We start from the raw sequence: 72,089 nt of genomic DNA, 5'->3' as shown, positions 1-72,089 counted from the left end.
TCCACCAACAGTCGTGTTCCATTCTCCAAACTGCCATTACCAAACAACAAAGCTTCAAAAACCTAACCTAAATAAAAAAAAAAAAAAGAAACCTAAATACACCCATGCCCAAAGTTAAAACTCACCCCAAATCTCCTCCTAATTACAACCACCACCACCTCCACCAACTTAAACAACCAAAAACCACCGAAAATTCAAAAAAATTGACTGCCACCACCACCACCACCACCGCGCCTCCTGCCATTATTTTTAGTTAGGGTGTTTCAAAACAAGTCCCCCTACCTTATTCAAACCCACACATCTTATAAAAACTTCAATGGCTTAAAGACGTCCGGATATTGCCGAAGCACACTTTTACTGCCGACCACTTCGCGCCGTTTTACGGTGACGAGATGGTTAGGAGAGACTGGAGTGGTTTGTGGTACTCGACAGATGATTTTTACCACGAAGATTTGGTCCGAGAGTTTTATAGGACGAGGGAGTTGAATGGGAATCGAATTTTTGTTAAGGTTGCTGGGAGGAGGAAAGAGGTTACTACTAGGTTGTTGGCTGAGATTTTAGGCATTCCACCTAGACACCATCTCGATGCCACATTACAGGATTCCCAGTTTACTGCTGTAGAACCTTTGATGAACGCAATTGTTGCAGAAGTCGTCTCGCATTGTGTTTGCCAGTCGTCTTTCCGAACCAACCAGCTGGTTGTAGCTCAGTGGATTGGTAGAAATGTCATAGGGAAGGAGAAAGTCAGCGATATCGGTCTGAACTGCCTTCACGTTCTATGGATACTCCAGGAGCAGAAGTATGATTTCTATATTTTGGAGTTTTTGCTTAACATGATTATGGGAGTTGGAAAGAGTATTGCACCTCTCCCTATTTTGATAACGAAGATCATGATAACCTTGAGAGCGACTCCGAGGTTTGATAGGATTTGCCTGAAGGAGCACTGAAATCATCATATTTATACGGAGTGTATCTAGAGAGTTTGGGGGTTGCCTCAAGAGAGAGTAGTCGAGGAGACTGACTAGGAGGATGAGGATAACACGGCATGTTTTGATGCCGATGCCTTGGAGAGGTGTAGATCGGATGCAGAACGCATGGCTGTGATTCACCGTGTCATGCGTTCTCTCAATACTATTTGTGAAGACCTCCGAACTCGATAGGCTACCATGCATCATAACTTCGAGACTCATGCCCGACGCGAGGATGAGCGGTGGAAACAGACGAGGGCCAAGATGGAAGCTCAACGCCAGTTCTGAGACGACATGCTTGCACGCTTCCCACCCCAAGGGGGTTCTTCTTCGGAGGAGCAGTCTGTGAGGCACGAGCGTCGTCGCTACAAGACGGATGGCTCTGGCCCATCGGAAGCCCAAGGGCCATCTGCTTCTCGAGCGCATTCCACTACTAGTAGCAAGTGGTTTAGGGATCTAATGAGTTGATTTGTTTTATTGTATTTGTTTTTATTTAGTACGGATGTAAAAAGATTAGTTCAATAATTAAATTTGAATTTGGTTGTCGTATGTTATTTGGAATTCAATTTTAATATAAGTTGGTTAATTTTGAATTATGCGTTGTTTTTATCATTAATCCCACCTTCCCAAATTGTTTGGGGGTGGTATTAGTTAGCCTAGCATAATTCATTATATGATCATCTATTTTAAGAAGTTGTTTTGGAGTGAGGGTTGAGAATATTGCCGATAGGGGCATCGCTATAAATAGATATTGTGTTAGGATGAAATCTCGATGAGTTAAGCAGTTTCTATCCTAAATTCAACCTAAAAGATATTAAGGTTGTTTTAGAATCAAGAATATGAGTTGTTTCCGTTTTCGGTTTTGGAAATTTTATTATTTCTTGAAATTGCCTTAAAGCTTTTTGGCAAATTCCCGATTCGGTTTGGCAATTTAAAACCTATAAAAACTACATTCATTCTACACTCACAACCCCAACTAAATCTCACATTCATCTCTCACGTTTCATTCCCACTTTACCTTATTTTTCCTTCGCGCCTTCGCCACTTCGGCTCCCCACTCGCTTCCAAAGATCGGAGAAATTCTACCCCGAAGCGACCCACAATTTCTATACAGCCCAAACCTGAGCACCACTGCGCCCAAAACACTGGAATTCCAATTTTAATCCGGAGCGCACCCCGCGCCCATCCCAGGCTAAAAGTGAGCGCACCAGTAATTCTTCTTCCACAATTAAGGTTGCCAGTATGTTTGAGGTTAAATCTGATCCTGAGCTGAAAATTTTAATCGAATCTCTCACTAAAAAGGTAGAAGCCATTTCTGTCCAACAACAACCTACTTCTGTCATGAACGTCAACACTCTTCCATGTAATTTCTATTACAACCTTAAGCATCCCGACTCTTATTATCCTCTAGTCTATGAACAACCATCTGCTCAACCGGACAATATTTGTTCCATTAATAGCGAACCTAACACGCCTTGGAGACAACATCCCAACTTCGGTTGGAAAAATAATCATCAAGTTACACCTCTAGGGTTTAATAATCAAAATGTGAAGCCAGCGCCAAATTACAACCAAGCTCCACTGAGACAAGGACAAGGACAAGGTAATTATAATAATTATAATAATAATTATAATGCTAATAAAGGTATCGTTCCGGTTACTAATAACTATCACAACCCACCCATTACTAATCAACGTGAGATAGTTCTAGTCACACCACCTGTGCCCACTACACCTTCACAACCGGATCATCTCGACGCCTTCATACAGGTTAGCCAACAACTTTTACAATCCCTTAATCATTCTAACCAACAGGTTTTACAATCTATTAATCATTCCATCCAACAGTTAGCCCAAGAGAAAGCCCCACCAAAAGGTGTGTTTCCAGGTCAAGCCATACCTAATCCTAAAATGCCAAACACAGCCTTTGAAGTAACCGGTAATCATAGTAATGAATATATCAACGTAGGTGAGCTAAATGCCATCACCACTCTCTGTTCTGGCAGAGTGGTTGATAACGCCGTAACTATGCCTGTTGTTACTCTACCAGTGGTCCCTACACCTGATATTTTACTAGATATCGAAGTCATAATTGATGATCCTACTCCTGTAGAGGTGCCAGTTAAACCTCAACCCAAGAGGAAAACAACCAAGGTTAAAACTCCTATTGATCCATATGCTAAATATAGAGAGAACCAACCGTTTTCCCAAAGACTATCCATGTTACAAAATGATACTAACTTTGATGAGATTAATGAAGTTTTTAAAAATCTAACGATTAACTTACCTTTTCTTGACACTATTAAAAAGTTACCACAACATGCTAAGTTTCTAAAATAGTTGTGTACTACTAGGCGGAAGACCAATATACCAAAAGATGCCTTTTTAACTGAACAGTTATCAACTCTATCTGAACATAATGGAATCGTTAAGTACAAGGACCCTGGTCGTTCTACTGTACAATGCACCTTGGGGGATACACATACGACGACTGTGCTATTAGACCTGGGGGCGAGTGTTAACTTACTCCCTTATTATTTATATAAACAAATAAGTCTACAGGAGATGAAACCTACAAAAATGACGTTACAATTAGCTGATCGGTCTATTAAGTATCCTAAGGGTGTTGTTAAAAATGTGCTGGTTAAGGTTCAAGATTTTTACTACCCAGCAGCTTCGTTATCCTAGACACAGAAGTTGCTAACGACTCTGTTCTTATCATTTTAGGGCGTCCTTTCTTGGTAACTACTAACGCACTCATAAACTGCCGCGATAGTTCGATGTCCATGTCCTTTGGTCATCTTTCTGTCGAGGTAAATGTTTTCAAGATGATGAAACAGTTACCCGATTCATTTATCGATGGGGAAGTCAACATGATCGAGAGCTTAGCTCAAGATTATTTCAACAATATGTTTCCAGAAAATCAGATGCACCAGTTCCTTTCCTTCGGTAGTTCTGACTTCGACGATGACTATTACTTAAAGGAAGTCAGCGCCCTTTTCGAGTCTACCCCTGTCTTAGATCCTTATGACGTTCCACCTTCCGAGTTTGAGGACCTTTTACCTAAACAGATCTTCACTACTCAAGACGAGGATCCTCCGGAATCCTTTTTGCCAATTCCTCCCACCCCTGTGCTCAAACCTCTTCCTGCTGAGTTGAAATATATCCTACTTGATCTGGATGGTAGTCATCCGGTGATCATATCTTCTCAGTTATCTGCTGAGGAAGAGGCACACTTGATTAGGGTGATTAGGGAACATCATTTCGCGATCGGTTGGTCCCTGAACAACATTAAAGGAATTGACCCTGGTGTATGCACACATTGCATACATTGTGCATACATTTGGAGGATAGGATAATGCAAATACTTCACGCGAACCTCAGCATCGCTTGAACCCTGCCATGAAAGAGGTGGTTAGGGAGGAAGTTTTACAGTTACTGATGCCGGGATCATATATCCCATATTCGATAGTGAATGGATAAGTCCTATTCATGTAGTCCCTAAGAAATCGAGGGTTACCATTGTTCGTAATGCTGCGGGTGAATATGTTTTCACGCGTGTTCCTATGAAATGGAGGATCTGTATTGATTATAGATGCTTAAACGCCATGAAACGAAAGGATCACTTTCATTTACCCTTTATAGATCAGATGCTCGAACGTCTAGTTGGTCATGCTTATTATTGTTTTTTAGATGGCTATTCTGGCTATTTTCAGATCATTATCGATCCTGATGACCAAGACAAGACTACCTTCACATGTCCTTTTAGAACATATGCATATAAACGGATGCCTTTTGGTCTCTGTAATGCTCCTGGTACCTTCTAGCGGTGTATGCTTCATATCTTTAGTGACATGGTGGAGCGCTTTATGGAAGTTTTCATAGATGATTTTTCTATCTATGGTGACTTTTTTAATGAGTGCCTATCTAACCTTTCCCAGGTGTTGACACGATGTGAGAAGAAAAATCTGGTTTTAAATTGGGAGAAGTGTCATTTTATGGTAAAGAAAGGGATAATGCTAGGTCATATTGTATCTAGTGACGACATAGAAGTAGATAAGGCTAAATTGGATAAGATAGCGTCTTTACTTATACCATAGACTGTCTGTGACATTAAAGTCTTTTTAAGCCATGCAGGTTTCTATAAGCGTTTTATCAAGGATTTTTCAAAAATAGCTAGACCTTTAACTAATTTGCTTTTAAAGAATGCCATATTTGATTTCAATTTTGAATGCAAGCAGGCTTTTGCAACTTTAAAAGCCGCTTTAACATCTACACCGATTATACAGCCTCCCGATTGGTCTAAACCTTTCGAGCTTATGTGCAACGCTAGTGATTATGGTTATTGAAGTCACCTCTTACAGGGCAATCACCTTGTTAAATCCCAAGGACAACGGTACCTTTCAAGTAAATGGCCAACGATTAAAACATTTTCATGAGTTAATGTCCCCTGATGTGGAGGATGTCCTTTTACAGGACCCTGTATATGGGGACTGACCTTTGTTGTTAGTGTACTTCCTTTCATTTCCATATATTGGTGAGTACACCATTCAGGTAATCGGGCATTCCCATTGGAGTGTGTGGCTGTAACTACCAGATCCTAAGTCCACGTTTAACATAATTCACATTTTCCACTCTTGCATGTTTTCTCGGTTTTTAAGTCATATTTCTCTATGGTATGAATTATGTCTTTATTGCTTTATTGTTTTCCCTTATATTAATCCGTATTCATAAAAAGAAAAAAAAAATAAAGAAAACCATAAAAATTGTAATCTAGCAAGTCTCGGGAATCTGACTTTAAAAGACTCACGTGTTTAAACAAATTTTCTAAACACTGTTTTCAAAATTTGCTTGAGGGTGGGGTGTTGGTCTTTCCATTCTTGTTCGCTCAACTTTCTATTCTTGTTATTTATGCCGTTTAGTCATATTTTGATTCGGGTTGACACTATCTATGAATTTAGATTCCTTTTGCTCACATAACTTATGTCATACATGCACTTCGAGGCATTTTCCATTTTCTTATATGTCAACCACGGTTAGATTTGAGTTTTTTTTTTATAGATCATTGGATTGTACTCTCTTTGATGATTTTTTTTATAGCTCATTCGCAAAAATCGGACTGTTAACGAATCGGAAATTTTAGTTTTAATTTTAGGATTAACTACTGTTTTAATCCTTGTACTCTTGGTCAACTAACATTCTCCCCCTTGTACAAAATTAAGAGCTTAAAACACATTGTACTCTTGGTCAACTAACATTCTCACCCTTGTTAGTGACTCCGGCGCAATTCCGGCACTCGGAAACACACGTGTGTGGACTCAGTTCATGTTTTTTTTGTACCGAAAACAGGTAATGAGGACAATATCTAAAAACTCATTAACATCAACACCTTCATCAACATTCACATTTAAATCAGCTTCAACAAATGATTTCATTCAACATAAGAATAAATTCTCGAACAATAACAACTGGTTTGAGTATCAGAAAGAAGTGATAGAGAATGAGATTGAAGAAATGTTGATCAAGTATAGAAACTGCTTTGATTATCTTCAAAAAGTGTTTGATGAATTGAATATTCTTCAAGAAGAGAATTTGAAACTCAGAGATGAACATCTCGATTTATCTATCCTCGTTTTTGCTAAAGAGAACGATTTCATCTCTGAGAAATAAGATTCGTCTGTGAATGTGAAGAAGAAGGTGACATGTGGGGGAGATGTTGTTGGTGTACCGAAGGTGATTTCAGTTAGATCTAAAATGAGTGACTATGTTGCAATGAAGAAAAATAAGGATTGTTTGAAAGCAATAATTGGGTCTACCAAATGAAAACTTCCTCATCTTGTTCGTCTTCCTGCTAAATCTTCCAAGGTTTGTTCAACTATTATTGACACATGTCCTGAAATTTGATATTAAATTTGTTTACTTATGTCCAGTGTGTTTCCGAGTGCCAGGATTGGGCCGGAATTGCGTCGGAGTCACTAACAAGGGTGAGAATGTTAGTTGACCAAGAGTACAATGTGTTTTAATCTCTTAATTTTGTACAAGGGGGAGAATGTTAGTTGATCAAGAGTACAAGGGTTAAAACAGTAGTTTATCCTTAATTTTATGCGGCATAGGACGGAATGGGTATTTTGAAATTTGTTCTGGGCTTGGGCCCAATAGGTTAAACCCACGCGTTTAAACCCATTCATGTTCTCCACACCTCCAAGAACAGTTCGAACCAAAAAAAAAAAATCCCAAAAGCCACTGCGACCCACTCCAATTTGTTTCAATAGAATTTCAATTAGAACTCTTCCCCACCTTGCATTCACCCAAAATTCAAATTCCAAACTCCAATGGCGACCTAAAACCGAAAAATTCTTCCGGAACAAGCTTTTGTTTCTAAACAATTTTTACCCTCTTATGATACCAACATAATTAGTAGGAGGTGGAAAGGGTTGTGGTATTCGGTGAATGATTTTTATCACACCGATTTGGTGTTGAGTTTTTATAAGAAGAGGGAGATTGAGGGTCGGAAGATTTTTATGAGAGTGAATGGTAAGGGGAGGGAATTAGGTACAGATGTGTTGGTTAATATTCTTGGCATTGATGCAAGACGCATCACACTGACAGTGCAAGAATCCCAGTTCGGAGGAATCGAGGCTTTGATGAGAGAGACGGTATTGGAAAGGCAGTACAATACAAAATCGCATTGTGTTCGACAATCGTCTCTAAGAACCAACCAGCTGGCAGTAGCTCAGTGGATTGGTTGGAATGTCATTTGCACTACAAAAGTCAGTGACATTAATTCGAACTGTTTGCACGTTCTCTGGGTTATGCAGGAGAAGAGGTATGATTTTTGCATCCTCGACTTTTTGTTAGCTGAGATTCGATGCATTGGTATTAATAATGCACCTTTCCCTACTTTAATTACAAAGATTATGATGTATTGGGGCTGTGTTCCGAAGACTGATAAGATTATGTTGAAGTTGCATGCAAATCCACAAATTTATAAAGAATGTATTCATATGAAAGTGGAAGTTGCCTGAGGATAGGGGTGTTGAAACGGAATCAAGTGAGGAGGATGAGACATCATGTTTTGATCTCGGAGTTTGGGAAAAGGCTACTACGGATGAAGCCCGTGGGGCCTCCTTATTGCATCGTGGCATGCGTTCTCTGAATACCATCTGTGAGGATCTTCGGACTAGGCAAGTTATAATTCGTGAGAATTTTAAGAAGATCAGCGATAGTCAACGAGATATCAGGGCTAATATGGAGACTCTCGTCCAGCGTGAGGATGAACGTTGGGGAACCATGAATGCATTTATGGACCAACAACGCTGATTCCAAGTATAAGTTCTACAACGCTTGCCACCACATGAGGGTTCTTATTCAGATTCCTCTGTGAGGCAAAAGCGTCGTCGGCGCAGGACGGATGTCTCTAGCCCATCATCGTCGCGTGGCTAGTATATTTTCTATTCTTATTAGGCTAAGACTTGTTTTCTTGTTTTTCGTAGATTTTGTTTCCGAATTGTTAGTTAAGTAGTTAATATTTAGATTCTATAATTGTTATTTTATTTTAATTTAATTTGAAGTTATTTTAGTTTTCGGCATATGCTATGTTTTGTATCGTGGATCCCACCCTTTCAACTTGTTTGGGGGTGGAATTATTTATTTATCAATGCCTCTAATCATACGATATTTTGTTAAATTATTATTGTTTGATGGGAATTATGTGGAATGTTTAAATTTTATTTATCAATGTCATAACTAGATGATCATTTTATTCCACAAAAAGCTATTTTTGGTTTTAAATTATTTTGGTTTTAGAAATGTCTTATTCTATCATGTTGCCTTGATGAAGCTTTGGAACTTAGAAACTAGTTCTCTATAAATCCTTGGTGCACTCTCAACTTCACATCACACCTCTCACTTTTTTTCTCGAGGCTTTTGAATTTTCCATAGCAAATCATAGAGTGTGTTGTGTGATATGAAGTCTCCTCGGATCATACAGGAGATGTCATTCAAGATTTGCCACTTCCAGTTCTGATTTTTTGCAAGTTGACAAATCTAGAGTGTGTTGTGTGATATGGATCTTGGTTCGCGAATTTGTTTGCAAGTGACACGATGGATCTTGGTTCAAAGCGGGATGGCGGGGATGGCACCTCTAATGGTAAGCCCTGATGAACTCTATTCTCCAGCACTTACAACTTATTTTTATGAGCATTGTACGCTCTTTGAAAGACTGGATGGAGAGCATGTGTTCTCCGTCACCATTGAGGATGAGACAATGGATATAACCAAGTTCTTATTGGCATTTGCTATTGGGCTTTCTATGGCTGCTGAAATTCAAGACCCATGGGGCTATTGGGTAGATAATATGTATGTCTACACCTATGAGTTTTTGCATGAGGCTTATGGGGTAGGAATTTTCCGTATAGAGGACTAAGGGCAATATAACGTAGCCCTTGGTAGCTTGTCCTTTAACGTGGGCACGGTGATGTTTTTTATCATGTTAAACATATTAGAGGAATGGCATTTTTTTTTCTGTGAATGATGTCACTTGCAACGTCTTCCTTACTTTAGCCACAGGACATATGCTCTATGACCTTCCCCAGACCTTAGTTGCTAGTTTAGCACGAGCCCACAGTATGAGGCATAAGTATCTTCTTATGCATGTCTTAGTTTGTCGAATAATGCTATGTTTCTTTTCGGATTTTTGTGCCCGTTTCACGGATTGGGTTGGGGTTGACACTGTGCGACCCACCAACAACATTATATGCTCATTCCGTGCAATGACTTGACTAGGGTGGAGGCTACAACCTAATTGGGTTGCCCCTTACACCCCATCCGACTAAGTGGCACTTGACCGGTTATCAATTGTAGATGATAAATGGCGTGAGGCCTGGCAAATTATCATGGCGTGGAAGGATGCCAAGGAACCTCAATTCTTTATTAAGGAGGAGGACGACGAGTAAATGCAGGATATGAGGTAAGTTTTTATTTTTCTTAGTGTCTGCTTATGTCCCAATCAAGTTAATTCTTGTTAACCCCATAATGGGTGGAACTCCTATAGAGTTGCGTCTATTTTGATTTATCTATATTAGTATGTTATAACTTTGTTTTGCAGGTGTTCTTCAATTTTCACGCGTTTCTATGGTATTTCCTACCGTTCTTATTTTAATACTTTGAGGACAAAGCATGTTCTTGTTTGGGGGTGGCATAGAAACACGCGTAAATTAATGCACCTATTAGAATAATACATGTATAATATGTGATAAGAGCCCAAAATTGTAGTTTTAACCCCTTAACAATATAGCTGTTAGACCAATTATGTGATTAATAATATAGGTTTATCACTAATTACGTGCTTTTCAGTATTTCAGGCTTCAGAGTTGAATAAATGTAAATTTGTTACTAATTAGGTGCTAAAATGAGCTAAAGTGATTGCTATGAAAGTTCTATGAAAAAAGCCCAAGTTTCATGGAGAAAAAGCCCAAGTCAAGTTGTTAAGTGAAAGTCAAACCGGATTAGAAAGCTGAAGAAAAATTAACAGAACTTCAAAAGGTCATATCTTTGGGCTCAGACCTCCGATTTAGACCCATTTTATATCAAAATGACCGGCTCAGAAAGCTATTTCCAATGGTTCAAACCTTGACTCGATCAGAGTAGTATAAGTTAGTAAAACCTCTCGCTACAGTAACATAACCAGAATTAGAAGTCTTGGATTCAACAAATTGGGTTTTGAGCTCGATTTTTCGGCCTAAAACATGGCTCCTCAGCCCATGCACGAATTTGGAGATCTAACTCTTCTATATCAAGAGACAAAAGCTTAGCTCTTAAGCTATCTAGATCTAAACCTAGTTCTAGTTCATAAAATTTAGTTTTGTAATATATAATTTGTTTTAATTGATTAAATTAGTTTATATAGATTAATCTAGTTAGTTGTTAATTTTATTAGTTGTGAGAACAAATTTTGAATTTTAGAATAAATTACTTAGTTATATTTCAGTATTTAAATTCGAATTCAATCTTTCATTCATAGATTTAGTTGTTTTAAATTGATAATTAGTATTCATAATCTTAGTTCTAAATTAGTTTAAATTTCAATTGTAATCCATGTTTGAATCTTAGACTATTGTTAATTTAGATTAAGAAAGTTTAATTAGTTATTCAATAATGACTTGTTATTACTGTTCTTATGTTAGAAATGATAATCTAATGAATTCTAGCTAAACCTCCATTAGAGGGATTTGATGAAGACTTGATGTGTTAGTTAGAATTATTGCATTTAAGAGTTCACTCTAGTAGGTTAGTTGATTTTCCATGGGAATGGGTTGAACTTCCTCACACGCTAATTATTAGTTGGCAGAGATTGCCATGAATAATTAGGGATCACAATTAATCTTAATTGGTTATGATTGCAATAATCTACACTAGCATATTAGAAATTTATTTAAGTGAAATCAAATCCCCCTAATCTCTTCTCCATATTCTTCTTTATATTTTATTCAATTCATATTCAATTGCTTAGTTAAGTTATTATAAGTAAATTCATATAATTAGTTTCATAGTGTAAATTCATCTATATAAATATTGCTCTCACCATTGTTCCATTGTGTTGATTAATTGATTTCTTTATGTCTTGGTAGTTTAGGAGTGAAATGATTCCGTACTCTATATATTGCATAAATCTATATGTGAGAGTAGGAAATAAATAATTAATACCGTAAGAAAAAGGTTAGAGTAATCTAATTGAGTTTGACGGGTTATCAAATGGCGCCGCTGCCATCTTAAACTCTTTCAGGACAAGAATTCAATTGCTTGAATCCAAGGGGAAATCCCCCATTCTCTACCCACCCACCCTTTTAATTTTTCTTTCTTGTTTCTCATATTTTCGTTATTGTTCATGCTTGAAATTCACTGTTTTAATCCACCCTCTCTTTTGCCTTGCACAAAGCGCGCCCGCGCTCCCTTAATATTGCGGAATCACAGTGACGAATACTATGGTAAAGGTATTTCTAAATTTTTAGGCATAATATCTAAGGTGTTATTGATTTACTGGAATATTTTCAAAATTTTCCTAATTGTTTTACCTTGTGAACAAATACGATCTTTATAGTGCTACATTTAAGTTTCCAAACCGTAAGTTCTTGAAAAATAGACGAGTAAGGTTACTTAGGTAGTTCCAAAAATTCTAAACCTTTTACAGGAGTATCTATCCTAAGTCAAGAGTTTGCAGTAAAACTTTGACGAGTTTTTGATTTGTTTTGACCTCCTAACTAGTGGAGTATTTCTAGTGTGTTTTTGCAGTTTTGCAACACTTAATTTTGGAACAATAGCCAATAAAGAGGATTTTTAGAACTCCAATATCTCTAAATGTTTTTAAAAAACACGCATTATCTGTCAGAAGTCTTCACTAAATTTTTGGCGATTTTTGGCTCTGTTTTGATAGGTTAACCATTCAGTTGTTTCTATTGTGTCCGAAAACTATTTTGCAAACTTTGCAGGGCAGTAGAAGGACTTTCATAGCTCCGATTATTCTGAAATTTTACAGGCTACTTACTGGATGTCTTAGAAACCTACTATAAAAATTTCAAATTTTTTGGAGAGTGAAACCCGCACCCATACAAGGCAAAGTTTGAGCGCGACCTGCATTCAAAACACTGTAACTCGAGTTCCACCTGAGCGCGACCCGCGCCCGTCACAGGCAAATTATGAGCGCCCCCTGCGCTTAGCTCACTGAAAATTGCCTCAGGAACAAGTGCGACCTGTGCCCTTCACAGGCAAATTCTGAGCGCACCCCGCGCCCTCTTCTGGAGTAGCCCGATTTTCACAGGTCAGTCCAAACTTCCATTTCTTCAAGTTATTCGGTGTTTCTAACTTCTTCAATACACTGAGATTGCGTATACAAGATGCTATTTATACGCGTAGCAAGGAGGCATTCAGGTACTCCTTCTTCCACTCCTCGCCTCTTCGGTCAGAAGAGTTTCAATTCTAGTATAATCAGGCTTGTTTATCGTAAACATCAACGTACATGCCTATCTAGAAATTTATAGTTAGAGTTTTGGTTGCATATTAATTATCCTATAATATATTTGTAAAACCAATATGGCATATCAATATGTAGACCAACAATCATATGATTATTATGCAAACCCTTCACCATGTTCATGCTGTTGTAGTCCTTACCATTGGGCTTCTCATTGCCCATCATATCAAAAGTTTGAGCCTACTATAGAATATAATAATAATTATGAACCTCAATTTTCAAATTTTTATAGTGACCCATGCAATCAAGAGTTTTCTAGTCATCCAAACTATCTGAGGGGAGTCAACCGATTGTCGATAATTCTAGTTCCGTAATGAGTGTGTATAACGAACCAAACACTTTTCTGTGCACAATTTGTTCAGATCCAGACCACAGTGCCCATTCATGTCCCATATTTATTCAACCTCAACCTATCTCATCACAATACGAGATCAACTAGAGTCACTCAAATGCTAATAACTATGACTATCAAACACCATACCAACAAGACATTTCCACCATGCCAAAAATCACCCACCCATCTAGTTTGCAACCCTTCCCAGACTAAATTTCCCAAACTATGCTTCAGAACCTAACTATACTTCAGAATATAGCCCAGATGATTTCCATGATCTCATCGCCTAACAAAGAACTTTCAACCTTACCAGAGATCGACACACAACTAGAATAACCTATTCCCATAACCACACCATTCGACCTAATTAAGACCTACCCTGAATTTCATGAATTACCTTCCCATGACCCTCCTATTAACCATTATGTTGACTCCACACCCCACCTGGATGAGGAAATTCTTGAAAACGACTCTTTAGGACATGTTTTGGATGACCACTTAAATTCGATAGATGCCTCCGAGGAACCTCCCACTGATCTATCTGAAGATGAATATAATGATGACACATTAGAAGATATTTATAAAGATGTGACGGAGGAAGAATTTGATAACTATTAGTATTCTCTTAATATGGACCTTCCGATTGAGCATGTCCAGGCCTTTGTGTTTGCTAACCGCACTAGGCTGGATGATTCCTTGACACATTCGAATGATGCCATTGAGGATATTTATAGTGTTTTAGAGGAAGAGGGTGAGAATAGAGATTAACAATTCTAATATAAGGCATGAACAAGGTCATGTATAGGAATTAAAGGAAGTAACTTCTTTATCGCAATGTGAATCTCAATTTAATTTGGCAGCTGAGGAAATAACAATTAAAGATAAAGCCATGAACCACAACTTTATGGATTCAACTAAACTAGATGAAGACTTCTATGATTTCTTAAAATTGTGTGAGGATCCACCAACTGATGAACACCACCAACCAACCACCATCCACCTGAGTTACCACCTCCTATAATCCAACCATCTACCACAACTAAGCCATCCATTCACCCACCATTTCAAAGAAACCTCAATTTTTCCCTTGAGCCAATTGCCTCAGAGACCCTCTATAATTTTTTTAACCCTCACGCTGAAGAGTGTTTGCCTAGCACACAATCCCATGAGTACACCATTCTTGTAGTTGAGAACCAAGCTTTGACCGAGTGTAGTAAGACACCTAGTTTGTCTTATTTTTCCTCATCTGAGCCTCATAAAAGACATCAGTATCCATACTTCATTCCTTTCTCACCTAAAGTGTCGCTAATTCATCTTTTGGGTCATTCCAACTTTTTAACGCAGCTACAACATGATGGTTTGTATATGTTCTTTGATGGGTTGCATAAGTTTTCTTTCATTATTCTTCATGATTGCTTCAAATTATACAACTTCATTCTGTTTGGAGGTGCATTTAGTATCATGTTTTTATGGTTAAACCCCCAACTCTTTCAACTATTAGTTTATAGTTGACCATGCATCATCTACTTTGTGCCACCCCAGTTTCTTGCTTGTTTAGGGGTGTGCACAGTTTAGGGGAATCTGACTTAAAACGACCCCATATTAAGTCTAGGGGAATCTGACTTTAAAAGACCCACGTTTAAAACAAATTTTTTAAACTCTATTCTATAAAACTTGTTTGGGGGTGGGGTGTTTGGTTTTTCCATTCTTGATCACTCAACTTCCTATTTTTATCCCTTCCTCATCTCGTAGCTAGATTTCTTGTTGTTTGTTGTTTTAATGTTGTTTTTATTGTTTTTAGTAGATTGGATGTTAAGTTGTTGTTAAATTCTGTAGTTAAATTTGAATTCGGTAGTTAATTGTATTTGAATTTCGATTTTAATTTAATTTGGTTCTTTTCAAATTATACGTTGATTTTAGTGTTAATCCCACCTTCCCGAATTGTTTGGGGGTGGTATTATTTCTTTTAGCATGGTTTTTATATGATCCACAATTTATTATGTAATTTTGCGATGATTGTTGGGAATGTTGCTGATATTGGCATGGATATGAGTAAATATTGTGGTAGGATGAAATCTCAATGAGTTAGGCAGTTACTACCCTAAATTCAAACTAAAAGATATTAGGTTTGTTTTAGAATCAAGAATATGGGTTGTTTCCGTTTTCGGTTTTGGAAATTTTTGTTTCTGGCAATTGCCTTAAAACTTTTTGGCAACTTCCCGATTCGTTTTGGAACTAAAAACCTATATAAACTTCATTCATTCTCCACACACAACTCACATCTCTCACTTTCATCTCTCACCTCTCACTCCCAAGTTTTCCTTCTCACTTCAACATTTCAGCACCTCTCGGGCAAGGCTTCGGTGGGCGCCACTGCGCCATAAATCTTGTCGATCCGGTTTACCCCGAAAGCACGACCCGAGCCCAAAACACTGTAAGTCCAAATTCACTTTGAGCGCGACCCGCGCCCTACCAAGGCCTAGGTTGAGCGACCCAGCGTGGCTCTTAAGAAGTCAAATTCTCCGGGGCGAATGACCCGCCGCATACAAGGCTTCAATTGAGCGCACCCCACGCCCTGACCCCCGTGGGCACAAAAAATTCCAATTTTTTGTGGGTTATTCGAGGATCATTTGCAGCTGTTCCATTGAGATGAAATCTTCTACAGTCATACCGGAACAGTCTTCCGAAGATTTGTTCCAAAGAACCACTTATGGTGCTTGGTTTCGTGAGGTGATCATACACGTAGGCTGGGAACCGCTAATGGTAAGACTTGATGAACATTATTCTCCAACACTTACATCTTATTTTTATGATAATTGTATGTTCTTTGATAGACCGGATGGAGAACAAGTGTTCTCCATCAACATTGAGGATGAACCAATAGAAATTACCAGGTTCTTGCTAGCATTTGTTCTTGGACTTGCTAGCAATGTCGGATAGCATGAGGCATAAGTACTTTCTTATACCTGTTTTAGTTTGCCATATTATGCTATGTTTCTTCCCTGTTTTTTGTACCCGTTTCACGGATTGGGTTGGGGTTGACATTGTGAGACCCACCAATTATATTATTCGATCTTTCCGTGCAATGACTTGGCAAGGCTGGAGGATACAACCTCATCAGGTTGCACCTTACACCCCATCTGACCAAGTGGCGCTTAACAGGTTAGCATCCGTAGATGATAAATGGAGTCAAGCCTGACAAATTATCATGGCATGGCAGGACGCGAAGGAACCTCAATTCTTTATAGAAGGAGAGGATGAGGAGGACGATTAAGTGGGAGATAAAGTAACTTTTTAGTTTCAGTTAGTGTTTGCTTATGTCCCAAACAATTTATTTCTTATTAACCCCATAACGGGTGGAACTCTTATAGAGTTGCGTCAGTTTTATTTGCTATATTAGTATGTTATAATCTTGTTTTGCAGATGTTCCAAAATTTCACGCATTTTCATGGTATTTTTCTACCCTTTTTATTTAAATACTTTGAGGACAAAGCATGCTTCTTGTTTGGGGGTGGGCATATAAACACATGTAATTAAGGCATCTGTTAGGATATAGATATGTATAATATGCACTTATTTTCTAGTAAAAATTTGAAAAATTTAAAAATATAAATGAAAAGTTATGCTATACACTTGGGAATATTGGTATTGTTTTCTTTCTCTATGCTCTTAATAATCTAGAAGTCTCACGTAGCTTTTGCATTATAATAGTTTTAGAAACTTATGTTAATATATAGGTAATAATCTTTGCATCTATTTATAAATATATTACATAAGTATCTATGATTGTTTGGTAGTAAGTTTCTGAAATCTAGGCTAGAGTACTTATTCTACAAATCCTGTGAGAATATAGCCTAAAGCCTTATATGAGTGAAACATTTGAAAAATGACACAAGGGAGAAGTAAAATCCGGATAGAGAAATCACACGTCCACTTGCTTGATCACTATACCATATCCTAAGCGAGAATTTAGGCCTTCTTTGGATCGATATAGCCAGAAATTCAAACCTTATGAAATTATTTTTCGCTAGTCGCCCCTCTGAGCCTTTCTTTAGCCTTTCATAAACCACAATTCCTTTACCCTTTTACAAAACAAAATAAAAATAAAAATCAGCCTACTCATTCTTTGAATGAGTCTGAGAATAGAGATGAAGAATAGAAAAGAGAAAGACCTTTGAAATCAAGAATTTGTTAGTCGCTTCAAATAAGAAAAGAAAGTTTCCATCCAAATAAAAAAAAAAAAAAAAATAAAGAGTTAGAACTCCAAAAATAGAATCAAATGAGTCAAAAGCCAAAGAAAACGAAAAATATGGTTAAGGATGGAAACAAAGTGTAGAAGCAAAAGTAAAGAACAAGGTTTTCTCTAGTTACATAATATGAAGACTCTATTATCTCAGACTTGTCCTTTTTGAATATCCATTTCCTTCCTTTTTAAACCACCTCCTAATCCCCGCAATACCTAATAATGACCTCTAGCTCAATTAGGAATATGTTAGTGTGATAGGAAGTGGCAGATGTGTTTGATCGACTCCGACTTCTTTGTGTGTCATTGAGATTGTAAGGTAAAGTGTGCCCACTGCACACTGGAGTAACAAAACTTGAGTGGAAAAATCAGAGTGGTTTTTTGTCTTGACATTTATGTGAGGGCCTAATTAAGGACGATATTCCGATTTTTCAGAAATGGACCTGCTAGTGCATTTCATAGTATTACTCATTGTATATATGTTTATTTGTAAATGATTGATTATTATGCATATATTAGCTTAGGTTTCGACTTGATTATTCTGTATCCATTGCTAGTGAGATGTATAGATAATTGAGACATAAATAAGGAAACAATAGTTTTATTTCTTAGTCGTCGTAGTATAGATGAAGATTGTGAGTACCTTCATTGGAAAACTCTCACGAGGCTATAACTCGTCCACTAGGGAATCCTAGTGGTTTAAGGCCTTGTTGCATATGGTCAATGCAATCGCACTCGGCAAAACGAGACTAGTTAGAACTCCATTTTTGGTCACTTATTCTAATTTCTCATATTTGCTTGAGGACAAGCAAAATGCTGTTTGGGAGTGGTTTGATAAGAGCCCAAAACTGTAGTTTTAACCCCTTAACAATATAGCTGTTAGACCAATTATGTGATTAATAAAATAGGTTTATCACTAATTACGTGCTTTAGAGTATTACAGGCTTCGGAGTTAAATAAATGTAAATTTGTTACTAATTAGGCACTAAAATGAGCTAAAGTGATTGCTATGAAAGTTCTATGAATAAAGCCCAAGTTTCATGGAGAAAAAGCCCTTAAAAAGCCCAAGTCAAGCTGTTAAGTGAAACTCAAACCGGATTAGAAAGCTGAAGAAAAGTCAACAGAACTTCAAAAGGCTATATCTTTGGGCTCAGACCTCGGATTTGGGCCCATTTTATATAGAAATGACCGGCTCAGGAAGCTCTTTCCAATGGTTTAGACCTTGACTCGATCAGAGCAGTATAAGTTGGTGAAACCTCTCGCTACTGTAACACAACCAGAATTGGAAATCTTGGATTCAACAAATTGGGTTTTGGGCTCGATTTTTCGGCCCAAACCATGGCTCCTCAGCCCATGCACGAATTTGGAGATCTAACTCTTCTATATCAAGAGACAAAAGTTTAGCTCTTAAGCTATCTAGATCGAAACCTAGTTCTAGTTCATAAAATTTAGTTTTGTAATGTAGAATTAGTTTTAATTGATTAAATTAGTTTATATAGATTAATCTAGTTAGTTGTCAATTTTATTAGTTGTGAGAACAAATTTTGAATTTTAGAATAAATTACTTAGTTATATTTCAATATTTAAATTTGAATTCAATCTTTCATTCATAGATTTAGTTGTTTTAAATTGGTAATTAGTATTCATAATCTTAGTTCTAAATTAGTTTAAATTTCAATTGTAATCCATGTTTGAATCTTAGACTATTGTTAATTTAAATTAAGAAAGTTTAATTAGGTATTCAATAATAACTTGTTATTACTGTTATTATGTTAGAAATGATAGTCTAATGAATTCTAGCTAAACCTCTATTAGAGGGGTTTGATGAAGACTTGATGTGTTAGTTAGAATTATTGCATTTAAGAGTTCACTCTAGTAAGTTAGTTGATTCGCCATGAGAATGGGTTGAACTTCCTCACATGCTAATTATTAGTTGGCAGAGATTGCCATGAATAATTAGGGATCACAATTAATCTTAATTGGTTATGATTGCAATAATCTACACTAGCATATTAGGAATTTATTTAAGTGAAATCAAATCCCCCTAATCTCTTCTCTATATTATTCTTTATATTTTATTCAATTCATATTCAATTGTTTAGTTAAATTATTATAAGTAAATTCATATAATTAGTTTCATAGTGTAAATTCATCTCTATAAATATTGCTCTCACCATTGTTTCATTGTGTTGATTAATTGATTTCTTTATGTCTTGGTAGTTTAGGAGTGGAACGATTCCGTACTCTATATATTGAATAAATCTATATGTGAGAGTAGGAAATAAATAATTGATACCGTAAGAATAAGGTTAGAGTAATCTAATAGAGTTTTTATGGGTTATCAATATGCACTTGTTTTATAGTAAAAAAAATTCAAAATTCAAAAAATTCAAATATATATAAAAAAAAAATAATAATAATAATAATTATGCTATACACTTAGGAATATTGGTATTGTTTCTTTCTCTATGATGATAATAGTCTAGATATTTCACATTAGCTCTTATATTAGAATAGTTTTTAGAAATTTAGGTTAATATGTAGGTAATAATCATTGCATCTTTCTATAAATATATTGCATGAGTATCTATGATTGTTTGGCAGTAAGTTTCTGAAATTTAGGCTTGATCACTATACCATATCCTAAGCGAGAATTTAGGCCCTCTTTGGATCGATATAGCAAAAAATTCAAACCTATATGAAATTATTTTAGCTAGTCGCCCTTCTGAACCTTTCTTTAGCCTTTCATAAACCACAAATCCTTTACCCTTTTACAAAACAAAATAAAAATAAAAATCAGCCTACCCATTTGGGAATGAGTTTGAGAATAGAGATGAAATAAAGAATAGAAAAGAGAAAGACCTGTGAAGCCAAGAATTTGTTAGTTGCTTTAAATAAGAAAAGAAAGTTTCCATCCAAAGAAAAAAAAAATGAAAAGTTAGAACTCCAAAAACATAATCAAAGGAGTCAAAAGCCAAAATAAAAAGGAAAAAAATGGCTAAGGATGGAAACAAAGTGTAGAAGAAAAGTAAAGAACAAAGTTTTCTCTAGTTACATAATATGAAGACTCTATTATCTCATACTAGTTCTTTTTGAATATCCATTTTCGTCATTCTTAAACCATCACCTAATCCCCGCAACATCTAATAAAGACCTCTAGCTCAATTAGGAATAGGTTAGTGTGATAGTAAGTGGTAGATGTGTTTGATCGACTTCGACTTCCTTGTGTGTCACTGAGATTGTAAGGTAAAGTGTGCCCACTGTGCACTAGAATGAGTGAAACTTGAGTGGAAAAATCAGAGTGTTTTTGTCTTGACATATATGTGAGGACCTACTTAAGGACGCTATTCCAAAGTTTCAGAAACGGACCTGTTATTACATTTTATAGCATAGTTCATTATATATATGTTTATTTGTAGATGATTGATTATTATGCACGTATTAGCTTAGATTTCGACTTGATTATTCTGTATTCATTGCTAGTGAGATGTATATATATCTGAGAATAAAGTAGGAAACAGTAATTTTATTTCTTAGTCGTTGTAGTATAGATGAAGTTTGTGAGTACCTTCTCTGGAAAACTCTTACAAGGCTATAACTCGTCCACTAGGGAATTCATAGTGGTTTAAGGCATTGTTGCATATGGTCAATGCAATTGCACTCGGCGAAAAGAGATTAGTTAGAACTCTATTTTTGGTTACTTATATTAATTTCTCATATTTGCTTGAGGACAAGCAAAATGCTATTTGGGGGTGGTTTGATAAGAGCCTAAAACTGTAGTTTTAACCCCTTAATATCATTACATTTAGACCAATTATGTGTATAATAAATATGAGTTAGTACTGTTTACGTGCGTTTATGTACTTCATGCATTGGAATCAAATATGTGAAGAAACATGTCATTTTTGCGAGATAAAGGAGCAAAGGTTGGTTGTTAAGAAGTTCTATGATTAAAGGTCATGATTCAAGGAGAAAAAGCCTTTTTAAAGCCTGTTCAAAGCTGAAAAGTCAAAGTCAACGCGGGCACAAATTGAGCAGAATAGTCAACATAACTTTACTCAGACCTCAGAATTGGGCCTATTATATGTCAAAACTATCAGCTTGGAAAGAAATTTCTAACAGTTTAGGCCTTGACCCATTAAGAGGAGCAGAAGTAAACGAAACGGCTGTTGCAGTAATATCCAGCAGAGAAACTCTTTTTGGATATATGTAATTAGGTTTTGTGCTTGATTTACGGGCCCAAAACATGGCTCCAAAGCCCATGCATGAAATTGTAAACCTAGCCTCTCTTATATAAAGAGGACTAAGGCATAACTCTATATATACTTAGACTTAGATAGATATAATTAATTATAGATAGATAGTTAGAACTTAGACTTAGTTATTAGTTTAAACTCAAGTTAGTTATTATTCTTCAGTATTCATTAGATTAATAAAAGAAAGTTATTGTTCTTCATTATGTCTAATTCTTATTTATATGTGTTATGATAGTCTAATGAATTCTAGCTAAACCTCCATTAGAAGGGTTTGATGAAGCTTGATAAAGACTTGATGTGTTAGTTAGGATTATTGCTTTTACGAGTTTCACTCTAGTAGGATAGTTGATTCGCCATGAGAATGGGTTGGACTTTCGCACATGCTAATTATTAGTTGGCAGAGATTGCCATGAGTAATTAGGGATCAAACACTTAATCTTATTTGATTAGGATTGTAATAATCTACATTAGCATATTATGAGTACATCAAGTGGATTCAAATCCCCCTAATCCCTTCTCCATATTCACATTTTAATATTAAATTATCATAGTATTAGCTAATACATCTTGTTTAAGTTCAATTGCCATATTAGTATAATTTCAATTCATTACTCTCATTCATTTTGTTAAGATCGATTAAACTAGAGGAAACTTACGTTAAAAGGATTAGGAGTGGAACGAATTCTCTACTCCACATATTTCACGATAACCGAGAGTAAATAACTTTGATAATCTAGCAATAGAGAAGCATTTAGTTTTACTTATTCATAGCATAAATAGTTAAGAGTAGGTAAAACTAGTGTCTTACGTTTTATCACCTACAATGGCCACCATCTTTAAATCTTATCAGCGACCCTCAACCACTCGAATCCTACCTTCACCACTTCAAGAAAGTTGTCTTGTCACTTGATCATACCACCCTGAGTCGGTCATCATCATCGCCTTCCGGAAAGGTTTGACACCCACTTCCTGAAGTTGTATTGTGTTGAATATCTCAAAGTTGTTGATGTGGTTCACTATAGATTGTTTAGAGTTTGAATGGTTGGGAGTTTTATAAGAAAGAAAGGTAGAATCTTTAGTTTAGGACTTGTATTGGTTAACTAGTTATGAAGAACATTGAAAAGCTTAAGTTGTTTTAACGATTGAAATAACACAAACTTGAAAGAAATGAAATGATTGAAAAGAAGAACAACAAAGAAAGGTGATTGATTGATTGAATAACAAAAGCAAATAACAAGATTGAAAATGAAGAACAATAAAGTAAATGACTTGAATGAAAAAAAGATTAGAAAATAAATCCTACATGACACTAGAATAAGTCTAGGTGTACTCTCTCTCCCTAACTTTTAGTTCTTATACCCCTACTTTATGCAAATGACTGATTTGCCCTTCTACATTACATTTGAGACACCTTACCCTTTGCTTTATGGTTTTGCTTTTTGATTTCTTCTTGATCAAGATAGGTTTTAGAAAAAGTTATCTTTTGTGTTAAGGACATCTATCTCTGGTCTTCTGAGTTGAGAACTTGACTTTCAGCTCTTTGGTTCTGAGTCCTTGACCTTTGACATTTGATATTTAACTTTGACTTTGACTTTTTCATAATAGCTTCGAGTCTTCATAATAAGCGTAATTAAAGCTCTTTTTTGTGCTAAGATGCAACTTTTATGATAAGTGGTCTGAATTGCTCTGTAATATGAAAAAGGCAATAAAAACTATGAGTTGTATTTTCATTATGCGTAAGAAGGGTTGTAATACAGTAATGTAAGGGTAATAAAATGCACATTTGGGAGCTGATCACCACCCCCAAATAGCATCTTGCTTGTCCTCAAGTAAGGATGAGATAAAAACTAAGATCACAAATGAGTGATTTATTATAAGTTATACTAATCTCGTTTTGCGGAGTGCGATTGCATTGACCATATGCAACAAGGCCTTAAACCACTAGGAATTCCCTAACGGACGAGCTTTAAGCCTCGTGAGAGTTTTCCAGTAAAGGTACTGAAGTTGGTGTATTTGTGGTGGTCTTCAAAAGAGTGGAAGTGAGGTTCACCATAGATTGTTTAGAGTTTGAATGGTTGGGAGTTGAAGAAAGGAAGGTATGATCTTTAGTTTAAGACAAGTGTTTGTTTACTAGTTTATGAAGAACATTGAAAGAAAAGTTTAAGTGGTTTTAATTATTAAAGAACATAAACTTGAAAGCAATGAAAGGAAATGGTTGATTAAAGAAAGAACAACAAAGAAAGATGATTGATTGATTGAAATATAAAAGAAAATAACAAGATTGAAATGAAGAACAATAAATTAAAATGACTTGAATGTAAAAAGACTAGAAATTAAATCCTACATGACACTAGAATAAGTCTAGGTGCATTCTCTCTCACTAGCTTTTAGTTACTATACCCCTATCAGCTACTTTATACAAATGACTAATTTGCCCTTCTCCATTATATTTGAGACACCTTATCCTTTACTTTATGATTTTGCTTTTTCCTTTTCCTTTTGATTTCTTCTTAATCAAGATAAGTTTTAGAGAAAGCCATCTTTTGAGTTGAGGACATCTATCTCTGGTCTTCTAAGTTAAGGACTTTGACTTTCAGCTATTTGATTATGAGTCATTGACCTTTGACCTTTGACTTTGACCTTGACTTTTTCATAGTAGCTATGGGTCTTCATAATAAGCGTAATTAATGCTCCTTTTGGTGCTAAGTCACAATTTTTATGATAAGTGGTATGAATTTCTCTGTAACCTAAAAAAGGCAATAAAAACTATGAGTTGTCTTTTCATTAAACGTAAGAAGTGCTGTAATGCAGTAATATAAGGGTAATAAAATGCACATTTAGGAGCAGATCAGGTACTCACAAACTTCTTCTATTTAGTGCAAAGGGTCTTGTTTATTTATTTATTCTCAGAAGTCCATATATCTCATTATCGGGGAATAAGGATAAGCTCCTTTGAACTTAGGATAACATATGTACAATAATTTAATCATCTACAGATAAATGTGCAAAACATGAGTAATGAAATGCAAAGTAGAGTCGTTTCCGAGACTTTGGAAAACGTCTTTAAGGTGGGTTCCCACAGGGATGTGTTAAAACACAAACTCTCTGATAGATTCACTCAAGTTTTGTTCTCTCAAGTGCAGCGAGCACTTATATTCCTCATATACTCAAATGACGTCGAAAGAAACTGGATTGATAACGCTTGCCATTTATTATCTCATTATCCTATTCCTAATTGAGCTAGAAGTCTTTTATTAGGAGTTACGGGGCTAGGGTGATGGTTTAGAAAGAAAAATAAAGGGAAAAACAAAATCTGATAAGTTGAGAAATTGGGTCTTCAAGATACTTGTAACCAGAGAAGAACCTCGTTTTGTTCTTTGCTTCCGAATTGTGATTCTTTAGCCCTTTGGCTTTGTGACTCCATATGATTTTGAATTTTTGGGAGTTCTAACTTTGCTTTTGTTTCTTTTTTCTTTTGATATCGTCTCCTTTTGATTTTAAACTTTTGGGAGATTCTATTTTTGACTCCTTTGATTTTTTTGGGACTTTTGGTTTTTGATGGGTCTTTCTTTTCTTTTCTTTTCGAAGCAACTAACTGATCTTTTTTTGTACAAGGTCTTCTCCTCTCTTTTTCTGATATTCATCCAATTCTCAACTCGTCAGCTGGGTAAGCTTTTCATTGTGTGTTGTACGAGTCAGGAATTTATGGCTAAGAATAAAAAGGCTTTTAGAAAATGGTGAAGGCTCAAAAGAGGTAACTAGAGGAAAAACTATCTTTTTGGATTTTTAACGTTTGTTTGGCTTTATCGATCCAAAAATGGCCTAAATTCCCTCTTAGGATATGACGTGGCGATCAAGCAAGTGGACGTGTGCTCTTTCTATCTGGACATCCTTTGTGTCATCACTTAATAATCATTCAAATGAGGCTTTTGGCTAAATTCTCACAGGATATGGAACTTAATTGTTCTAACCTTGGTATTGGAAACTTACTGCTATATACAATCAAGTGCTTATGTATGTCATTCATGAAAAGATGCATAAACTATTGTATGTATATTAGTCTAAGTTCGAAGAACGAATCCTTACTCTATTGCTATAATGAGACTTCTACACTTTTTATTCATCATAGAAAAAGGAAACAAGACTTTTTAATACTAAACAGAAAAATATTTTTGGTCTTTTTCGAAAAAAAATTTAGAAATGAAGAAATATACTATTATTTCTACTATAGAAAATGCCTCGTTTTTGCAAAATGTTACTATACCACCCCCAAATAGAAATATGTTTTGTCCTTAAAGTATGAAGAGATAAGGAAAGAGATTACCATAAAAACATGAGCAAAAATGGTGATACATCTGTATTCTATTCTTCATGATAAAAATACGCCACCCCCAAATAAGTTTAGGGCGTGGGTTGCTTGATATAGAACGAAAAATACATGGTTTATTGTACTAGGGATAATTATTCTACTATGAAATATTTTTGTGTTTTTGTATTTTTGAAAACATATGAGATGCAGAAAAGAAGAAAAATGGAAAATTTTGGCATGATGTATCTGTATTACCTTCTACTCATATACCAAATTCCACAAGAAAAATAAATAAACAAACATATATAGAATTAATATTATACTAACGTCATAAAAAAGGAAAAATAAAACAACATAAAATACAATAAAAAGAAGATTGTCCAACTATACGGACACTAGGGGATTGCCTAGTCAGAATCCGTGTGTGACTCGTCACAACGTCGATAAGATCCTTCTCATTAATGACGTCGGGTCCTAGCGTGTCTATCACTACGTGGGAGAGCGTCTCTAATACTCTGCAGTGTTTTAGTGACACTGTGCTAGAAACGTCACTGCTTCTGCTGGAAAGACTGATGCTCATCTCTGAGGGTCTGCTGAGCCTCTAGAATGGCTCCTTGTGTTTGCTTGAGCTGGTGGATGTGCTACTGCAGAATCCTCTAGTCTTCACGGAGGAAGTGAATTCCGTCCATGGGCTGAGTGAACTGTCGAGTGGCACCTTCAATGAAGTAGTCCACTTGCTCAGTAGGGCATGCTTGCTCGGAGGCTCTGGCTGCAGGTGGATTCCAGAATTTATGGACGTAGTGGGAATAGATAGGACATGTGGTAGCGTCCTTGACCTCAACTAGGGAATCTGTAGCCTCGAACCCCCAGTGATGCACGATCCTAGTGACAAACACTAGTAGGTGGACGATGCAGAAGCTATTCTTCTGCTCCTGGAGAATCCACAGGATGTGGAGCATCGCCTTACCGATATCAGAAGGCTTGGCCGAGCCTACCAAGTTGTAGGTTGTCCACTGAGATACTGCCAACTGATTTCTTCGCAGCGAACTCTGAAACGAGCAGTGAGACTTGGTGTTTTTCACCCCTCGAGAAGCGTTTTTGCCATCATCATATCAATGGTCTTGTTGTCTGAGGACTATTTTGTCTGAACATAAGCCTTTAGAGGAATCCCCAGAACCACACTCACCACCTCTTTGGTGAGCTCAAGCGTGCAACCATCCTTGACAACCGTGATGCGGTCATCCTCCCTCCAAGCATGTGATTATAAAACGAAAGAGTGAGAGAGGGAGAATAAGCCGCACCTTCCAACAAAACCAAAGCCTCCCATCCTCTTCTTCTAACCTCAGCCTTAAAATGCACTTCAAATAGATCGGAATTGAAGATGGGTTCAAAATTTTGCTCCAACACGATTTTAAGAACTCGAGCCATTTGGAGTATGAATTGATAAAATATGGGCTTTTAGTTGGAATGGGGATTGAAAATGGAGGATGCTTTGAAAATTTGGAGTGGTGGTGTTCGGGGTGAGTGGGCGGTTACAAGCTGAAGGGGGGCGGTCGCGAGTTGGCTTGTGGTGCCTAGGGTTTGGAAAGTGTAAGGAAGAAGATGGATGGTTGGGTGGTCGCGTGGGTTAAATAGGTTTGATGGCACATGCCTCGCACGTGCCTTTTAAGTTAAAACAAATTTTTGGCCCAAGGCCAAATGAAATTAGGAAATTCCGATCTTGTCCTCAGTACTTTGCCAACTTCAAGAGCCGATCCGCGCTTCGTTACTCGTCTAATCTTGACCCATGAGGTACCAAAACGTTCTGCATCGAAAATGCCATGCAAAGATATAGGGTACACTCACATCCAATAGTGAATGAAAAACATATGAGGGAAAGAAACGAAAGGAAACTATAGGGAAATATGTACAAATGAAAGAAGGAAAAATTTTAATTAATTTTTTTAGGTTTTGAATAAGAACTGATTTTTTTTTTAAAAAAAAAGGGTGGGTCGTTTTAAGTTAGATTCCCAAGACTTGAAGTTTTTGAAAACTTGAGTCAATCCCAACCGGATGGTTGGATTACTCTCCTCAGCTGTGCTCGATGAGCAGGTGGCTGGCACATGAAAACCTTGAAAACTGAATTTTCACTATGTGGTTGAAGACCGGGGCAAGTTAATGTTTTATAGTTCGAGCACCAGCCTTCTCTCATAGCTCGTCTCTTACGTGCGTACGAACTCTTACCTAAACTAGAAATGATTTTCGGTATATGTGTCCATATCTTTAGCTGCAGTTCTCTAGGAAGTGCTTGCACACGATAATTGAAATTGATCCATCTAGTCTTGCTAGGTGGATAGTTTTTGTTCGCTACAGAAGTCATTTTTGAAAGTTTTTAGAAAGAAAGAGATTGAGAAGGGGGAATGATTTTTAAGAAATAAAGAATATTTGAAAATTTTGTACAAGTTTGAGTCTTTTAACGTTAGATTCTCTAGACAAATAGAGAGGTGGACGCAAAAGATAGTATCACTTTGGGTTACTCTATTTGTTTAATTCTCGTTTGGGGACACCTCGTCTTTTTTTTTAAGGTTTTTGTTCCTAAATTACTTAAAATAATAACAGAAAAAGATAAAACTACTAAGTAAAATCACTATGAGGAGAGTGATCCACCCAATAGAAGGAAACGATTTTTGAATTTAGGTGATTGATCACCTCCCAAATATACGTTTTATTACCCCTTTATTAATATATTACAACATTTCTTACGCTTAACAAAAAGACAACTCATAGTTTTTATTGCTTTTTTCAGATTATGGAGATATTTTGACCAATTATCATAAAAACAGTGTCTTAGCACCAAAAGGAGCCTTAATCATGAAGACCAGAAGCTGCTAGGAAAAAGTGCCAAAAAAGTCAACGGTCAAAGTCAACAGTCAAAGGTCAAAGGTCAAAGGTCCTCAACTCTAAATACCCAAGATGGATGTCCTTAACTCAAAAGTAGGTCTTCTCCTAAACCTATCTTGGTGAGAGAGAAATCAAAAAAAGCAAAAGCAAATGGTGATGTGAGGTGTCTCAAGACTAATAGAGAAGGACAAATCTGTAATTGGCAAAATGAGGGGTATATAAACAAAAAGCAAGGGAGAGAGAAACCATCCATTGTATTAGGATCCAAACTATTTGGTTTGCTTTACTTTTCTAGTCTTGTTTTTCAATTCAAGTTTTACTTTATTGTTATTTATTTTCTTGTATTTCAATCTTGTTTATTTCAATCAATCAATATTTCCTTGTTCTTCTTGTTTCAATCTTTCATTCAATCATTTGCTTTCAATGTTTTGAGTCATTTCAATCTTCAAGAACTTGCTTTTCAATGTTTTTATTCACAACTAAACTAGCCAAGTCATAAACTAAGAGTTTACCTTCTTCCCTAAACTCCCAATCTCTCAACTATAAACAATCTAGGATGAACCTCAACTTCTTACAAATCTTTGAAGTATACTCACCACAAACAACAACTTCAAATGGCACCGCCGTCATGGATTGAAGAAGGAGAAGAGCTTGGTTGAGCACCTAAGGAGGAAGCACTCTTCTCACCCTTTCATTTCTATTTCTTTTATATTTCGTCATTTTATTTCACTGTTATTTTGTTACTGATCTATTTTCTTACAAATCAGGGTGCGGAACCAAGAACCTGAAGAGGAGTTGAAGAAGTAGGCAGAAGACGATCGGCTTTGGAGCGGAGTCAGGGTCTGGCTACATGGGTAAACCTAGCCAGTCACCCAAATGACATGGGTCCAGTTTTTTGGATGCGTGGTTGGTTTTTGATGAACAGTGGTACACCAAGCCCATATTTTGTAATAGAGTAGGAGAAAACAGTGGAACTTGTTTGTAATAGTAAGTGATAAAAAGAAAAATGAAGAAAAAAAGAAAAAAAAAATGGTTTTTTATTGATTTCTTATGATGCACAGGAGTTAAACTTGGTTTAAGTTTAATACTTACCAAGGGATTAGAGTTTTAATTGCATTGGGAAGTTCAAGTGTGTGAGGCAAGTTGTGGATCATAGCTCATACACTTTGAATCAACTTGGTAATCAACACTTTAAGTCCATTTGACTCTAGTTAATCTAAGGGATTAATCTAAAACTAGTTAATTAGATTAGTATAATATTAGTTTAGTTTTAAGTTTGGGCCCTTGAAGGCAAAGTTGTATAAATTGTCAAAAACCCAACTTGTGGGCTTTTTAAGTGGGCTTTTACTTGTAACTTAAAATAGGGTAAAGCTCGAAAGGTTAGGCTTGATTCTCAGATCAAGCGCCAACCGACGTCGCCTTCACCTCAAGCAACGTGTAAGCACGGCTTGAGAGGTAAATTCTAAACCTCCTTGAAGCCCAAGTAAGAGGATGCTTGTGTGTTTAAGTATGCTTACGTGATTGTTTGAAATTTACTTTCTGCACTGCAATTTACATTCGTTTATAAGGCTGAACTTGAGCCATAACCACCATTGGGAAGTCATTACCCAATATAGGTAAATTGGACGTTGCTTGATTCTTGAAAGCCCTAGACCGAAAATATATTTAATTAAAATCAATCAACTAGAGGCCAAAGTAGTCACGCTCCTCCAGAAAAGGACAAAAATATAGCCATGAGGATTTAGAGTAATCAGTTACCAGATTCCGGTGGACCAACTACCTTCACTCCCCTCCCCCAGATTCATCGTGAGTGAGATTCTTGGTAGCACACCACTTAGTGAAGTGACTGCCTACTCTTCTGAGATGTGTAGTAGAGCCATCCTAGTTTCGCGCCCAACTGTTCCTCTTACCAGGGCATAGTAAAATATATACCAAAAGCAAAGTTTTTAAAACTCCATACTTGCAAAATCAAATTTTGATTGCTTGAGCATATATTGCACCATTTGCGCATGTTAGGATAGTTTTGGGGTCTTGCTAAAAGTGTATGATACTGCTTTCAGGCACTTCTAGTATTAACAAGAATAAAACTTACTCACATAGGAGAGCTTGTCGACCTAGACAATCTCTTATTTCTCATACTCCATCTCTTAAGATGGCTGACGAAGTAGTGCAAGCTGAAGAGCCTCTCTCCAACTTCTACACACCGTTGCAAGATGGGCCTCCATCTTGCATATGACTCACACCACTCACGAGCGATTTTAGGATTCCACCGAACGTGTTCAATCTTCTACCCATCTTTCACAGGTTTGAACACGAGTTATTGTGCGAGCATCTACGCCAGATACATGAAGTATGTAATACATTTCATCATCTGGGTGTCACCGACGATCAGGTTAAGCTACGAGTGTTTCCTTCCACTTTAGCTAGTAAGAGTCATGCTTGGCTTCTCTCACAGAAGGCCGACTCTTTCGATACATGGGAAAATGTTGTGTTCTCCTTCATGAAGAAGTATTTTCCACCTAATAAAACAGAAGAGATAAGAAGTGAGATACAGTTCTTCAGACAGAGTCCGAGTGAGATATTTTTCGAAGCATGGGATAGATTCTCTGACCTACTCTATTCATGTCCTCACCATAAACTAGAAAAATCAACTCTTGTCCAATGTTTCTTCAAAGGCCTTCTCCCATAACACAAAGTAACCTTCGACATCATGAGTACCGGTAATTTTTAGGACTGAGGTGCAACCGAATCCTTAACCTTTCTTGAAAACCAAGCCGAAAATAGTACCCATTGGGGAGACATAAACAATTCCATAACAAACCCACCTAGTACAACTAAGGCTAGTGGTATTTTTGAGGTGAAATTAGATCCCGAGATCAAGACCTTAATCGAAACCCTCACAAGAAAGATAGATGCCCTCACAGCCAAACCAAAAGACCAAACTTCTCAGCATGTCATGAACATAAACACCTAACCATGCAATTTATATTTAAGCCTAAATCATATAGATGCCACCTGTCCCTTGATCACAAACCTATCATCACTTCAGCTAGAAGGAGTATGTGCTTTTAATGTACCAAATGCACCATGGATACAACACCTAAACTTCGCATGGACAAGTAATCCACAAACCCATCCACCTCCAGGTTTCAACAAACAACCAAATGCATTCAGACAAGGACAAGGTACCTATAACAATCAAAACAGAGCATTAGTTCTATCCCAGTTTAACCAGATCTATCAAAACCCATCTATTAACAACCAAAGAAACCTAGTTCCAGTCACACCATTAACTAGCGTCTAAACAGATAAGGCCACCGAAATAATGCTATCCGTCATGCAACAACAAACCCAAATCCTAGCATCCATGCAACAGTCTCTAAACTTGTTAGCCCAAGACAAAAACCAGAAAGGTGTGTCCTCAGGTCAAGCCGTACCAAACCCGAAAGCAACAAACACAGCCTTTGAAGCAACATGTGACATGACCGAAGCTAGAGCGTTAAAAACTCTTTCTTAATCATCTCATCTACGAGGATTAAATCTTTTTTTCCCCGATGTATTCCTTTCCCATTTCTTTCCATCTTTCTCTTTAAAGGGAATACATTAATAAAGTAACCGGACCTCTCCACTTGGAGGGTGTGGTTGTAAGTGCTGGAGTCTTAAGGCCACAATATGTCTTGCGCATTCCTCGTTAGTACTTTTATTCGTCGTTTGAGTAATGTACCCCTATGGAGCAAGCATACAATTTTTCATTTCTTTATTTTACACTCTTTTTAGAATAGCTTTCTTTTCTTGTCATTTAAAATTATTGTCATTTCCTATTTTTACATAAGCATTTTTCTTTCAATCTTCACCTTTGACGCTGAGTATTCTTTCCTCTACAAAAAATAGATGTGAAACAAAGCAGAGGGCGATGGGGATTGAGTGAAGGTGTCTTACGGTTGTCTCTCATGGTTGTTTAGCATGTCTCATCTTTCATAAGCATGTGGATGGTTGGCAACTGGAGCCCTTGATTTTGAAAACTTTTTCCTTCTATGGGTGATTTCTAATTGTTTCGAGTTTCATCTTACAATCTAGTTGGAATGGCTTTAACTAGGGCTAACTAGAGCGTAGGAGAAAGGAGACTAGATTATTTAGAAATAGAGCTAGTTCTCTTCACTAGATTTGCCTACTTGCAAAACAAGAGGTGGAAGATCTAGGGAGGCCAAACCATGGGATGGTTCACAATTAGAATCACTTAATTTCAAGCACCTTCTATGAGGAGAGTCACTTTCATCATAGTGATTTTTCTTAGTAGTTTTATAGTTCATATTTTCCGGTCATAGTAATTTAGGAACATAAAAACCAAAAAGCCAAAAACAAATATTTCTTTCTTTCTTTAATAAAGTTGTTGTTTTCACCGCGCTTATAATAGATGATTCTCGATACATCAATAGTTAAGTGATTTTTCAAAACAGGCAATGAATTTTACACAGACCAACCCCTAGAACAACATAATCTATGGGCAATTTGAGATCAGCTTTGCTTGCTAAGGGTCGCCTATATCACTGCGCTATTTGCCTGGGTCAGGACATTCCATGTCTTGCGTAGTAAATCCCCCAACTCGCATAGCTGAAGCTCTGTCTGTCTAGATTGGGTTCGCCACAGAGCCAACATGAAAGTTGCCTAAGATTATCTGTTTTGTTTTAAAGTAGCAACATCTAAAATCACAACTTTTGAGTACGAGTTTCTTAAAACATATCTCCATAGTTTTCAAAACTAGAGAATATAAAAGTGAAAGTTATACGCCCGGAGTAACCAAAATGATACCAGATTAACGTATAGTTTTATCTTCTTGGAAAAAACTTTATATGGATAGAGATATATTTTGAATGAGAAAACCAACTAAAAAAAAACGAGGCGTCTCCAAACGGGAATTAAACAAATAGAGTAACCCAAAGTGATACTATTATCTATTTAATTCTATCTTTTTGCCTCCACCTCTCTATTTGTCTCAAGAATCTGACGTTAAAAAACTCAACTTGTACAAAAAAATTCCTTTCTTTCAAAAAAAATCTTTCTTTCTTTTCCCCATCTAGATCTCCCCTTCTAAAAACATTCTAAAAACTTTCAAAAATGTCTTCTAAAAACAAAAACCATCAATCTAGCAAGACGAGATGGATAAGTTTCAATGACCATGTGCAAGCACTTCCTAGATAACTGCAGCTGAAGATATTGATACTTATACCAAAAACCATTCCTGGTTTGGGTAAGAGTTCATATGCACGTAAGAGACGCATTATGAGAGAAGGCTGGTGCCTAAATTGTCAAACATCAACTTGCCCTGGTCTTCAACCTCATAACAATTCAGTTTTTACGGTTTTCATGTGCTAGCCACCTGCTCATCGAGCACAGCTGAAGAGAGTAATCCAGCCATCTGGTTGGGATTGACTCAAGTTTTCAAAAACTTCCAAGTCTTGGGAATCTGACTTAAAACGACCCAACTTTTTAAAATTTCAGTCAAACTTATTCAAAACCCAAAAAAAAAAATTAATTAAATTTTATTTCCATTATCTGTACATATTTTCCTATAGTTCCTATATAGTTCCTTCCTTTATCTGTTCTTTTTCCACCATTGGATATTAGAGTACCCTATACCGTTGCGAAGAATTTTTATGCTGATCGTTTTGGTACCTCACGGGTCAAGATCGGACGAGTAACGAAGCGCGGATCGGCTCTTGAAGTTGGCAAGGCACTAAGGACATGATCGGAATTTTCTTTATTCATACGGGCTTGGGCCAAAATTTCAAGTTTCTTAAAAAGGCACGTGCCATCAACCAATATATATAACTCGCGACCGCCCATAGTCATCTTCTCGATTGAAAAATCCCCAACCCTTGCCGCCCACACTTGCGCTCGACTCGCGATCGCCTAATCACCTCAACACACCACCACCTAATTTTTTCACAGCCTGCTCCATTTTCAACCCCCATTCCAAATCACAACCCCAATTTAATCAATTCCTACTCTAAAATAGCTCGAGTGCTAAAAATCGTGTCGGAGCAAAATTTTCAAGACCTTTTCTATTCCGACCTGTTTGAAGTGCACTTCAGGGCAGAGATAAGGAGAAGATGATGGGAATGTTTGGTTGTGATGGAAGAAGCGGTTTATTCTCCTTCTCTTACGCTTTCATTCTATAATTTCATGGGTAGAGGGGAGAACGAACGCGTCGAGGTTGTTAAGGATGGCAGAACGCTAGAGCTCACCAAGGAGGTGGTGAGTGCTGTTCTAGGGATTCCTCTGAAAGCTTATGTTCAGACGGAACAGTCCCCAGATAACAAGACAGTCGACGTGCTCATGGTTGAGACTCTTCTCGAGGGGGTGAAAAACCCCAAGTCTCACTGTGTATCTCAGTGGACAGCCTACAACCTACTAGGCTCAGCCAAACTTTCGGATATATGTAAGGCGATGCTCCATCTTTTATGGATTCTTCAAGAGCAGAAGAATGGTTTTTGCATTGTTTCCTTCCTTTTCGAGCAACTCTGCAAATGAAGTCAACAGCCCTTTACCAGTGGAAAAATGAGAATTACTTTCTTTGAAAACTAACCAACCCTGTGTATTTTTACTTACATAATAACAAAACAAAGTAACAAATCAAACAAAGAAATAAAACTTCTTCTTTTTCTTTTCTTTTTTTCTTTTTTTTTGTTTTGCTAGGTAGTATATATAGATGTTAGGTGTTAGGTTACCTGTATTAGAGTCTAGAATATATAGTTCCCATCTTGTCCTCAACAAAAGTGGAAAGCATTCTGTTCTAAAGAAGAAAATATTTGCAACTCTATTAGTTCCCTAAAAGCTTAGAAAACTTGATAACACCACCTGTACGCACAAAAATGTGTACCTAGGTCTATGCAATTGATTTTAGAGTCGCCACTAACTTTATTAAGGAAAAGTTAAGTAAAACCTATGTGAAGGACTAGCCCTCGAAACTAGATAATTATTGGGTTTGGGAGTCAAGGTACGATGTGGGAAGGTGTTAAGCACCCACACTCGCCTGGTAAAAACCAGCCTTACTTCTATTAAGGTGTAATGTTTTAAGATAGGCGAACGAAGAAAGCTTGAAAAATTAATCTACCAAATTGGATGATCTTCACTAAAAAACTAATAACTATATGCTATAATAAAACTAAAAAAAAATAACCTAATATGCAATGCTAAATGAAATAAAAGATAAAAGAAAGATATCACCTTGTTTGGAATGTTGTCTCATACTTGATTATAGATTGATTGATTGATTGATGATCTTGATTGATTGTTGATGAATGATGATGATAAACTTGATCTGGAATTGACAACTGTGATTTTTGGATTGAAACAGGTGATTTGAGAAAAAAACAACTTTCGGTGAAAAGAAGCTTCTACTCAAGATCGAAAGAGGGGAAAAGGAGACTAAAGACGAAGAACTTCATTAGAAAAACCTCGAAGTCGAAATTTTACCTTCAACTCCAGATTAAACTAAAGAAATTCTACTCTATAATGATGAACTATAAAAGAAAAAAAGAAGAACAACCAAGAAAAGAAAACTACTAGGCTATTAGCTATAAATAACTAGTTCCAGATTATTAACTCCGAAATACTAGCTCCAGATTTTTTTGTGGGTGAATGAGACCCATATTTATAGCTTTTGGGCGTGGCTTCAAATATGGTAATGAGTTTGATCCAATGGCTGAGTATTGATTAAGAAAAATCCAATGGCTTGATATCTTTTTGGTTGCACCTCCTAAATCTGGCCCTTGATTCAAGAGGTGGGATAAGGGGTGCGATCTTGGCCCTTGGTTTTTAGATATTTTAGATGGATTAGGGCAAAAAATCAAGCCCTACACGTCCTCAATGAGCCCATTATCCAGGGTTTCTAAACATGGCTCCAAAATGGCATATTCTCTATAATATTCTTGATTTCTGGGATCAAATCAAATCAAACAGATAAGGAAGGTTCTCTAGGTTTTTGGAGGCTTAAAAAATGGTCTAGAAACCCTATTGAAAAGGTCCAACTCGATCTGGATCCACAGCCCACGAGCACAGGTCCAAAATCCACAAAAAATCCCATTTTGACCATATTTTCAATGCTGCAAATTTCCTTTGACCGGGTCAAAATTAGGCAAACTCTTCTTCACAAAAATTGTTAATTAATCCATTAGTAAGGTCTATGAACTCTTAAAAATACCCTTAGGTCGAAATCTTACTCCAATAATATATTGCACTGAACAGCGCGCAACGGGCTGAAACAGGATAAGGCAAGATTAGGGTTTCTGAAATCCAAAAGGAACCTAGGCAAGCTTGTACTCATTTCGAAGGATTTTTCAAGAGGAATTCAAATATGAAATAATCTCATCCAAAGAAAGAGCAAAAAAAACGAGATTTGGGCTCCAAAGGGTTACAGGGGCATTTTGGTCATTTTCAGCTCAAAACTCAGAAAGCAATGAAACTTCAGCCATAGCTAGAACATGATGAGGAGAGTCTAAAGACGCTAAAAGAAGATGAAAAGAAATAAGTTTGATGTAGCAATGAAGACTCTAGAAAGTAAATCACCTTATATGATCAAATTTAATTCAAGGCAAAATTGTGAATGAATTATGTCTGGGGTACAAAAATGGGGTGTCTACACCACCCCACAAATTCAAAGTTTCAAAATTTCTCATGTATTGTTCAATCAAAAGTAATGACAATACATTTTCTAGTGATGGAAATTTTAACGCAAGAATAATTTTCCATGAGGAAATAATACATATATACTTGATCGAGATATTATCCAGAGCAATCAAACATGCCTTTTAACAATTCCATAAGGATTTACATTATCATTTCCCATTTCCCGTTATTGATAAGCAATTTACTTGAAAATTTTCATAAGAATGTGCATTTATTGGGAGGAATTTGATGTAGTAAGTGCAAATTGGATAGGAAGTTCCTATCTCAAGAGAATTCTCTACCACAATTCAAATTCAAGTTTAATTTAGCGGTAGGTCACTCGATCAATTGATCAAATCACAAACAAGTGTGAGTTACGTCTTTTCTCATATACAATCCGCATATAAAAACACTCGATCATACGTATAGTACAATTATTACATTATTTTTTTGATTGGCAAACTTATTTTAAATGATATCAGCAACTCTTTGATATTGCATGGCAGGGTTTGAACTCCAGAGCTCTAATATCATCACCCAAAAATTTTATCAACTTTACTAATCGGCACACATATTAGCTATCAATTCATTTAAGGTATGTAACAAAAGATAGAACATGCATTTGAGACAGTTGGAATAGTACCGTAGGCAGCCAATTACAACGACTTACCGTATGAATTTGAGGCAGAACAAGAACTGTAGAAGTGACCCAAAACTACGTTAGCTTGATTTCATAAAAATATGGATATGTAGTCATCTTCTATTATGAAGAACAACCATTTCCTTAACACCATTTTCGACCATCTTTGTTATAATTTACATTTGATCAAGAATTCCATACAATGTTCATGCTATAATGTATAAACTCCAGCTATATTAATGTTTGGGCTTTAACAAAAAAAACTATTAATGTTTTGGCATTTACATTGACCATTGCTGAAAATTGGAGTAGAATGCTTTCATGTTTTGTTTTGCTAGTAAAATTACACGACTACTTTTATATGAGCTCCCCATGAACAATAGATCTTAGAACGATCATCTCTCAGTGTGAATTTGATTTTTGTAGGAGGGAATTCTTATTACTACACCAGAAATCTCAAAGATGATCACAAAAATTTCATTTTCAAACGTATATATGTGTGCAGTTATTTCTAACCAGGCCCGGGGGATTAGTCAAGGTGCGCATAAGCAGTCCGGACACCCGGTTAGCAAAAAAACAAGAACAGAATTGTGCAGTTTCACGACGTACATACATTGTATTCTTTTTTTTTTTTAATCTCTCTAGACAATACGTTATGTAGTTTTAAATACCGCGACAAACGCAGATCAGATGATTAGATTCAGTGTACTGGTTAAAAGAACAGGGTAACAACTTAAATAAAGACACCTTTATGGTTACCAACAACGGAATGTGAGCATCACATGTAACTTCAATCAGAGCATGAGACAGAAGGACATTGGAGGGTTGTGTCAACATCCAAGATCCCACTAATAGTTAATGCATAATGGTCACTGACTCACTTGGACTCTGTGTAGAGTGTGAACGTTAGTTTTCAAGCATTAGCCACCACACGGTCAAACCAATCATAACCTTCCAATGTGCAGACATTCTGTCAAACTATCTATCACTTCTTCTTCTCCTTTAGACATTCTACTAAATTCTAACGTTCCAATGGTTTAGATCGACTTTATGCCAATAGCTGAAAGTGATTACACTTCTTAGTGTAGGCCTCTTAAATATGAGTATATTTTTCTTAGTCACCAACTCACCACCAGTGTTTTTTTTAACACCCAGGGTAGTGCTTAGTGCTTCCTAGATGTCTAGATTACCAGGCAGAAATGCTATATGGAACTTGTCTTCGACACACCAGTGGTGTAGTAGTTCATAAAAGATGTATGTATGTAGATCGGAATTCTAATCATAAAAGAAATTTTCGTGAAATCTCGTAAAATACAATATTGACAGTCTGATACCTTCGTTCCTCGCATGGTATAGGACTATGAGCAAGCTCGGCAACGCACACCCATTATAGGACAAAACAGAACATTGAAGTCATACCATGGGTGATGCGTGGTCGCATGGTGCGTGATCCTTGAGACTTGACGGGCATCATAGTACTGAACCATGGGACACTTTCCTCGAGTCCCTCGACCATGACACAATGTGGCGTGGGTAAACCCTTATCAAATGTATCAAAATGGTCGGCAGCTAGAAATGAGACTAATGAAAATAGTATTATTGGGAGATGATAATTAAGGAAGATAGGGATAAGTGGATTAGTGGACAACGATGGTTACCGAGTTGTTATGACATAAACTTTCGTCAGGGTGAGTCATCAAAAAGACAACTTCTAATGCTTGCTTGTTAGACTAACTTATCATAGACATTATCTGCATTGATTATTTCTACAGTTCTACTTGCATCAGCTAACGTGCGCCTTTAGGACATGAGAGACTAGGACTTGATCAGAATCTCATAGCCCATTTTAATAAATGAGAGGAAAAAGTGATTGGGGTTCACACCTGTGACCTGACAATCCAATCAAGATATCCTCAATGGAAGTTCATTACCATCATGAAAGAGAAAGGTACTTCATAATCCCGTAGATTCTGAGATATGAAGTTTTAACGAAGGAGAGAGAGGGAGAGCTCAATTTGTGATCTCTTTGTACATGAAACTTCCTTTCACAAACTTTAACTAAAACAACAATATACACATAGACGAGACCCATTCCATCTCTAAAAGCTACAAAGAAAACAAAATCCAAACAGCAAAAGAAACAGAAAAATGAAAGAAAACAAATGATTCTGTTTTTGCAAACCTGTATAACACTCCCCCCACGTGATTTACATGGATGAACCAAATTCGATTTTCAGTACATGGAGCTAACAAGTGAAAACATGTATGCCACAGCCACCAAGAAACCATGGACGGCCTTTGTTGGATAGCGCCGTACGTATGATCACTAGGACTTGCGCTTACCCGTTCTACCATTTTTAGTTTTGGAGCGATGGTCGCCGACTGGCTTGCTGAAAACACTACAAAAACCACAAGCAGATACCTTAGGAGATGGTGGATCAAGAGAAGGTGTTACCTTCCCAGTTCGATAACCACGTCCTCCATTGGATCGGCTGCGCTCTATCATTTTGATTGATCCCACACTTTTGCTTTGTCTTAGCTCTCTAAATTCTGAACCGCCTTCTTCTTTTTCATTTTTTTCTTCTCCTTCTTTTTTCTTTGCCTTGTCCAATTCTCCGGATGCCAATGGATCTTCCCATACCAAACCTGATGAACCTTGCCTCCTGAATGAAATTGCAGATCTTTGCAACCCAGCCATACCCCTTCCCTTCCCTTCCTTTCCTTTCTTCCTATCTTTCTTCCTGCCTTTATCTGTGTTGTCTATATTACATACATCATCTGTAGCTTTGCTTGATAATCCATGTGACTTTCTATGTCCACATATACTTGTTGTTCAGCCTTTTTCTATATATATAGTAGAGACAAAATGTCAACTGAAGAATGTAGAAATCAAAACAAGGCATTCTCATGGTAAAAATCAAATAAAAACACTACGAGTATAGGAGACTGTTGAGCTGTAACAGTCCTTCATTGTCGTTGTTTTCATTGATAAAATGATTCACATATTTTAAAATCCTAAGCTAGTGGTTAGTACAGTTGGTTTAATATGTATATTTTTGACGGATTCTTTGTCAATTGCAGAGCTGACCCGGAATGCATTCTGTCATCAACGATAAAATGAGACCTCGTTCTAATCCAACGATTGAAAATTGTCGATAGTTACTAATGACTTCGGAATTCAACCAAGAAACATGGTGTTCAAACCTGAATTAAACAAATTCAGATTTGATAAACTGCCAGTCTCACGCTGTACAAACCGCACTTATGGGTCCCAGCATTCTCAAGGCAACATTGACAGTTGGACTAAGTCTAGTGATCATCTATAAGCTAGATGAATTTCATCTTTCTTAATAAATCCCAGTTACAATAGAAAGACAGCTTAGACTTCTTTCATTCTTCATGAAATATCTCCCGAAATTCAACATTTGGAATGTATGTGTTTCTTTGATTTAGAGAAATAGTCAAATAGGCATGCATTCAACACCTGGGTTGCCATTGAATTTTTTGTTTATTGCATTTTCCCCCCCAAGAATTTGAGGTTCTTTTAAGTTTTAATATTCAGGATAAGCAGTAGTAAATACACTTATAGTTGCATAATATAACTTTTCTCTGTATCAAGGGTTGTCTCACGATCAAGAAACGAGATTGACTGGAGAATCCGATGTAAATGGCTAATGAGACATGGGAACTGATGCAGATGTGAATGATGATTCACTCGTCCACCACATCATAGAACAATAATGGAAGACTACTTAGAAGCCGGCAACAATTAGCCATATTGGCATGAAAAACTAACACTGACAAAATGGACAGAGCTCGATATCTGAAGAGGAACGTTTTAGATTTCAGTTGGCAAATTAAAACTGAGGTAGCAGGACAAACTTTTTACCCCTGCAGGCTGCTACCCGCTTGGGCATTATCGTTCCCAACACTATGAATCGAAAAACTAAGAGCCTGACGTCATAAGGATCTGTTTATCAGGTGGATAGATGTAGACAGACTCCAGTCCCAACCACTGGGTTGATGTACAGACTGGTGTGTGGGACAGTAGATTAACTCAATGGAACAAAGTTGTCCTCCGAACCCAACAGAAAATTGTTACTTGGCCCACTGACTAGTATGGTTGTCCTAACCCTTACAGTAACAGTTCACTGCACATCAGCATATCTTTTATTTCTCGGTTTCTTCATTTATCATGGACATACTCAAACACACCCGTATTCAACTTCTTTAGGAGTGACCATTTCTTAAAAAGGGACACCTGGGGATCAAACATGTTGGAATCTCTTGTGTATTTCTAAATACTAGTGTGTGTGTGCAAAGTGGAGGAGATGAACAAATGGTATTCTCTCCACTTTAGTGCATAGTAGATAATCCTACATTGGTTATCCATCACATCGGGTAGGGTTCGGGCCTGGGCTTGGGCATACTGTTGTGGGTAGTGGTTTGACCAATAGCTTAAACTTGTTTTGCCTTTTTTCGAAAGCAGCAAGTTTTGTGTTCTATTAGGAGTTGATATCTCTTCCTTCTAACCTCTATAAATAATTTGTGAGTCCATAGAGAAAAAGACTTGATCGAAACTCAACTCGGAGAAACGTAAAACTCAAACGGTTCTTTTTCTTCTTTTTTCTTCTTGTCGCCCGCCGTGAGAGAGTTATATTTTTTCAGAGGGTAGTGCGTTCTAGTGCAAAGTCGCCATTGTTAACCATTGAATCCTCGTGAGGAAGACATACGCTTGCCTTTCTCGCACCATTGGAAGGGGCTTAAATCTTTCCTTAAGGACGACTTAATCCGCGCCTTGGTTATTCTCGCCATGGCCGTCCATATCTCTTCATTACTACTCCGCGTTCATCGTTCCTTACGTTTCTACTTTAGTTCTTTGTGTTCATATAACTATTCTAACAATCTTAAGGAAAGAGTTTTGTAGTAGAACAAAGGAGAGTGCTTTAATACGACAATCAAAAGATAAGTCTTTTACTTTGAGTTATTGTTTGTGTTATTGGGTTATGACTTTAGAAATTTTCTAATAATTTCGTTTTTGGTAGGGAAACCAATTAAAGGTTGAATATTTATTGATCTTTTGTGTTTTATCAAACCCTATATGGTTGTAGACCTTTCTCCTACGTTTGTGAGAGTCAAATATGAGATTTCTATCAAGAAAAACGTCAAAGTTCGTCTTTTTGACAGCTGCATCACTCGTTACAGAAACTGTTATAACTTTCAGCTCAGAGCTCGGTTTTGCAATCCGCTTCTTGTGTTGGATAGTTGATTCAAAGAGCTTTCCAGTGGTATAAGGCTTGATACCCAATTCGTCCTGAGCTGGTTTAGAATTACAGTTCTTTTGAACTGTTTTTCTAGAAGGAGGAAAATATGGTAATCCGGTTTTTCAATCGGTTAGGTATCGTATTCTTTCACTCTTTGCAATTCTTTTGGTTTAATTATATGGTGATATTCTTGCCTTGAGTTGCATGCTAGTTTTCTTAGGAGGGAAATCCCTAAGCTTAAACTTCTTTAATAACCTAGTCAACAAATTATCGTGTTTTCAATCGAGGAATTAATTGGTTTGACTAGAAGTAGTTTGATATTAATTTTCTTTGTACATATGTAGATGTATGTAGATGGTCTAAGAGAGACCTTAAGATAGTTAATATCAACCACACTCAAATCTTGGATAGTAATTATAATGTATTCAATGCATAATTGCTTACCTTTATTGAGTTAACGTGTTGTTAGACGATGGTTATAATTGTACTGTTGTGAAAATACATGTTAGATGAAGTAACTTGTAGCTTATATCCAATATAGCATATGTTAAAGTTGTGTAGCATGCTAGTTTTGGATATTAATCATCGTGGATTTACTTTAAACTTGATGATAATTTATTGGTAAATTTTTCTAGTTGAAGACATTAATGGGTTGAGCCATTAGATGTTGTGGTAGTACTTGAGGTCTTGTTGATAGGGTATCCTATCTTGCTTGAGCTCATGTAAAAAGAGGAGGTGAAGTCCTCAGTTGTTTTGCATATTCAGTGGCTAGATTTGCTTAAATATCGTATACTTTTTGTTGTGAGGGGTACAATTAAAGTTTAGTTTTCCTGAACCTATGATATGATATTTACCATATTTGGCATGAATGCATTATTTAACATTGACATGAAGTTTAACCATGTCATATATTATTAAGTAATGAGCATCGTTGTCTACGAGAGGAAACAATCAATATCCTCTTAAACCTAATTTAGTCAAGGAGATGTAAGGTAATGGTTTGTCTTCTTAGACAATATCCTCCAGTGACTATTTTAGACAAGGAGATGTAACGCTTGTAGATTGTCTTATTAGGCATTATCCTCCTATGACTATGGATAAATAGCCAAGGTGATGTACAAGTGCATGGATTGTCTCCCTATGACAGTTGGAATGTTGAATGATGATAATGATATTATCTCGGGTAAAACCCTTTTCATCTAATTCTTCTATTCTTTAAGATTCATTAGAATCTTTTGTGGATTTCCTTTCATATAGATAACATGAACATAATATGACTATGTTTAATATGATCCAGAATCATAGACTTGAGTAAAGTATATTCTTGTCATAAGAGTGCATTTTATTGTTGTTGTTTCTTTTAGTGTTTGTAGCGGTATAATGTGTTTTGCATGTAAGTTTGATTAGGTTGAGTAACTATTGAACTGTGGGGGGTGGTGACCCATATGCATAACAACGTTTTTACCATAGTTCATCTCACAAGATAATTGGAAAAACATGAACTACAAAGTATGGAAAGGTCTTGGGCCTATCCAAAAATGCTTCAAAATGTGGGGGTGTCTTGCCAAGGCTATTGTGAATGAATCTAAAAGAAGTCTTTTTGAGACCTAGAATTATCTAGTAGATGTTCATTCTTTGAAACTCATAATAGTGATGTTTGTTTTCGGTTGTCATGAGTGATAACAATTTTGTAGATACCACACTATTATTGAATGTCTTATATGCTAATTTTATTTGAGGTTGTGCTTTTCGAGAAATCGCATAGAGTGGTTGAATGTTCATAATGAACTACATAAGATAATCCCATTATTTCTGCACAAGAAATTTGGAAGACTATCAATGAGTATTTCCACCATTCACGGTGATGATGTTTATATGTTTCTTGAGGAAGATTCATTAACCTATAAGAAAGTTGTCCATGCCTATGAGAAGTGTCCTTTTGAAGGATACAACTCCTCTAAACCGGACTCTTGATTTATGGGGGATCTATAGGTTGAATTGGATCTTCAAGAGAAAACTAAAACGTGATAGTTGTATTGCAAAATACAATGCTAATAATAATAGCCAAGGGGTTTCAATCGAGACAAAATTTATACTATTTTGAAACCTTGCTCATATAACTAGAATTTCTTCTACAAAATTCTAAAGACTCTAGTTAGTAGTTGTGCTGGAACTACAATACCAAGTAGTACCAGGAGATGAAATTTGAAGGTATACAATTTAGTTAAATCTTTGTATGAGTTGATTCAAGCCTATAAATGGCATGAGCAATTCAACAACATATTAGTGTCATATGGATGTCAAAGTACCGTTGTTGATAAAAAATGTGTACTTTCTTTAGAGCAAAGCAAGACATATGTGTTAATCTCTCTTTGTTTAGATGATTTAATATCATGAGTGCTAGCATTGAGAATGTGTATGATGCGACGGAGAAATTCCTATTTGAAACACATCATAAACCGCCATTGAAAATGATAGTTTATTATGTTGTTAAACTCATTTTCAGAATCGCTATATTCAGGTTGTCAAGATGTTGACGTTTGAATATGGTCAAGGCCACAACGCACTTTAAACCGGACCGCCGGATGGTATAGTGGAAATTTCGCACTCTGAATTGAATGACCGTGAATATAGGAATTAAAACTCATGTTGGTCTCATTATATTGTTATAGCACTTAGTAGAAATATTTTTCATTGAAAAGTATGGGTATTATGATAGTAAGCATGTGTTAACACCTTTTGTGGCAAATATCCATCTTATGAAAAATAATCTCTTTGTGTTTTCTCATACTAAATATGTCAATATCAATGGTAGCCAATTGTACTTGATGGATAATGTATGAGAGACATGACATTGCCTACATTAATGGCATACTGAGCTGATAACTCATTGTGTCCTTATAAGAAACTTTGATGTATATTGTCAGATTATCCAAGTACTATAGCAGAGCCATTGATTACGGACTGATATTTAGTAGATTTCCATCATTGTTAGAAGGGTAATATGTTATAAATTTGGATCCAAGAATGTTTATGTGTTTACCTTTGGTGGAAATTGAGTGTCTTGGATATCATCCAAGCTAATCGCCTTTAGAAAAGGCATGTGATGATGCCGAAGTAGGTTAGCAACTTCTTGGCAAATCTTTCCATTAGCTCTAAAACAAAACCTCGATGTGTATATGCTTTGGTAACCGCCTCATATCAGAATAGCTAAAACATGTTATCTTATGTGCAAATGGGAAAAGAATACATGTAAGTTGAGATATAACTTAATCAAGCAAAACCGCTAGAGATTATGTTAGGTTGGACTTAGTTTGGCCACATGTCTAACCGCACCACTTCTTTGGAGGCAAGTGGTTATATCGTCGAGAGGGGATGGGACTTTTGACTTAGATAGAGGGCGACACTGACAGCAACCCCACCTATGTGATTGGAGATCCCATGAATTAGGTTCAAAGGGAAAACAAGTCACCTCGTCGCTCTGGTATGCTATTGTCTTTCTTTGAGACATCCCACCCTATGACTAGATAGCATTTTTTGTATACTTTGTATAACTTGAATTGCAATGAGAAAGGATGAATTATTTTATTCTTATTGGAATCCATAGTCCATTTTTTTATAATGAGATAGTGTATTTTAACTGCAATGTACACTTGATGGATATCCACCTACGTGAATGTAGAACTGGGTCGGTTCTTATGAGTATTCGACAAATGTACTCTCTAGAGCATTCATGGAAAAACAGTAAAGTAGGGCAAAAAGCATAACAATACCCGTAACAAGCATATAATGAAAGAGCAATGTGGGTGCATGTCCTCTATTTTACTACAAGGGAATCTTGGTTCAAAGATTTTTTAATCCACCACTTTCACGTATTATAAGACATGTTACCCTATGACTGGTTCAAGCCCGTAAAGCACCAGTATCTTATGCATTGTTTTTTCGATTCTCTCTGGCATTTCGTTAACCCATTTCTTTTGTAATATCCTATTCCAAAATAGTGGGAGACTATTAGTATTTTGAAATAGTGGGGGATTGTTGGAATCTCTTGTGTATTTCTAAATACTAGTGTGTGTGTACAAAGTGGAGGAGATGAACAAATGGTGTTCTCTCCACTTTAGTGCATAGTAGATAGTCCCACATTGGTTATCCATCACATCGGATAGGGTTCGGGCCTGGGCTTGGGCATACTGTTGTGGGTAGTGGTTTGACCAATAACCTAAACTTGTTTTGCCTTTTTCTTGAGCAGCAAGTTTCAGGTGTTCTATTAGGAGTTGGTCTCTCTTTCCTTCTAACCTCTATAAATAGGATTTGTGAGTCCATAGAGAAAAAAGACTTTGAAACTAAACTCAACTCGCGAGAAACTCAAAACTTCTTTTCTTCTTCTTCTTTCTTCTTGTCGGCCCGTGAAAGAGTTATATATTTGCTTTACAGAGGTAGTGCGTTTCTAGTGCAAAGTCGCCATCGTTAACCATTGAATCGTGAGGAAGACGCCACGCTTGCCTTTCTCGCACCATTGGAAGGGCTTAAATCTTTCCTTAAAGACTTAATCCGCGCTTGGTTATTCTCGCCATTCACTTTTGTCCTTGTCTCTTCATTACTACTTACGCCTCATCGCTCCTTTCGTTTCTACTTTAGTTCTTTGTGTTCATACAACTATTCTAACAAAACATTCATGGGGGCACTCCACTATTGGAGTATGGAAGATTAAATTCCTGATTAGACATTGGAGCAAATAATTTTAGTTAATATCTCAAAGTTTAAGCTATACGAATTATTCTTGAATCATTTATACTAAGATTAAATAGCACAAGCAATTCTGCCTATCTGTGCCTAGCATATACTGTATTCTGTTCAATAAACAAAAAGCCGTGTACTTATCATTCAAGAGAATATGACAACTCCTATTGTCAATGATGCATTATGAATTCTGGAGGGGAAAAAGACTGGTCGATTATGAATACTAGACTTTTTTGGTTTCAAGGTCTTGTCGCATTTCAAGTAGTTAACGGTTCATGCAAGTTCTAACTGTTAATAAGGAGCTGTCACAACAGTTAGGTATGAAGCAGCAGGGAACATAACTGCATGGAGTGTAGTCAAGGAATAAAATCCAACTCAACGGAACCTGACTTTACAGATTAGTTGATAAGCATTGACTCAGAAGTAGACGGCTGGTAGGGGAGACGGTTATGAGGAACCCCATCTTCAGCTCTCTTGTCTTCAAACCATTTAACAACTCTTTTCCGGGGGAGATTTGTAACGTGGACTACGCTGCTGATCATTGCATTCTGCATCATCAGACATGAAATGAGATGAATGAGAATTAAAAACTTAGCCATTTCCTTGCATTTGTAATATTAGCAGACAACAACAAGTGCACAACAAGTAACTGAACGAACACAAGATTATAAGCAGTGCCGGAGCCATGTAGAGGCCAGGTAGGGAATAGCCCCCTAACTAAATTAGTAGTACTTGTTTAGGCCCACCTAGTACTTTAAAAGAAAAAAAACTACTATTCAAGCCCACCTAGGTATTAGGAGGAGGTTTGGTTTGCCCGGGTGACTCTATTTATGCATTTGATGCTGTCATTTCTCGTCGATGCCAGGATATAGTGGACTAAGGCTTGCTTTCCCCAGTACTTTTACAAAGTAAAACAAAGGCCTTTGTGCTCTAAAAGAAATTAAGAGAATTTTTGGAGTGAACATAACCCAAAATTGAATCGAAGAGAGGCAAAGTAAGAAACATCGCAAGTAGAAGTGTGTAGTGGAAGTCATTCGGTCACTACCTCAAATGGGTTCCTCCTAGCACTTTACACTAGCCACAAGACCCCGGAGACTTGTATACCCATATTTCCAACTTTGAGGATTTTCTCGTGTTCTCTGCCCACATGCCTAGTTACACCATTCTTGGCTGGCTTCAGTGGGTGAGAAACTCTTAAGTAGACCACTTACAAGTTATAAAACTTACAATCCAACAGTATCCCATTACACCAATAATATGATATCTGCATCCCCTTATAAGGTGAAACAATCTCTTATGTCGTTGATGTCTTTTAGAACAAGGCGCTAGCTTATTTATTGTTCTGAACTTCAAATACGAAAAGAAAGCTCAATACTACAACCAACTTTATGAAACAGATGAAGTATACAGGGAAATACACTCCCAACTTTGAATTGGTGAGATGTCAAGGAATTTGAGTAACTCCAACTGGCATTGAGACCTAAAATCCTTTATAAACATTTGTAGTACGTCTTTGATCTGAGTAGTGGCACCTGACAAGCTAAGGTAAAAGTGTGCAATTGATATTCTTGAACTTTATAGTTTATGAGATTCAAGACCAAAAGATATTCACATAATCTCAGACTTTACTTGAGACTATCTAAAAATCCTATAAACTATATCCATATCGAACAAAAGAGGATAAATGATGCAAACACTTAGACATGTTCAACCATAACCACAATAGCACACCAAGAAAAAGAACATGACTTACAGTTGGTCTCTTTGTACGATTATATACTCTTTCTAGGGTTTCCAATTGCACTTTCTTTAGTCTCTTCTGCATAGACCATCTGCTCTGCATCATATGAACAGACAGTTTCACCTCAGGTTGAGGTTCCAAAACATCCTTAGTAAACTCTACAGACGGATCTACAGGTTTGCTTTCAGGTTCTAAAGTTGTTTGCACAATTCTATGAGGTAAAGCAGCAGACAGCAACAGAAGATTTGGAGGCGGGTCACGAAGCAAGTGGAGTACAACGGCTCTATCAAGACATAACTCAGCAGCAAGACTCTTTATCTGCAGCAAGATTAATGTGGCATGGACTGAAGTACGTCTACATGGACAATCATGTCAGAAAATTCCACTTCTAACATGCATCCACCTATTATACCCATATACTTCAGTTATGCCCTATGAAAGATGTAATAAGTTAATAACAGTGTAGTATAGGATGCTTACACTAGTTTTACGCCGACCAATCTTTAGCGCAGAAGCCAGCCTTCGAAGCTGCCACTTTTTAAGTTCCACCGGCCTTTCCTCATCCTCGTCATCATCAGTTTCTGATTTCTCAGAATTAAGCAGTCCAGAGAGCTCATCATCACTTCCCTCCAATTCTTTTTCAAGCTTATCTAAGTCTTCCTCAGTTAAATCCTCATCACCAGAGGAAAGATCATTTTTCAAATCTTCTTCCAGAAGACTAAATAATGCTTCTATTGAATCTTCATCAAAACCATCATCATCATCATTTTCAGGTAATACCTTGCTTCTGGTATTCTTCTTCTTCTTTTTATTATTATTATTGGTGCAGGTGATTGGAGGAGTGTTGTTGTTGTTTCTGCGGCGAGAAGATGCAGAGACAGTAGTAGTGGATAGAGTGACACGTGGTGGAAATATGAGAGAAGGTGTTATTGCTGAGGAGTACCCAATTATTTCACACTGGAGAGAAAGGAAGGCCCTCGAAATCGAAGTAACTCCAGCCATGAAGAATGAAGAAGCTGGTTGAGGATGGAACATGGAAGGGGTTTTAGCAACATTTTGCAATCTGGAGTCGGGATTTAAGATGCCTCATTTGGGCTTCATAACCATAGTGGCCCAATCTTGTCTAAGAAACAACAAAATTCTGGACATATCCTAAGACACTAATGATTTTGCCCACACAAATGCAAATAGTAGTGATTCTAGGGGTGTGCATGGTACCCAATTACCCGAATCCGAACTGGAACTGAAACCGTTTATAGCGGTTCTGGATCTTAAAATATTAGACCGATTTAAAGTAGGTCTTCAAGAACCAATCCGATAAAAAACCGAAACCGTTAGAACTAAATAGTAAAAAACCGATAGATACCCGAACCGATTAGTTTGATTTTGATATATAGAATTTAGTATTATATTACACTAAATAAAGGCAAACCCAAACATTATTATTATATATAGTCTATATTTGTTAAGTGTAAAATTATACTAAATATATATAACATTTAGTATAATAGTGAATGTGTGTTATTAAATACATTTTTTATAATATTACATTAAATATGTATATTATAAATATTAATAATAATGTTTATGTGTCTACGTCTACACGTATAGTCATATACTATGAATTAACTAATGCATTGTCTATATTAACTAATGCATGAACATGTACGTGCTTGATATATTACATATATATATATTAGATAACGAATACGTGCAATGCTAACTAATAATTGTGGTACATGTGGTATTTATTTTATATATAACGCATTACGTATAATATAATATACACATATTCGATTTAAAATATATACATACGTATAATGTATGAGTATTTAAAGTTTTTAGATAACTTTCAAATATTATTATTGAATTTAGGACTATTACTTCTTATGAGAGGATAAAAATATCGATGACAAGTGTTATAATCGCCGTAAACCAACTTTTATATCGGTTATATAACTAAAAAAAATAATTTTAGCAATAAAAATATATAACCCAATAAGGAACCGAAATCCGAACTAGAACCGACTTAATTAATGGGTATGGGTCCAGATTTTCAAAATATAAGAAAAAACCTGAAAGAACCGAACCCGATAAAAACCGCTAAAAATAGACTCAAAACCGAAACCGATAAAAACCGACCCAAAACCGACCCATAAACACCCCTAAGTGATTCAACATAAAATTTAAACTTTTCTCTTTTTAGTTATTAATTGTTTTACTCATTTATTTATGGTGTTTGAAGTCATGTTAATGATTTCTTTTTGCTAGGGTTAATGATTGGATATTTCTCAATTCTTTATGCTTTATGGTTTATTAAATCCTAGATATTTGTATTTCTTTATCACTAGCAAAACTGCACGCGCGTTGTGCCTGTAACATATGTTTTTGACTGGTTCTTTACATATAAGACCAATTGCATTGCATGCGCTATATTAACAAAGCTTTCTAAACTCAAATGAAAACATATAAATCGACATAATCTTTTCTTCCTCTTATTAATCAAAATTAATATCAATACACCAAGAGACAAACTGAAGAAAAAAAGTGTAGTTTAGTAATCAAAATTGACAACCAATATTCAGTGACAATATGAAAATAAAAAAGACAGCTGCATTACCACCTGAGTACGTATAGTAAAAGTAAAACAATACATATATTGGGTCCCTATTAGAAGACAGAGCGCACACGCGCCTTCGATTTCAGTATCGCAGCTTATACCGTTTGTTTCCAATTTGTTTTAGAATTTCTATTAAAATAGATACAAACATATTAGGAACTTGTAATCTCTATATAAACAATGTGTACGTATTAGGAACTTGTAACCTCTCTCTAATTTATCATGGTATCAGCCTAATTTCGATCCAAACCCTAACCCTAACCGCTCTAAGCTTCCGCCTCCTCTCAATTCTCAATGGTCGACGTCTCAAACACCAATAATGACTCTCCTCCGTGGGTTAGATGATCCTTCTTTTTGTACACCACTCGGATAGTCCCACGGCTATTCTTGTCTCTCTCCTCTGTTATCTGGTGACAATTATCCGACTTGGTTACGATCTATCTCTAGAGCCCTTCGAGCAAAGAATAAGTTTGGTCTTGTCAATGGCTCTGTCACACCTCCCAGTACTCCCAAAGAAAAATCCAAGTGGTCGCAACACTACAAGAAACAGGGTCTTTGCCGACAAAAATAAATATCGCTGAAAATCTCAGAAACGTCGCTAATACCATTTGGCGACGCTTTGTGGAGTGTCGGGGCAACGTCGCTAATGTTATAGTCGACAATGATATATGGCCACGATATTTTAACGTTGCCAAATAGCAAATATTTACCAACGATTATTACTGTCGCTGTTTTTCTAATTTTGTCGCTAACTCATTTTGGTATTCTCAATGTAGTAATATTGCAAAAGATGAACTCTTGGCGACATTTTTAAAAGCGTCGGTAATAAGGCATTACTAGCAACGTTGTTAACGTCGATAAAGGTCTGACAATTTTGGTGTTATTAGCGATGTTTTAATCATCACTATAAGTCCAAAAAATTAAAAAAACAAAGATCTTATTAGCGACGTTTTTATCATCACTAGAGATATTAGTAATTTGAAACTTTGGTTATATAAGTGACGTTGTTATCGTCGCTAAAGATCTAAAATATTTGAATTTTATGTGTTTTTAGTGATGTTTCTATCATCGAGAAAAATAAAACGAATTAAAAAAATTAGTGTTATAAGCGGCATTTTGATCGTAGCTTGAGTAAAAAAAATCAGTTAGTTGTGATCATGTTCCCATACTACATGAGTCACAAAAGACTATTTTTATCACTAATATCGTTGCCGTTGTGCACTATCTGTACAGTTAGAAACATATAACCAACTTTTATATCGGTTATATAACTAAAAAAAATAATTTTAGCAATAAAAATATATAACCCAATAAGGAACCGAAATCCGAACTAGAACCGACTTAATTAATGGGTATGGGTCCAGATTTTCAAAATATAAGAAAAAACCCGAAAGAATCGAACCCGATAAAACCGCTAAAAATAGACCCAAAACCGAAACCGATAAAAACCGACCCAAAACCGACCCATAAACACCCCTAAGTGATTCAACATAAAATTTAAACTTTTCTCTTTTTAGTTATTAATTGTTTTACTCATTTATTTATGGTGTTTGAAGTCATGTTAATGATTTCTTTTTGCTAGGGTTAATGATTGGATATTTCTCAATTCTTTATGCTTTATGGTTTATTAAATCCTAGATATTTGTATTTCTTTATCACTAGCAAAACTGCACGCGCGTTGTGCCTGTAACATATGTTTTTGACTGGTTCTTTACATATAAGACCAATTGCATTGCATGCGCTATATTAACAAAGCTTTCTAAACTCAAATGAAAACATATAAATCGACATAATCTTTTCTTCCTCTTATTAATCAAAATTAATATTAATACACCAAGAGACAAACTGAAGAAAAAAAGTGTAGTTTAGTAATCAAAATTGACAACCAATATTCAGTGACAATATGAAAATAAAAAGACAATTTGCATTACCACCGTGATGCATGATAGTAAAAGTAAAACAATACATATATTGGGTCCCTATTAGAAGACAGAGCGCCACCACGCTTCTCGATTCGAGATCGCAGACTTATACCGTTTGTTTCCAATTTGTTTTAGAATTTCTATTAAAATAGATACAAACATATTAGGAACTTGTAACCTCTCTCTAATTTATCATGGTATCAGCCTAATTTCGATCCAAACCCTAACCCTAACCGCTCTAAGCTTCCGCCTCCTCTCAATTCTCAATGGTCGACGTCTCAAACACCAATAATGACTCTCCTCCAGGTTCCGATGATCCTTTCTTTGTACACCACTCAGATAGTCCCACGGCTATTCTTGTCTCTCCTCTGTTATCTGGTGACAATTATCCGACTTGGTTACGATCTATCTCTAGAGCCCTTCGAGCAAAGAATAAGTTTGGTCTTGTCAATGGCTCTGTCACACCTCCCAGTACTCCCAAAGAAAAATCCAAGTGGTCGCAACACTACAAGAAACAGGGTCTTTGCCGACAAAAATAAATATCGCTGAAAATCTCAGAAACGTCGCTAATACCATTTGGCGACGCTTTGTGGAGTGTCGGGGCAACGTCGCTAATGTTATAGTCGACAATGATATATAGCCACGATATTTTAACGTTGCCAAATAGCAAATATTTACCAACGATTATTACTGTCGCTGTTTTTCTAATTTTGTCGCTAACTCATTTTGGTATTCTCAATGTAGTAATGTTGCAAAAGATGAACTCTTGGCGACATTTTTAAAAGCGTCGGTAATAAGGCATTACTAGCAACGTTGTTAACGTCGATAAAGGTCTGACAATTTTGGTGTTATTAGCGATGTTTTAATCATCACTATAAGTCCAAAAAATTAAAAAAACAAAGATCTTATTAGCGACGTTTTTATCATCACTAGAGATATTAGTAATTTGAAACTTTGGTTATATAAGTGACGTTGTTATCGTCGCTAAAGATCTAAAATATTTGAATTTTATGTGTTTTTAGTGATGTTTCTATCGTCGAGAAAAATAAAACGAATTAAAAAAATTAGTGTTATAAGCGGCATTTTGATCGTAGCTTGAGTAAAAAAAATCAGTTAGTTGTGATCATGTTCCCACACTACATGAGTCATAAAAGACTATTTTTATCACTAATATCGTTGCCGTTGTGCACTATCTGTACAATTATCTCACCCCCTTAACAAATAAATGCAAAATAAAATAACCATAACATCAATTATCTTAAACAACAAATTTCCAATAAATAAAAGTGAGTTAATTCACTCCATTATAGAAACAAAAGAAAGTTGCATCATCCCCTTTCATAATTTTTATTTCTAAACTCATCTTAAGAAAAGTATAAACTTAAACAAAAACATTTCTAAACATCCCTCAAGTAGCTTGCGAATGAACCATCTGCACAAAAAATAATTATAATAAAAAAGCATTTAGATTCCTCTAGTGCCTCTTGCAATTCCAAACCTCCATTTCTTCACAAAAACTAATACCAAACCGACCCATTTTAACGTAAGATTATCTGCACAAAGATATTATCTATATATTAGACCACAAAAAAAAATGGAAACAAAAAATATAATAGTTTCATCATGTCAAAATTAAAATCTAGTGAACTATTAACAATTATGTTAAGTTTAAATTGTACCCAAGATCTGTCTAACTAAAGGTTCTGACTCAGACAATATGAAAAAAATGAAAAGCTCTGCCCTCCCTCATAGCAAAAAGGATTACCCCACTTATCATGCTAATCAACCACGTACCAACAGGAAACCCCACCCCAATACAACCAACGCGAAACAAATACCCTCAAAATTACATAACAAAGTAAAGTAAGATATACCTATATATATTGCAAGATACAGACTTATAGAATAGAGTTAAATAGAACTAATCCAAACAATACTAGAGAAAGTAAATCTAAAGAAATTAATTTAAATATAAATAAATAAAGCCACAAACAATAGTGGTCGAAGAATTTAGTGAGGAGCTATGAACTAATAGGTTGTCTACTCAAAGCTTATGTCTACCCAAATCTCAAACAATTACATACCTAAGATAAGATATGTGACTTTTATAGTAAAATTTCAACAGAGTCTCCTCTGTATTTTCAATATTTCATAAATATAATAACCTGTCATAACCTGAAAATCACAATAATATATTTCACAAGGCTGTGAAAAACCCATATTCCATTTACCAAAACTGAAGAGGCTATATGCAACCTAAAACATGATATAGAGGCTTATTCATTCCGATCAAACAACTATATCCCAATCAAATAACACCAACACATATAAGAAAACAATTAAATTCATAAATCATACCACATTGAAGGAGGACCATCAAGTTTCTCCGTGAGATAGTCCAACTGGCGTTGTTGTTGTTGAATTTGCGCCTGGTGTGTTGCTCTTAAGCCGCTTCCTTCCATCCTCGCAACTCTTCCAACTGAGACTCTGTCTCCTCTGCCCTTGCTCTCAACTGATCCATATCTGGGTGTTCATATCCAGCCACATGTTTACGGGATGGGGGTGCCTCGCCATGTCCAAGGCCCCGTTTATAACCCGGTCTTACGCCCAAGATTTTATCAAAAATATCTTCTTCAGTCAAAGGGTTAGAACCTTCCGATATAGGTTGATTTTGGAGTTCCACCATTCTCTCTTAAAAAGAAAACAAATAAATATAAATATCTCACAAAACTACAATTTAGTTAACTTAAAATGTAAGTACAAGTTACTTACATAATTATTTTTTGCTTAAGGAGAAACCAAATCTTTTTGTCACTGAAATAAGTCTTACGATACAGTGCAATCATCCCAGCCTTTTGTTGAATCTCAGGATCAACCAACTGTTTCATTTCAAAAGACAAACAAACTCCCAAAGTTAGTACTCACAGTGCTTTTGGTTATATTTGGAATGACCCAACCAGTAGAGAAGCGTTGAAGACCCATGATTTAAGAAGGAAAACAATAAATTGTTGTTTTTTGCAAGTGCCGACTAGCAAAGTCGGTAAAACCTTTAGGTGATGATACCAGAGGTTTGGGGCTCGAATCCCGCCAGCATCAAAGAGTTAATGATCTCATTTTAAAACAGGCTTACCAAAAAAAAAAAAAAAAAAAAAAAAAAAAAAAAAAAATTGTTGTTTTTGAAATTGATTTTATAATCTGCTACCATCTTGAATAGCTTGTGAAACCATACACATTTGAATAATTTGATTAATACTCCCCCTCTGAAAACAAAACAAAATTTCCCTGACAACTACATCAACTAGACTTAGACCTAATCAGTATGAACATGGACTTAAAAATGTTATAATTAAACCAAATTCTATTAAAAATAATAATAAAAACCCTTGATATAGATCTAAATACCTGTATTCCCCATCTGTAGAGTCTAGAACACATTGATATTTGGTTCATTCCAATTGGTTGCATCAAAGGCAATCACCTAGAAGTCGTTCGAATACATATATCATAATCTTCTATTCTGGCAATTCAAGATGCGTGTTAGTCTGGTATTTTAGTAACTGTAACGATAGTACAGTTCATGAGATTAGATATAGTGATTTGAATGAATATAATGATCTGAATGTTACCTCAAGGAAAAGAAAAGACTAATAAATAGATAACATGTTACCTTGAGTTAACTTAGTCATTAACATTTGCTGTCACTTGTTGCTACGATGGTATGACACAGATCAAGATGATATTTCATGCTACCCAACCAAGAAAACTATAATGCAAAATTATCAATGAAATTTGCTTTGTTTAAGTAGCTCCATGAAATAAGGAAATGTGAAGATAGTAATTTATATACTATGTAATTGATATTTTTCAGTAATACATAAAGAAGTGCTCTGCAGTTCAAACTTACCTTTTCAACATTCTGTTTCACAGAATCAGAAAAGGAAAAGCTTGTATGAGACCGGAAGATGAAAACCACTTGCAGCGACCTGTGGGCTTGCTTGGATCTGCTGAAGGGGAAAAGCTGAATCATCCACTTATACGGCCATTATGTTTGGAGCCAAAGGAATCTAGCACACATGTGCCTGCTGTCATTCATCCCCCACCTGCCAAACACATGGAGAGAGAGAAATTCTTTCAAAAGCGGGTAGACGATTCAGCAATAGAAGGTAATATGAACGGCCTAACATTGCACAGCTGCAATGCCAGTAGTTCATATAGTGAAAGTGTGGACTCTAGTGACTGATTTGGTATTTCTCACGTTTAGTCTTGCTTTTCGTGCATTTTGGGACAGATACAGAAAATCAGAGAGGTTGATTTACACATTTGGGACAGTTCAACTCATAATACACACTTCTTGTGCTGCAAAATTTGACATTTCTATGTGTACCCCTATATCATTTGCAGCACGGGATTGGTGCACAATAGGGTCTGAACGGGCAGCATGTGAGTGGTGGGATTTAAAATATATAGTTTATCATAAGAAGCTGGGTCTTGTATTTGTATGTTTTACACGGTAAGCTTTTGTGCAAAAATGGTCCATATTAGGAGGATCTAACAACTGCACAGCTACCTTTTATAAATGATGGGAGCGTTAAGGTCTCCAACAGAAAAAGTAGCTGAGTAGTTCCATAGTTCGGAATTTCGGAATTTTTGGAATTCCGACAAATTTAAAAACCGAAATTCATTAAATTTCGACCCTTGTTGCATTCTGAATTTTGGATAATTCGGAATTTCGGATATTTCGACTTTATGTTCGGAATTCCGTTTTTTTGAAAAACCGAAATTCCGCCCGGAATTCCGAAGTTCCGTTCGGAATCACGAACTATGAGTAGTTCACATGTTTTCCGAGCTTAATTAAAACCCAAAAGCAATATTAGTGAAGGAAAGTTTTGGTGAAGTTCCTTCTGTCAAAATTCAGAGAATGTTTGCCAAATATATTTTAGCGAGCTTCGTGACGTACCTTGTAGTGATACTTTTGTTTACCTCCTTGATGTTTGTATGCTGGTCTTGTTTTTGTGTTGTAATTCATTGTTCCTTCATTTTGTTTCGTCGGGCAAATTTTGCAGAATTTATGTTCATTACAATGCCTAAATCAAACTATGCTTCATGTCCCTACAAATTCCAACTACATTGTTTTACATAGTATATAAAATTTAAGGACAAAGGAGAAAAGGGATTCTAATATAACTCGTCAAATAGCCAAAAAGCCCAAAATGTTTGTCCACTGTCTCAGTTTGAGTCATTTGAGTAACATTTCCACTTCTTCATCACCTAAAACAGAAACTAACAACTTGGGCATGTTTGTTCTTATACAATTAATTTGCAGAAAGAAAGAATAAAGAAATGGAAGAAGAACACATACCCCAGCGAGGTTGGTTTTGGAAAGTCTTCGCTTTGAGAGACCGAGAGAAGAAACCTTGCAAACAACAATTTCTATAAGAAATTTGTGAGAAACCCATGACTGAAAAAAATAGTAGAGAAAAACAAAATATGCAGCCAGAATTAAGTAAACCCCCTAGAATGAATTTCATTTGCTAATCAAGCTGGAACCCCCAAAAATCAAATTTAAAACCCAAAGAGAGAGAATAGAGTGATGGAGAGTGTATCTTTTACTGAAACGGTTCTCCGATCCGATGGGGGAGGGTTATTCACATTGGTTGAGGAGATTTAATAACTGGTGGTGGAGGCGAGAAGAATGGCGGTTCAATGGGAGAGAGAGTGCGTGAATACTGAGTAGTAGCTAGGGTTTTTTTTTTTTTTTAATTGGATGGGTGCGAGATAACCAAAAAAATTTAGCCCAAATTTTTTCGAAATTACTCGCTGAAATCACAAATTCAGAATTGGTATCGTCACCATATATGGATTTTTAATTTCTATTTATGCCAAATCATTGGCTACGATGAAAAATGCCGCCAAAAGAGTAATTTCTAGCTACGTTTTTTTTTTCAACGTCAGGATACTCTATCATCACCGACGCTTAAATACGTCGTCATTGGTAAAATATTTTTCCAACAGTCCTTTCATCGCCAAATAACTTTTTCTGATTTCTAAAATTTCCAAAATTTTTGAACAAGGCTTTCAGCAATAGAAACACCATAGCCAAAAGTTTATCATCAAAGGGTACAACACTAGAGAAATAGTGACATTACAAATGTCGCCAAAGATGATCATTAGCCACGTTTTTTTATTGTCATTAAATGTTTTGTCGCTAAAAAGCCTATTTGTTGTAGTGCGATGTGATGACCTCGTTGCTTCATGGATTCTCAATTCTGTTACTCTAGATATCCGTAGAAGCATCCTCTATGCCGACTCTGCATCCAAAATCTGGAAATATCTAGGTGACTGTTTTTCACAAACTAATGCACCCAAGGTCTTTCAACTGAAGGATTCCGTCACTCTTCTCAAACAAGACAATCACCCGATATATGTTTACTTCACTTTACTTAAGTCTTTATGGGATGAATTAAGTTCTTTGTCTACTATGTCTGCTTGTACTTGTGGTCATGCATCTATTTTTGCCAAAGAGGTTGAAGACGGTCGTTCTATGAAATTTATGCAAGGCCTAGATGCTCATTTTCAATCCATTCGCAGTCAAATTCTCTTAATGGATCTTTTTCCTCGTATGTCTAAGATTTATTCTTTAATCCGACAGGAAGAGAAGCAACAAGAGATTCATGCACTCTCTCTTCCTTCTGCTCTAGACGCTGCTGCCCTGAGTACCCACTTTCAAAAGACCAACTGGGCTTCTTCTTCAAAATCAGGCCCGTCTAAACCTTCACAACACAACATTAGTTCGCAGCAGCCTCGAGCACGCGCGCCCTCAGATATAGGGCAACCAGAGCGCGCACGCGCTCGTTCATTCTGCAATCACTGTAACCGTGTTGGACATAATATTGGTACATGTTACAAATTGCACGGTTATCCCCCCAAGCCTGCTCAAGCCAATTCGGTTGCTACAGACTCTAATTCTCCTGTTTTCTCCATAGAACAATATAACCAACTTCTCAGTTTGCTTGATTCAGCACCACTTCACAAGCAAACCTAACAGGTATTTCTCTCTCGTGTTTTTCTAAATCCATATGGTTTCTCTATCTACATGACCTTACCTCCTGGCTTCTCCAAATAGGGGGAGCACATGATCTGTCGCCTCAATAAGTCCTTATATGGACTCAAGTAGGCTTCTTGGCAATGGTTTGCCAAACTATCTACCACTCTTGTCAATGCCGGCTTCACTCAGTCTAAGTCTTATTATTCTCTGTTCTCTCATATTCATGATTCTAATTCTACATTTGTTCTTATTTATGTGGATGACATTCTAATCACAGGCAACAATTCATCTCTCATTCAGAACTTGAAGCAATTTTTAGAAGCAAAGTTCTATATCAAGGATTTGGGACGTCTTAAATATTTCTTGGGTATTGAGGTAGCTCGATCCAAAGAAGGATTATTTCTTACACAGTGCAAATGTCTTTTGGACATTCTGTTTGATTATGGTACCACTGGTGGTCGTATTTCTGAGTTCCCTATGGAACAAAACATCAACCTCAATACCAATGATGACATGTTACTTCAGGATTCTACTGTGTATTGTCGCTTAATTGGGCGTCTCTTATATCTCACAGTTACACGACCAAAGATCACTTATTCTGTTAATTATCTCAGGCGTTTTATGCAGTCCCCACGGACTCCACATCTCGATGTTGCTCATCGTATACTCCGCTACCTTAAAGGTTCGATCAACAAAGGGATTCTCTTATCCACCATTAGTTCTTTACACATCTTCGACTTTTGTGACTTTGATTGGGCTGGTTGTCCTGTCACTTGTCATTCTACTAGTGGTTATTGCACTTTCCTTGGTTCTAGTCCTATCTCCTGGAGAACAAAGAAACAAAGCACTATATCCCGTTCTTCTGATGAAGTCGAATATCAATCCATGGTTACCCTTGCTTGTGAACTTCAATGGTTGAAGTATCTTCTGCATGACTTAGGCATCTCTCACCCCTCTCTGATGAGCATGTTCTGCGACAATCAGCCCACACTCCACATCTCTCAGAATCCAGTTTTCCATGAATGACCAAAGCAGATCGAATTTGAATGTCATTTCTTACGCGACAAGATACATGCCAAGTTATTATCTCCTAGGTTCGTACCATCCGCAGATCAGGTGGCTGACACCTTCACTAAATCTCTCGGCAAGGACACTTTTCTAAGATTAATTTGCAAGTTGGGAGTTCTTGACATTCACTCTCCAACTTGAGGGGGAGTATTAGAAGACAGAACGCACACGCGCTCTGACATAGAACAACTGGAGTGCGCACGCGCCTTCCATTCCAGTATCACAGCTCGTACCGTTTGTTTCCTATTTGTTTTAGGATTTCTATTAACGTAGATATAAACAATGTGTATGTATTAGGAACTTGTAATCTCTATATAAAAAATTGTGTAAACAGTAGAAATCAATCAAGTAATTATTCTCTCAAATCAATCTCTCTCTCTAATTTATCAGTCTCAGAACCTTAAATCTTTTTTTTTTTTTCCCGCCAATATCACATAATATCAATCTAGCTCCTTTTTGTTTTTCTGTTAGAGTCCAGTCTCTAATAAAAGTTGTGCAGGAATGGATCTTGCCACTGATATGAATTTTAGACCAAACTATATTACATATGCGCACTCCCGTGAGCTTCCATGTATATGCCTTCTGATGGAAACTTGACTTATGGTGAAATTTGGCAAGAAAACGGTAGTGCTGCTGCTAATATGGTCGAGGCCATACACTTCCAAGAAATGAATAACTAATTTTGCAAATATATTGTTAGTATATATGAGATTTTTCTTTTCCACAACATAGAAAAAGAAGATCGAAGAATACCTCGATATTACTCTCGAACATATCATGAGGGAGAAATTTAGTGTCTAAGAATTTTATGTAAGTGTTGGACTAAGTACATTCAACACATTTTGGTGTACGTTCGCATTATTTTTTTTTTATGTTTTATGAAATTTAATTTAAGTACTGATTATGTCACTAACAAGTACAATAACACTCTAACAAGTATACTATTTCTCAAAAATGTAAATTTGTCCGCGGTGGATTTTAGTTTTTAAATTTAGTAAACAAGTTTACACAAAAAATATGACGAAAATTGAAGGAATAAAATTTCGTTAACAAATTTAGCAAATAGTCTCAACAGATATAGTCGTCAAGGAAGTTCATCATATCTCAAATTCTCAAAGGTGCCATACATAATTTAATAAAAATCCAAATGACGTTTTGATAGTCTACATGGTCGAGCATTTAGGTCGGCTTTGCTAACGGGAAATGTCATCACCATACCTTGGTAAATTTCTCTCAACAAAGTTTAAAATTTCAAACCGATAGACGAGGATCATTTGAATGTCAACAATTTTTTTTATTTTCTACAAGTAAAATGGAAAGTTGTAATCGAATTTTGAGAATCAAAATGCCAAAAACTTCATTTAGTATCAACCTTATAAAACCTTAGGAAACTATCGCAGCACAATTTTTTTAGCGTATAACAAGTAAACTCGTAGATAGCAAAATGATAATACATAAGTCTATCGTCAAAAATCCATAAATTGCGTTTTCCTGATTTAACGTTTTTTTTTCGATTAAACTTCATGATCATATAATCTAAATTTTTCGCTTGCAAATTATCTTAAATTAAATTAACTGATACACCGGTGTAAGGATGTCAGATGTCGAGACAAACATTTTTATTTTATTTTCCAATGGTAAAACATTTTTTCTGAAGTCAAGGAATTGAAGATGGACCATAACATAAAATTAATTCTTTTTAGAAACTACCAATTAAAATCCAAACAACTTGAGTAATTGTAGAGATGGATATTAATAGCATTATCAGAAAATCAATTAATATAAGAATAAATTACTAACATAACTTATTACGAAACTCTTCGTCGTATGTCTTATTGCATATATTTCTCTTCTATATATATTGTTCACAAACTCTACTCATTGTACCAACGCAATACATCAACATAACCAGTAAAAGAAAAGATTGGGACATAGAGATACATCATGAAAATGTTCTCATGTACAAAATTAATTTTTGGACTACTGTTTGTTATGGTAGGGTTGACGATCACATCAGCTATAGATAACGATTGTTGGATTACTGACCAATGTGGAGATGAACTAGACATATATTTGGTTGAGAGGAGTTTGAATGGTAGTCTCAGTTGTTGTCAGAAAATTTTAATTAGTTTCAAATCCAGAGAAATGTTGGGCAACCTTGTTAAGTATCTGGAACGTACTAAGAACGAAGAAAATATTAAGTGGGCACATAATTTTTGGAACCAATGTGTTGTTATTGTAAACAACGACAAAAACTTTGCACCACTTGGCTCTCCTTCAGTCTCACCATCCTCATAATTACGGCGGAAAATTTTGACGATGTAATTCCATTTTTTTTTATTATTGATCGAATATTGTAAAATAATATTCATATTTTAAACTGTCTCAGCTCTCCCTTTCTTAGTTAGTATTCTCAGTGTGGACACAATATTTAAATCATGCAAGTTAAGAGAATAAGGATCCAACCACTGAAAATATTAACTTATTGTTTACTAAAAAAATAAAATAAAATAGTCACTACGACAATAACCACCAACAAATAATCTCATGGGTCAGCCATTAATTAAATATTTTTGCCTATTTAAAGTGTTTTTTTTTGTTGGTTACACTCTTTCATTTGATCATCTCATCTTATTAATAAAATCCATTTTCCACATAAATTATTGAATTTGAAGTAGTTATACATGAGAAATAATAATAGAGACAGGTGGCATATCTACTACAGAAAAGCTCATATACCACTGTTATTTACAGTGGTAAAAAGCCTTTAGCCACTGTTTTCATACCGTGGTAACAACCACCGTGACAAATACTTCTAACAAAACCGTGGGGAAAAGTACCTCTTATATACCACGGTTTTGATACAAACCGTGGTATTAGGATTTACAAACCGTGGTTAATAGTCCGAAAAGTTCACTCTTATATTTACAAACCGTGGGAGATAGTGATGATATATACGACGGTTGGATACAAACCGTGGGTTATATAAACTGCTTATACCTCGGTTCTTATCAAACCGTGGTGTATAGTCATTACAAACCGTGGGTTATATAAATTGCTTATACCTCGGTTCTTATCAAACCGTGGTTTATAGTCTATTTTTTTTTTAAAAAAAAACCCCTAATTATTTGATTCTAATCATATTCATTCAACCTGCAACCTGCCCATTTTCACCATATATATCCACACTGAATTTAAAAACACATTGCTCAAATAAACAATTCATAGTGCAACACAAACAAAAGAAATAAATTTACACATCCAACACAAAGACATTGAATTGCTAAAAGAATTTTGAACTTTTTTGAGTCATCAATAATGAAAGAAACATCCAAATTTACTTGTTATATCAAAATAATAATGACCTAACTTGTTGCATCAATAAAAAAAAACAATCTATTTGTTCTATCTAAAATATAAAAAAAAAAATGGTGAGACCAAGCACCACACCTTAACTGGAAAGGGTCAAAACCTAGCTAAGACTCGACGTTTGGCTCGAACGCTCCATTATATTGGATGAATCTAAGAATTTCAAGTCGAACAACATCAAGTTCCTCTTGTGTGTATGTATCTTTGAGGGATAAATTTGTCATCTGCACGATCAAAGATAAAAAAGTATATAATAACTAAATAATAAAGAGTAACACAAAATAGAGAATGCTAGTGTATGACGAATTATACCTTATTTTCAAAAGAATTATCTGAACAAGCTTCCATTATTTCTCTCATAAACTTCATTACATAATACCCACACTCTTTACTACCTTGTTGGTACGGGCCCTAAGTACAAACATGGAAAATATTCATAAGCATATATTTTTCCAAACACACAGTATGTATGCACAAGAATTTGTTTATTACCATAATCATCTCAAACAAATTAACAAAATGCCTACGTGTATGTATATAAATGTCGAGACAGACAATGTACTCACCAATTGTTCTCTAATATCAGCAAATCCCGTCTTGCCTGTCCTGTGGTTATACACTTTACACCTATTCACAGCACACAACTATTTATACATTATATAGTTTATTTACCATTAATCATAAACACTATGGCATCAAGATAAAATCTTCTATCTATATGTCTGCATACAGTACACACTTATTCAATCGATGGAGGCCACGAGTGAAAGTGGATTATATTGGAAAACCTCCTGCCTACATATCGGTCAGATTGGTTTACATTAGATAACAGTCGTGACCAATTTTTTTAATTTCACTTAGTCAAAGGGTGGATTGACACCAATCGGTTTTATATTCTGAAACAAGAGATTTTCAAGTCGGCATCAATTCATGGTTCTAGTGGCGCTACATGACAAACACTTTCCCGAGGATCAAATTAATTCAAGTTGCTACTGAAGTTGATCTTAGAAGTTGACCAACCAATAGTTTCTAAACAACGAATGCTTATTAATCTAATTCTAGACATGAGTAAAAGTTTCCAATCCTAATATCACTGAAATAGTTCAACCTTATACATGGAATTAGACAAAATACAATAAACGGAAGATATATGTATGACAAACCTGCAGAGCGGTTACAAGAACAGCAAAGTCATTGTTTAAGTAATGATAGCTATATAGCTTCAGATAATTTTCCCCCTTTAAAACCCTCTTCAATAAAGAATCATGAACTCGATTCAGATAAGAGCCCTGACCTGATTTGGAAATGTTCATGTTTCTTAAGAAAATGCAAAGCGAGTGTCTCAGAAAACAATCCAAACTCCACAAAGTTTTGGAAATTGAGTATTGATGACCTAAGATTCATGTATTTCTAACACATTAAAATTGCCACTAGAAAACAAAAGTTAACTAATTCTACAAACTTAGAAACCTCATAATACGTAAACGAATTAAAACCAATGCCTGAATGTCTATTTGAAAACAAAAAGTATGTAAGGTTAGTTAATGAACGATGTGATTTCTACGCAGATGACTATCTAATAGGAAACATAGTGCCATTTTGATTTTGAAAGAGAGACAATAGAAAAATATGTAAAAGTAAAGCATACCAATCTGAGTAGTCTATACAGTTCTAGATTTATTGAAAAGAAGTTAAGAACTTTGTTCAAATGCAAAGCAGAGAAACAACAGGAGACAAATTATTGACACTTGCCTTTAACAACAACGCATTGCAAGCCTTTTTCTGGATAGCCTCGGCAATTTTCTTGGAATTTGTAAGCAACAAGTCATCTCCAACAAGTTGGATATCAACTGAAGACTGTAGTGAACCCATGCACTCCAGTCATTTTGGTCAAAAGGATCTTCGATAGATACAATTGGGAAGTCTCTGACAAAATCTTTGTACAAGTCACGTAATTCCTGGGCTGTGAGCACATGAGCCCCATCATTTGGCTGCTTCTTAAAGTTAAGGTCGTATCTGCCATCCTTTGTAAGGAATTCTGATGCTGCAACATCCATTCCTATTTTAATCTACAACAATTACAAATCAGATGAATCCTATATATATTATATAAACCAATACCAACCTACCATGGGGCCTGAATATGTGAGTCATAACCTTCCTTTCCTTACCTTTTCAGGCGTGAACTATCACTTAACCATGCAAGTTTCCGCGAGTCATAACCTTCCTTTCCTTACCTCTCCGGGCGTGAATTATCACTTAACCATGCAAGTTTCCGCGAGTCATAACTTTCCTTTCCTTCAATTCTGTATTAATTGGCCCAACCCTTCAAAACCAGTAAAATAATATATACTTAAAAATCAGAAAATGAAAATGCTGCTTAAATTTCCATGGCAGCAAAGAAGAGCCAAGAAACCGGGCAACGGCAAAGAAGACCGGGTCAAGAATAGATTAAAGGGGTCAAGAATACCAAAGAGAGACAGTTCCATGGCAGCAGCAGCGGCACAACAGCAACAGCAGGCACCGGGGCAGCGGCAGCAACAGCAGCAGCGGGCACCGGAGCAGCGGCAGTAGGCACTAGTGGCAACAGCAGGCACTAGCGGCAACAGCAGGCACCAGCAGCAGTAGCAACACCCAGCAGTAGCACCCAGCACACACTCCACCTAGCAGGAACAACACCACACCACACTCACACTAGCACTTGCACACACACTCACCACACTAGCACCTGCACACACACACACACACACTCACACGCTACCACCGCACACACTCTCTCTCACATACACCACACTACCACCACCTGCCAGTACACACTCACACCAGTGAAGTCTAGTTGCTTGAAATAATTGTACCCTCTCCTCTGTGGATTGGTCTCCCAAAAGAAAATGGGTTACCTTAGCAGCTACAATAAACAACCATAAGCTTTATCAAAACTCATACCTAAACACATTGTTACGAACAAGGTATACAAATATTTTAATATGGTGCATGCATAATGTAACTACACTTACCATTAAATTCAGGTTATACTTCTCAAGTCCCAAGCTTCTTGTGAAGCTCGACATCCTTGGTCTTCTATTGACAATCAAATTCAGGTTCACAAATACACCCTAGTTGCAACTACAGGACTTTACGCAAGCATGTATAAAATGATGAATTGTTGCAGAAGAAAGCAAGTGTAGAACCAACCTTGCAGCAACTCCAAGTCCAAAATGGTATGGCGTAAGAACTCGCTGAGACCGTTGAGTGCTACCTTACTAAAGTCTAAACAGATGAAGAACACTTCAAAATACCCCAAATCAATTTTATCGCAATGTTGTTTGTTTTGTACTGATTAGTATTTTTTATACTGTATTGTTTTCTGCCTCGTGATTTTCCCCACTTTATTTTTACTTTAGTGTAACCCCTGCCTACCGTAGGAGCTCCAATGTTTGCTTCCTTAATTACTCCACTCAATTTTAGCTCTCCAATGTCTACTTGTAACCACCCTAATTTCGGGTATTTTTACAACAAAATACTCCAAATGTCTTCAAATTTTGTAGAGATAAATTACAAAGAAAAACGTCTTCAAGTTCAATAACAAGAACCTAATTACAAGAAAAGGGCGACCTTGCATTTATTCAGTAAAGTTTAAGAAATTAAATTAACCAAAACATCAACTTACTTTCTTGAAAAGACCAACCTTGCATCTGTATCCAGAGAGAGATAGATCAACCTTGTCCGAAATGAAGAACACAACTTGAAGAAATCTAAGATGGAGATAGAACAGAAACCCTTTTGACAATTGAAAAGAGGGAGTTTCATCAAGATAGAATTTCTTTCAAATATTGACATAGTTTCAATATTTATTTTCAATCATTTTGCCCTATTTTCAGTTTTGTTTTTTGTTTTTCTAGCGAGTGGTTTTGGAAACCCTTTTATCCACGGTAGGTTTGATTTTTCGAAAAACATAAACCACCTTTTTTCAAGAAACAGATACCCAAAAACAAACTACCGATATTAGGTGATTACCGTGGTATATGGCATATTAAATACCATCAGATAATCGTGAAACGATGATGGTATTTACTTGCACCTAAATTGGGAATGCAAACTGTATCGTGGTAAATGACTATTAGCTACTGTTATTGGAAAAACAGTGGTATATGCCATTTAACCAACCGTGGTTAATGACCATTTCTGTAGTAGTGTGCATATGTATCTTATTAGGAGAAAAACTTATTTACGCAGAGTTTAAATTTATTTATTAGATAAATTTGCATGAACCCACTGGTATAATATTGTTAAGGGTTAATTAACTTCAAAAATTAATTTCACAAATATATTGTTAGTTATAAAAATAACCGAATGGACTCAAGTTTACAGTATATATGAGATTTTTCTTTTCTACAACACAGAAAAAGAAGATTGAAGAATACCTCGATATTACTCTCGAACATATCTTGAGGGAGATATTTAATATCTAAGAATTTTACGTAAGTGTTGGACTAAGTACATTCAACACATTTTGGTGTACATTTGCATTTTTTTTTTTATATTTTATGAAATTTAATTTAAGTACTGATTGTGTCACTAACAAATACAATAACACTCTAACACGTACACTATTTCTCAAAAATGTAAATTTCTCCATGGTGGATTTTAGTTTTTAAATTTAGTAACCAAGTTTACAACAAAAATATGTAGAAAATTGAAAGAATAAAATTTCGTTAACAAATTTAGCGAATGGTCATAACAGATATAGTCGTCAAGGAAGTTCATCATATCTCAAATTCTCAAAGGTGCCTCACATGATTTAATAAAATTTCAAATGACGTTTTGATAGTCTACAAGGTCGAGCATTTAGGTTGACTTTGCTAACGGGAAATGTCATCGCCTTACCTTGGTAAATTTCTCTCAACAAAGTTTAAAATTTCAAATCGATAGACGAGGATCCTTTGAATATCAACAAATTTTTTTATTTTCTACAAGTAAAATGGAATGTTGCAACCGAATTTTTAGGGTCAAAATGCCAAAAACTTCATTTAGTATCAACCTTATAAAATCTCAGGAAACAAACGCAGCACAATTTTGTTAGCACATAGCAAGTAAATTCATAGATAACAAAATGATAATACATAAGTCTATCGACTAAAATCCATAAATTTTGTTATCCTGATTTAACGTTTGTTTTCGATTAAACATCCTGATCATATAATTTGAATTTTCCAGTTGCAAATTATCTTAAATTAAATGAACCGATACACCGATGTAAGGATGTTAGATGTTGAGACAAATATTTTTATTTTATTTTCCAATGGTAAAAGTTTTTTTGTGAAGTCATCGATTTGAATATGGACCGTAGCATAAAATTAATTATATTTAGAAACTACCAATTATAATCCAAACAACTTAAGTAATTGTAGAAATGGATATTAATAGCATTATAAGAAATCAATTAATATAAGACTAAATTACTAACGTAAGAGCATCTCTAGGTGGTGGTAGCATACTCTTCATATTTGAAGAATGCGAATGAAGAAGTTGGTTGCAAATTTTGACCAACTCTAGGTGGTCGCAAATTCGATTACCAAAAAACAACCCACGCGACATTAGCACTGTCGCGCGACAGTTGTAATGTCGCCCATGTATAATTTGAAAACAACCCACGCGACATTAGGAGTGGCGCACAAGTGAAAAAAAACCCCACTAGCGACATTAGATTGGGCGACGACAATTGTAACCGGGCGTGTGGTGCTGGTCAAAGTCAAAAAAGTTGTGGGGCGACATTTGCAATGGCGCGCGACATTACCAATGTCGCGCCGCATCCATATCCAAACTGCCAAATTTGCGAACAAGAATGCGAACAAGCAGGTGATGTGACCACGAATGCGTCCACCTAGAGTTGAAATTCCGGGAAATTCCAACGCATTTCTTCAAATTTGAAGAATGCGACCACGAATGCGTCCACCTAGAGATGCTCTAACATATTATGAAATACTTCGTATATCTC

At 36.1% G+C, this 72,089-nt stretch overlaps 2 protein-coding genes and 2 long non-coding RNA genes across 14 annotated transcripts; 1 reads left to right on the top strand and 3 right to left on the bottom strand.

The window, feature by feature from the left end:
- The first annotated feature begins 38,703 nt into the window (after positions 1-38,703).
- Positions 38,704-41,880, top strand: LOC147510494 (uncharacterized). Its single transcript, XR_015218867.1, has 2 exons — positions 38,704-41,235; positions 41,407-41,880. It is a non-coding gene; the product is annotated as an uncharacterized LOC147510494 (long non-coding RNA).
- Positions 41,881-48,308: 6,428 nt separating this feature from the next.
- Positions 48,309-51,149, bottom strand: OCP3 (overexpressor of cationic peroxidase 3). The gene is made up of 3 exons (XM_086602450.1): positions 50,551-51,149; positions 50,083-50,388; positions 48,309-48,877 (listed from the first exon to the last, which is right to left on the bottom strand). Exons 1-3 carry the CDS (start codon positions 51,103-51,105, stop codon positions 48,728-48,730), a joined length of 1,011 nt encoding a protein of 336 aa, XP_086458576.1. The 5' UTR covers positions 51,106-51,149; the 3' UTR covers positions 48,309-48,727.
- Positions 51,150-55,865: 4,716 nt separating this feature from the next.
- Positions 55,866-59,897, bottom strand: LOC147510492 (uncharacterized). Of its 6 annotated transcripts, XR_015218866.1 has the most exons (6): positions 58,517-59,230; positions 58,280-58,375; positions 58,015-58,129; positions 57,385-57,491; positions 56,971-57,303; positions 55,866-56,165 (listed from the first exon to the last, which is right to left on the bottom strand). It is a non-coding gene; the product is annotated as an uncharacterized LOC147510492 (long non-coding RNA). The 6 variants fall into 6 exon arrangements; XR_015218863.1 differs by adding an exon at positions 59,570-59,897 and having other exon boundaries at positions 58,015-58,712; XR_015218865.1 differs by having other exon boundaries at positions 58,280-59,230.
- Positions 59,898-66,005: 6,108 nt separating this feature from the next.
- LOC147510491 (uncharacterized) lies at positions 66,006-69,347 on the bottom strand. 6 transcript variants are annotated; one of them, XR_015218860.1, is made up of 6 exons: positions 69,109-69,341; positions 68,565-68,999; positions 67,847-68,420; positions 66,661-66,721; positions 66,407-66,505; positions 66,006-66,318 (listed from the first exon to the last, which is right to left on the bottom strand). XR_015218860.1 is itself a non-coding variant. In XM_086602446.1 (6 exons), the coding sequence occupies exons 4-6, from the start codon at positions 67,964-67,966 to the stop codon at positions 66,202-66,204; spliced, it is 336 nt and encodes a 111-aa protein (XP_086458572.1). In that variant the 5' UTR covers positions 67,967-68,420; positions 68,565-68,999; positions 69,109-69,172; positions 69,287-69,347; the 3' UTR covers positions 66,006-66,201. The 6 variants fall into 6 exon arrangements, 5 of the variants coding, with proteins under 5 accessions (XP_086458572.1, XP_086458573.1, XP_086458574.1 ...); XM_086602446.1 differs by lacking the exon at positions 66,661-66,721 and having other exon boundaries at positions 69,109-69,172; positions 69,287-69,347; XM_086602447.1 differs by lacking the exon at positions 66,661-66,721 and having other exon boundaries at positions 67,847-68,163; positions 68,220-68,420.
- Positions 69,348-72,089: the final 2,742 nt, after the last annotated feature.

The sequence above is a fragment of the Coptis chinensis genome, chromosome 3 (assembly GCF_015680905.1).
Source record: "Coptis chinensis isolate HL-2020 chromosome 3, ASM1568090v1, whole genome shotgun sequence".
Classification (NCBI taxonomy): domain Eukaryota; kingdom Viridiplantae; phylum Streptophyta; class Magnoliopsida; order Ranunculales; family Ranunculaceae; genus Coptis; species Coptis chinensis.
The sequence above is the reverse complement of the archived record's forward strand: the minus strand, read 5'-3'. Positions and strand labels throughout refer to the sequence as shown.

Bases quoted from the DNA above. Each gene is read 5' to 3' on its own strand.
- OCP3 (XM_086602450.1), bottom strand. From the start codon at position 51,105: ATGTTCCATCCTCAACCAGCTTCTTCATTCTTCATGGCTGGAGTTACT. The intron at 50,389-50,550 runs GTAAGCATCCTA...ATCTTGCTGCAG, and splicing joins TTGGTCGGCGTAAAACTAGT to ATAAAGAGTCTTGCTGCTGA. The intron at 48,878-50,082 runs GTAAGTCATGTT...CTGATGATGCAG, and splicing joins ATCGTACAAAGAGACCAACT to AATGCAATGATCAGCAGCGT.
- LOC147510491 (XM_086602446.1), bottom strand. From the start codon at position 67,966: ATGGGTTCACTACAGTCTTCAGTTGATATCCAACTTGTTGGAGATGAC. The intron at 66,506-67,846 runs GCAAGTGTCAAT...GTTTGTACTTAG, and splicing joins GCAATGCGTTGTTGTTAAAG to GGCCCGTACCAACAAGGTAG. The intron at 66,319-66,406 runs GTATAATTCGTC...TTGATCGTGCAG, and splicing joins ATAATTCTTTTGAAAATAAG to ATGACAAATTTATCCCTCAA.